Here is a 69,409-nt window from a genome sequence, read left to right on the forward strand (position 1 = left end):
GAACCAACGAAGAGTAAATCATCCAGTGTTGATGGGGGTTTGTGACACACCTTTTCTGACCAAATGACAGCGATTCAGCCAACATCTCCAGAGCCTCCAAGTCTTCCCAAGGCCTCTGCAATCCTCTGATTCTTCCATCGACCTCCTTGGGAATCTCTGTCCTGTTGTCTTCCTTGTCGCCTGCCTCTTCTGGAACCCTTCTGTGGCCTCCCCACCAGGGCCACCCTCACCGGGATTTCCCGTGACCCGTGGCTAGGTGCCTTCATCCTGTGCTTTGTGCAAGGCCTGTGTGCTCACTCTGGGTCACTTGGCATCTCCCCTTGCAGCGGGCTGCATCTTCTTGCGCTGAGTCTCCTCTGAGCAGTCTGTGAGGCCGGACTGTGCCCATGTCATGGGCACCGAAGCGTGAGTCTAGAAGGTCCAGATGACCCACTCCCAGTCCCAGCATGTAGAGAATGGGCCGAGGGTGGTTCCCAAGCAGAGGAGGACTTGGGCCCAGGGGGCCTGAGGGAGGGCATGGCATAGTGAGCCTGCAGAAGGAGAGCGAGCACCGTGGCGGCCTGGGTGCTCAGGCCTGCTGGGAGACCAGGTCCCACATGCACTGGCTCTGTCCCCAGGACTGGAGGCCATCAGGGTATCCACACTCCCAGGCTGCAGGCTGGCAGTGACTTGCAGGGGGGAGGCACCGCTGGTACAAGAGAGAGCCCTCCACAGGGAGGAGGGGGCAGGCGCTCCCCCAGCAGCTAGAGGAACTCAGGGTGTCCACACTCTCAGGCTGCAGGCTGGCAGTGACTTGCAGAAGGGAGGCACCGCTGGTGCAGGAGAGAACACTCCCCAGGGAGGAGGGGGCAGGTGCTCCCTCAGCAGCAGGTGCACTGGGGAGGGCTGAGGGGGCATCAGCAGACAGCAGTGGCTGCAGCTGGGGTCTCCATACAGGCCCCTGCCTCACACCCAGCACGAGATTGGATGGCCTTTGTCCCCGAAACACAAAGTCTGGCCCAAGACCCCTCCCTCAAGCCCCCACTCCCAATCCTTTGTACTCAGCTCAAGGGACAAGAAATGGCCAATAGTTTAGGTGGTGTTGGGTGCACAGGGACATTTGCTTTTCTGGCCCATGCTGTTAACACTGCTGGCATTTTAAAGATCTCAAGGCTTTGATTCAAAAACTGTAGGAAGATAGCTTTGTAGCTTTCTGGAAACTCTGTGCCTTGCAGCCCTCCCATCCCACCAGCTCTGCTCAGAATTCCTCCAGGCCACAGACCCACAGTCTTGGGTCCTCAGATGGCCCAGACGATGTGATCCAGGTGGGGCAGCAGGACACACTGTGGATTTCAGCAAACCCCCCCCCCATAAAGTGAGGGTACCACTGGGCGAGCTGTCTGAAAACAGCCAGGTCAGGGTTCCAGGAAGACACCAGAGGCACAGGAGGAACTGGGGAGCATCTGAACGTCAGGTGGGGACAGTCAGAGCTTCCAGGCCCTATTCCCTAACACTCCTCATCACTCAGCCTTTCTTCCAGTGAATCTGCTTGGTTTCTGTTTGCCCCAACTGTTACCCGTTGCCCTGGGCAGCAGAGACTCACATATGCCTTTAAATGTTTAGGACATTGAATGCCCTCCAGTAGCCACCTCACTACAGTTGGTGGTAAGCAAGAAGTCACCGAGGTCTCCAAGGGTCTGGACTTGGTGTTTCCCTCTTCTGAGATGGGGACACCTGTGGAAGGTGCAGGTGGCCGGCTGGTGGGGGTTGCAGGCACCTGACATGGACAGATGGGGTAGGTGAGGCCCAAGGCCCTGGGGGAGTGTGTCCGGCATCTGGACTGAACAGGTCTTCAAAGCTGCAGATTGGTTGGTATTATCTTCAGGCTGAGAAAGAAGATGAGGGGAGCAGAGGGGAGCAGAGGAGGCTTAGCTTAGACAGGAGAGGGCTGAGCCACTCCTTTGGGGGAAAAGTGGGTCAGGTCCAGGCTCATGGGGACAGACCTTAGGCCACTGTGTTACGTGAAATAAGCCAGTCCCTAAAGGACAGATACTGGAGGACCCCACTCGTGAGGGACGGAGAGCACTCCAATTCACAGAGGTGGAAGGAGCCGCTGGGTGCTGGGGCTGGGGAGGGGGAATGGGGGTTAGGGTCTCGTGGGCAGAGGTTCAGTTTGGGATGACAATGAAGTTGTGGCGATGGATGGAGGTGGCAGGTGCAGAGCAGTGAATGTACGTATTGCCACTGAATTGTACCCTGAAAAGTGCTTAACAGTATCAGTCGTATGTCCACTACACCACAATAGGAAAGTAGTGAGTCAGGAGGACGGGGCCATCGCGAGTCCCAGGAGGGCCCTGGAACAGGGACCCTGTATCTTGGTTCTCGCTCTCACGCTCTGCCCCTTGTTGGTGACCGAGCTCACAGTAGGCACTCAGTGAATGCTTGCTAACACATAGTGCAGAGAGAATCCACAAGTGCAAACCCTCCAGTGGGCACTGAGGGATCCCAACAGGACATGCATCCAGACAGAGCCAGTGCCCACATCTCAAACACCAGCACAGAAATAGCCATTTAAAACCAAGGCAGGAACCAGAAATAACCCAGAGGGCTCCATGCTCCTGGAGGCCGTGCTAGCGGTCACAGCCTCTGGTGGTCAGGGGACTGGGGGTCTGAGAGGTGGCTCGGCGCACCCCTGACCCTGAAGGCCCATGGCTGCCGCGAGGTGCAGGGACTGGGAGGAAGACCCAGCCAGGGCCCGTTCTGGCTCCAAGGCTGCTGCAGGGCCGCTCCCAGCCCACCAGGCGATGTCTGTTTAGAACCAGGGAGACAACCTTTTCCCTCAATTGTTCTTTTTAAAGATGGTTGCTTAGCATTGACACAGAAAAACATTCGACATAAAACTGGAGCCGTTCGCAGCTGCAAATGACCCAGAAATGATCGAAATGCACTGACCACAAAGAAAGGAACTTGTGCCCCAGGCAGGCCTCCTGTGCATGGGGGCAGCTAGGGGCCCTGGACATGCCCGAGCGGGCAGTGCTGGACTCCACAGTTGAGGGGACAGAAGAAGGAATCTGCTCTTATGGCTCCGCTTAGAGAGGCCACCCTGACAGAGACGGGGCGAGCCCCTCGTGTGTTCTGGATGTCCTGGTGATTCTTGGGGACTGCCCGAATCTCAGCATCTTCAGGACCGGGGTGGGGGGAGGACAGCCCAGCAGCCTCAGGTCCCACGTGGCCTCCGGGGCTTGGTGGGCTTGTGGTTCAGGTGGCTCTTGTCAGGCCACATGGCCTCCATCCCATTGGCCAGGTCGACCCCCATTGCCTGGTGACAGGCCAATGTCAGTCAGTGAACCTCCACCACTGACCCCCCCAAAAAGGCCCCCATATAGTAAAAGTTGCCCTGGTGCCTGGGGTTGTGGGCCTGGGACTGCGGCCGGCGCGCATAGCTGAAGTTCTCATTGGCCACCCAGTAGAAACTGGGGTACAAAGTGACAAAGGGGGGGACAGGATCTCCACACCCACATGACGCGGAACTTCATGTCCACATCCGCGCACACCAGGTCGTCCACCTCACAGAGGAAGTGCTGCTCACAGAAGCGGCTGATCATCGCCATGTGCTGCATGGACACATCCTGCCAGAGCGGGGCACCGCAGACCTCAAGGACCACCACCCTCTGGCCTTCCCAGAGGGGCATAGAGGCCCAGCAACTGGTGGTTGGTGAAGACGTACTAGGTGACGCTGTGTCCGCCATGAGGCACCGCGGACCTTGAGGAGCACCACCCACTGGCCCTCACGGAGGGGCACAAGAGTATGGCAGCTGGCTGATCGCTGAAGATGTACTAGGTGACGCTGTGTCCGCCATGAGGCACCGCGGACATTGAGGAGCACCACCCACCGGCCCTCATGGAGGGGCACAAGGGTACGGCAGCTGGCTGATCGCTGAAGATGTACTAGGTGACGCTGTGTCCGCCATGAGGCACCGCGGACATTGAGGAGCACCACCCACCGGCCCTCATGGAGGGGCACAAGGGTACGGCAGCTGGCTGATCGCTGAAGATGTACTAGGTGACGCTGTGTCCACCATGAGGACCACCGCCCTCCGGCCCTCACAGAGGGGCACAAGGCACAGCAGCCAGCTGGTCAGTGAAGACGTACTAGGTGACCCTGTGTCCACCATAAGGACCACCGCCCTCCGGCCCTCACAGAGGGGCACACAGGCACAGCAGCCAGCAGGTCAGTGAAGATGTACTAGGTGACGCTGTGTCCACCATAAGGACCACCGCCCTCCGGCCCTCACAGAGGGGCACACAGGCACAGCAGCCAGCTGGTCAGTGAAGACCTAGTAGGTGACCCTGTGTCCCACCATGAAGTGCTTCTTTGCCGTCTGCAGGACCAGCTCCAGGAAGACCACATAGCTACAGGGACAGGGTGAGAGGAGGGTCACTGCCAGAGGCTGGCAGCAGGACCCTGAAACTGAGGGCCATAGACCTGTGTACCTTCTTCAAGGGGTCAGGCCCTGGGCTGCTTTAAGCAACAGCCACTCTCCTGGCCTCTCCTGAGTGAGTCTGCCCATGGGGCCTCCCTACCTTCTGCTCCCAGAGATGGGGGCCGTCAGCACCCCATCTTACAAAGGGGTGCCTAAGGCTTAAGAGGTTGGAAGCCCATGCAGCCACACATGGACTCCAGCATGCTGGAGCCAGGAACACGCCCCCTGTGCTGAGCTCCCGGGCAAACCCCCAGGTCCTGTCCCCACCTGCCAGGAGCGGAGCACCTTGGGGCACAGCCCTTGTTTCTATGCCCTACAGTAGAACCAGCAGGGCCGGCCACCAGCCCCATTTTGTTTTGAGTGGGATGTCACCGGCCCCCACAGAGCTGTCTCCACCTCTGTAAGGTCCTCCCTTCAAGGCTACTGGGCATCCTGCTGACAAGGTCCTCAGTAAACCCCTGGTATTCCTAGGAGGGGTCACCCTCGAACTCCCCCAGGTCAGGAATCAGGTCCAGCCCATGGTCAGGGAAGGGGAAAGAGGACCTCTGGAAGAAGAAGGAGCTTGCTTAGGCCCCAGCCTTGAATCCAAGGGTGTAAGCTTCCAGGTCCAGGTCTACATCTCCCCAGACAAGAAGTTGGGAGTCTTGTCCAACCACCTCACATGACTGGTCCCCCTTTGAGGGGACTATCTGCTCCCCACCATAGGGACAGCAGCTCCCCCATCATCAAGCAAGTTTGGTGAGCCCTCTGAGACTGATTTTTTATGCAGACACTAAGGCTACGTCCTTACACCTGCCCCATCACGGGCAGGTTAGCAAATTGCTCACATCGGGAAGGCGGGCACTACATTTAAATAGCGGACAGGCACATTCAACCAGCAGACATGAGTCAGGTCATCAGGGGGCAATTCGGGGCCCAGCCAATGGGGAAACAAGCCAAACATGAAGCAGGGGGAGAGAAGAGTGCTCCTGGGAGAGGGCACAGTGAATGCAAAGTCTTGGACTCAGGCCTGAGGCACATGTGGGACAATCATACCCCTGGGTGGCCCACAGAGGGGCAGGCTGTGGTGGGAGGGGTGAGGCTGCAGAGGATGGGCAGGAGGGGAGCAGACCACAGAGAGGCCCAAATGTAATGTGTCGAAAAGATCACTCTGGTTACTGGAGGAGAATGGGCTCTGTGCAGAAGAGGACAGGGAGACCCCTAACCCTAACCCAACCATAACCCTAACAACCCGTAACACCAATCCTAACCACTAATACCAACCCCAATGAAATCATCACAAAATCAGCAAATACATCCCTACACCCGTCTTAAGATAGATGTAAGAAGCCTGATCAGAAAAATTGCAAAACCAAGAGCTCTTAAATATATTGTACATCATAAGTGTCTCTTCACAAACATCTCAAAGATTGTTCAATATACTGAAACCAAGCAATGTTATACTCCACAATAAATTTTTAAATAAAAACATGTGGTCATATTAATTGATGCAGAAAAGGTTCTAACCAAAATCCAAAGTCTGTTGCTGATATAAACACTCATGAAAACAGGAATAAGGGGTAATTTTTTTTTCAATAAATCTATAGCAAACACCATGCTCAAGTCTGAAGATTGACAGCTCTACTCCGAAATCAGGAACAAGGACAGGATGCTGGCTTTCACAGAAGGGTAGATACTGTGTGATTCCACCTGTATGAGGTATCTAGAGACAGAAAGTTGAACGTGGCTGCAGGGCTGAGAGGAAAGGGGAATGGGGAGTTAGTGTTTCATACATACAGTCTCCCTCAGGGAGAAAGAAAAAGTTCTAGAGAATGATGTACAACCATGTGAACTCACCTAAGGCCAGAGAACTGTGACCCTGAAATGTTTTAAGTGGTAAATGTTACTATGTTTAGTCACAGTGAAAAAATTAAGGACTGATGCATGTCACCACATGGACGGACACTGAAAACAGCCCAAGCAACATAAGCCTCCAGAAAGGCCACCCAGATTGGAGCCATCTGTGCTCCTTAAATCCATCAGGGTTGTGCAAATACGGGAAAGTCTCGGGAGCAGTTGCAGAAGAAGAAAACTGGATCCGAATGGAGCAGGACATTTCAGACAGCAGGGCAGGTGGCAACAGTTCAAGTGGACCTGTGGTCTGGATTATAATAGGGAAACTGCGATGATTTCCTCATTCAGGGCTATGTGGTGGTTCCGCAGGATGGTGTCCCTGTTCGGGGTAAAACGCACTGAAGTATCCCGTGTGAAGTGGCAAATGTGGTAAAGAAACGACAGCTGGGGAGTCCGAGTGTGGAGATAAAGCATATTTGTGCTGCTGTGACAGGTTCACTGCACCTTGAAATCACCGCAGAGTCAAGTACTCTTACAAACAACCAGGTCAGCACCAGGTCACAGGAGAAGAGACCACATCAAGCTTCCTGATGGAGGCCAAGTCCTCCCAGACCCGGTTCGCCCACTGCGGAGAGGCCACTCACCAGTGTAGGAAGCCACAGGTTAGCAAGAGACTCATGGGAGGATGACATCGGGGGCCCCTGTGTCTCGGGTGCAAGAGAAGCAGCGGGATCTGGAATTCGAATTTTCCACAACGCTCCACCAAAAACTGGTTAGAACTGTGAAAATGCGTGAAGGGAAGGCTCAGTCAAGTGGACTAGGGTCGCCAGAAGGGGCGCTGGGCGGGGAAGCCAACCGCTCAGTGTCAATTACACGAACAACTGTCAATTACAGACCCCACATTGAAGCTCCACAGCAGAGACTCATGAGTCACAGGCCCCAAAGGGGAAGACGCGGGTTTTACCTCCTCCAAGAAGTCACCACGCCTGCAGCACAGTGGGTGAGAACCTTCCATCACCCCGAACCTCGCTTTTCTCCAGAACAACCCACCGAACTTCCTCCTCCTCCTCCATGAAATGCTGAACAGGGAACAGCCCTGCTCTCGGACAGCCCTGTCCTCGGACACCCGTTAGACACCAACGACAGACGTCGAGTGAGATGGACAACCCCGCTCTCCGACACCCATGAGACACCAACAACAGACGTCGAGGGAGACGGTCAGCCCTGTCCTCGGACACCCGTGAGACACCGACGACAGACGTCGAGGGAGACGGACAGCCCTGTCCTCGGACACCCGTGAGACACCGACGACAGACGTCGAGGGAGACGGTCAGCCCTGTCCTCGGACACCTGTGAGACACCGATGACAGACGTCGAGGGAGACGGTCAGCGCTGTCCTCGGACACCCGTGAGACACCGACGACAGACGTTGAGGGAGACGGACAGCCCTGCTCTCGGACACCTGTGAGACACCGACGACAGACGTCGAGGGAGACGGTCAGCCCTGTCCTTGGACACCTGTGAGACACCGACGACAGACGTCGAGGGAGACGGTCAGCCCTGTCCTCAGACACCCGTGAGACACCGACGACAGACGTCAAGGGAGATGGACAGCCCTGCTCTCGGACACCCGTGAGACACCGATGACAGACGTCGAGGGAGACGGACAACCCTGTCTTCGGACACCCCTGAGACACCGACGACAGACGTCGAGGGAGACGGACAGCCCTGTCACGGACACCCGTGAGATACCGACGACAGACGTTGAAGGAGAAAGACAGCCCTGCCTTCCGACACCCGGGAGACACCGATGACAGAGGTCGAGGGAGGTGGACAGCCCTGTCCTCGGACACCCCAGAGACACCGACGACAGACGGACACCCGTGAGACACTGACGACAGACATGGAGGGAGACGGACAGCCTATCTTCGGACACCCCTGAGACACCGACGACAGACATGGAGGGAGACGGACAGCCTATCTTCGGACACCCATGAGACACCAACGACAGACGTCGAGGGAGATGGACAGCCCTGTCACGGACACCCCTGAGACACCGACGACAGACGTCGAGGGAGACGGTCAGCCCTGTCCTCGGACACCTGTGAGACACCGATGACAGACGTCGAGGGAGACGGTCAGCGCTGTCCTCGGACACCCGTGAGACACCGACGACAGACGTTGAGGGAGACGGACAGCCCTGCTCTCGGACACCTGTGAGACACCGACGACAGACGTCGAGGGAGACGGTCAGCCCTGTCCTTGGACACCTGTGAGACACCGACGACAGACGTCGAGGGAGACGGTCAGCCCTGTCCTCAGACACCCGTGAGACACCGACGACAGACGTCAAGGGAGATGGACAGCCCTGCTCTCGGACACCCGTGAGACACCGATGACAGACGTCGAGGGAGACGGACAACCCTGTCTTCGGACACCCCTGAGACACCGACGACAGACGTCGAGGGAGACGGACAGCCCTGTCACGGACACCCGTGAGATACCGACGACAGATGGACACCCCTGAGACACCGACGACAGACGTTGAAGGAGAAAGACAGCCCTGCCTTCCGACACCCGGGAGACACCGATGACGGACGTCGAGGGAGACGGACAGCCCTGCCCTCGGACACCCCTGAGACACCGACGACAGACGTCGAGGGAGACACACGGAGACCGGAAGACACTGCGCTCGGGAAGAACCGACGCCGTGAGAACACCTGCTCTCCCCACAGCCGTCTGTCTGCAGAGCGCGCGCCGTCGCTACCGAACCTCCAGACGCCGAACCGACAGCCCGGACCGGGTGTGGACGCGGGGAGGACCCTGCGGGGCCGAACAAGCACCGGGCGGGCGGCCGGAGGCTCCCTGACTGCAGACTGCCTGCGGAGCCCCCGGAACCGGATCCGTGTGCGCGTAAACACGGACCCGCGGACCAGCCCAGCGGATCCGAGCCCAGAGAGGGGAGACCCCACAGCCCCGCGCGCAGCCCCGCCAGCGACCCCACGGCACCGCACACAATCCACGGAAACCCCACCGTCTACACAGCGCGCCCTTCCTCCGCGGGGTCCTGTGAGCACGGAGCCCTCGGCAGCCCCGGCTCAGGCGGCTTCTCCTCACCTTCTCCTCCCGCGGCGGGTCCTGGGGAGACTCGGGTTCTGTGGGTGTGGACACCGCTCCATGTCCTCCACTGCGGGTCCTTTCGGTGTGGACGCGGAAACACGTCCTCCACTGCGGGTCCTGTCCGCGTGGACGCAGCCCCACGTCCTCCCGAAGTCTCCACAGCGGATCCTGAGGAGGCCAAGCTCCTGTCGGTGTGGACGCGCACCCACGTCCTCCACTGCGGGTCCTTTCGGTGTGGACGCGGAAATACGTCCTCCCGAAGTCTCCATAGCGGATCCTGAGGAGGCCGGGCTCCTGTCACTGTGGACACAGACCCACATCCTCCACAGCAGGTCGTGGGGAGGCCGGGCTCCTGACCGTGGGTGAGGCCCCACGTCCTCCCAGGGCCTGGGCGTCACCACAGAGGGTCCTGAGGACTTGGAACGCCCCTCAGCTCCTGGAAAGCGCATGCCCAGCGGGAGTCACGGAGCGGGACTCGGGCGCCCCCTGCGGGCGGTGGGGGCGGTGCAGGGTGGGGTGCGCTCAGTTCAGTGGAGGCACCTGTCCCTTCTGGAGTCCAGCTGAATCCATTATATTTTGAAAATTCAAACTGAAATGGAGTCCAATTACCCCTGACATCTCCAGAAATAGAAACAATTAATTAGAAACCATACAGAATTAAGTGAAATGCAGGCACAAGCATTACAACTTACACCAAAATTCATTCAACATTATAGATAAATTTAAAATGTAAAACTGTCAAAAAGAAAACATAAAAGAATATCTACATGACCTTGGGTTTGGTGATGAGTTTTAACACAACACCAAACGCCAACCCACAAAAGAAAAAAAAACTGATAACATGAACTTCCTAAAATTAGAACTTCTGCTCTGTGAAAGACCTTGCTCAGAAACTAAAAGACAAGCCACAAACTGGGAGAAAATATTTGCAAAATATATATCCGGTAAAAGATCTGTATTCAAAATATACAAAAAACTATCAGAACTGAACAGTAAGGAAACAAACATCCGAACTGATAATGGGTAAGGGTCTGAAAATGCCTGGACAAAGAAGATATGCAGACACAGAATAAGCATACAAAAATATGCTCAACGTCATCATTAGGAAAGAACAAGTGTAAACGACAGTGAGACAGCACTGCACACCTATTCCAAATGCTGAACTCCAGAAACAAGAATACCAACTGCTGGAAGGCGAGGAATGGCAGCAACTGTCCCTTCAGAAGACAGTTTGGCCATTTTCTCCAAACCTAAATAAGTCTCACATTAAGGTCCAACAATTGTACTTCTGGTATTTAGACCACTGCTGTGAAAAGCTATTTCCAAACAAAAACATGCAGTTATGCACAGCAGCTCTATTCATGGTGGTTACAAACTTAACGAATCCAGGATGTCCTTCCGGTAATGAATCCATAAGCAAACTGAGTGCATCCATGTGAAGGAAGCAGAATATGCCAGGCAAAATGTGCCTCTTTGGCACAAGGGTTATTTGGGTGGATTAATTTTAAGAAACAGCACACATGGGAGAATCTCTGACAACTGGGTAGAAGTTGCTGTTTGGTGAGTGAAAGGTACGCTGACAAAGGAAAGCTCCATTGGTAGGCCTGTCTCCCTCTGTATCAGGAACAGAATGACTAAATCTCAAGAAACTCTTACTGAAAGAAAAAGCACAGACTTAAATCTGTGTAACAACCATTCCCTCACTTACTGTGCTCACCTGATAACACCCCTTAACTGGCCTTCCCACCACCTACAATCTTTTGGTCTTTAGTTGAAGATGGCATTTAGAGTGAGGGCTGGGTCACTTCAAGGGGTTACTCCGTTTTCCTGGGTATCTCCCATGAATACAGGACATTTGAATGATATTAAACTTTGACTTGTTTTTCTCCTGTTAATCTATTCAGCAATAAAAATAAATGAACCATCACCCCCACACAATGACATGGATGAACTTTACACGTATTTTTCTAAGTCAAAGAATCCAGTCTGAAAAAGTTACACACTGAGTGACCCCATTTGTAGGAGATTCTGGAAAAGGCAAAACTAGAGGTGATAAAATGATCAAGGGGTGAATTCCATCATATTTTAATGATTTGTACCTGCCATTATTCATTTGTCAAAACCCAAACATTTTGGGGCACCTGGCTGGCGCAGTCGGTGGAGCATGCAACTATTGATCTTGGGGTTGTGAGTTCGAGCCCCATTTGGGTGTGGAGATTACTTAAAAATAAAATCTTTAAAAAACACAAACAAACATGTTTACATCCCCAAGAGTAAATCAAAAGCTACTGAAATAAAGTTACTTAGGATGTGGGAGTGTCGCAGGGTGGTGTAGGGACCAAGGGCAGGCTGCCCCAAATCTGCCACTTTGACATATATATTTTAAATAAAAGTTACTTAAGAGACAGCCTATGTAAGAGGGATGCTCAAACCCTCCTCTGTCCCCCGAAGCAGGAAATCTATCTGCACATGAAGATCTCCCTGTACCAGGAGATGAAAAGACTTCCTAATCACCAGAAATGGGAAGTTTAGAGCCCAGAAGCTGCATAAACAACCCTTGTTACTTTTGACTAACTTACTACCCCAGCCTGAATTCTGTTTAGAATTCCTTACTAATTGAAGCTCCCAAGGTTGTTTTCCTTCTTCTGTGAATTTCTCACAGATTTATTTTCTCTTTGTCCACAAAGTATAAAACCTGCCTGCCTTGGTCATTTAATCATGTGTATATGATTAAACTTTGTGGGTTTTTCCCTCCTGTTAATCTGTTTCATGTCAATGTATAATTCCCAATCCAACTGAAAGAACCTTGAAATGAGCAAAATTTCTTCTGCCCCTTCAGTGGGATACAGAAAATGACAAAGAATCTAACTGTACTGGAAATGTATGGAAAAAACACCCACTGCAGGTTGTATGGCAGAAGATGCTGACCTAAGTAAACTTTGGAAACAAGTGGAATCTGTAGACTAAAGGAAAAAGTTCTTTCCCATCAGGGTGGTAGCTAACAGATCTGAAAACTCCCCATCTGTAATCTGGAATGGCGCAGTGAATTAAATACATAGCAGGTGGTGAGAGCCAGTTTGTCACTGTTGGAGTAGAAAGTTACAGATCAGCCAAGGAAGAATATCACAATACAACCAGGTTGGAGACATCAGCATGAACTCATCTTCTGCTCAGTACGGATACAGACAGTACCACATGGACATCTTTAATTAGGTGTGTTTACATTGGTTGGAATACATGCATATATTGCCTTCCATTGTCTGCTGAGCACATTCAGTTCCCACAGGCAAGACTTTAATACCATTCTCTAATAAAAGGAGCCAGAGCTCTTCTAAGATATTGCTAATAGTAGGACTGAGACTGTAAATATAGGAGCCAGGATAATCTTGAAGTATCAGAAAGTAAAGAATTACCACAGAAAACCCCACAAAGATGGAATGATGTCCACAGAAAACAGGAGACAATGGAAAACACTGGTAAAAAATAAATGATTTGTTAAAAAGAAACCACAGGCCCCAAATGGAGTCACTTAACATTAAGAGACCCGGGTCAGCAAACGAGGTCTTACCGCCTAACCCAACTGCAGTTTCACACACCCCCACCTCCAAGTAAACTTTAACCAGTCAACCAGGAATATGTACTGAATGGCCCCTTCTGTTCCCCTTAGGAGGGCAACCCTGCCTTAAACAATGCATTGTTTGCTAACGATTTCCTTTTTTCAATTCCCTGTCTGCTTTTAAAAGCCTTTCCTTCCGTGCAGCTCACAGGAGGTCCTTTCTATTTGCTAGATGGGATGCTGCCCAATTCATGAATTGTTCAGTAAGGCAATGTGATCTTTTAAATTGCTCAGTTGTATTTTTTATTAACAGATTACACAGGTTTTTACAATTGGGGTTGAATAGACCTCTTCTAACAGAATTCCAAATAATAAATATAGACAGACCCTCAGCTACCCATCAAGGAGGTGCAGCTGACTCCCCTCTCCTAAAGTGTGTGGGCTCCGCACAGTGTCTTCCTACTCACGAGGACACACCATAGGCACCTGGGAAAGTAACTTCATGGTGGGGAAGCCCGACCAACACAGCCTCAGGTGACCAAGGTTAACACAGACAGTGACAAGTGTTCCTTGCTGTACAGTGATGACAGAGCACTTTACCTCTGTGATCCGCTTCCCTGAAAACCACAACCCCCGTCTAACCATGAGAAAAACAAGTAAATCCCAATGCAGGTCTATGTACAAAATGCCTGACCTGTCCTTCTCAACACCATCCAGGTCATCAAAACAAGACAAGTCACAGCCAAGCAGAGCCTAAAGAGACATGATGACCACATGTCACGGGGTGCCCTCACGGGATCCTGGAACCAGAAAAGGTAGAACAGAGGGAACCTGGATAAGTATGGACTTCAGTAAATAATAACGTATCAACATTTGTTCATTAATTGTGACAATTTATGACAAATTTAAAGGTTAAATAAGAGAAACCTCTTACATCAGACTGAAAACCTAGAGGAAATGGGTGATTTCCTAATAAAAATGCACATTAACAAAATAGACCCTAAATAGACCCTAAAATAAGGAAAAAACAAGCAGACCAATTAGCCATCCAGGGCCTCTTCTTCGTGCTGATTCTCGTGCTGAGGTGGATAGAGGGATGAGTGAAATAGATGAAGCGGATTAAGAGGACACTTTTCTTGATGACCACTGAGTAATATATAGAATTACTGAATCACTCTATTGTACACCTGAAACGAATGTAACACTGTATGTTAGCTCTACTAGAATTTAAATAAATTTTTTTAAAAATTTTTTCTTTCAGGAACCTCTTTGAAAAAGCTTTTCCTGTGCAATGTGCATAAGCCCTACTTGGGAGGATTCACTCTACAATAATTATTCACTCTATGCCTCGAATTCAGATTTCACTGAGTTCTTACTGTGGATCCCAGCCCACAGGAGCCATGGTCCTTTTCTGTCCAGGCTCAGCACCTATGCATTCAACATTGGAAGTAGAGACACATGTCACTTCACAGTCCAGGAAGCTATTATTGTTTCTGTTTTAGTGTGAGATAGTCACAGACTGTGGGACAGGTTTCAGAGCAGGTTTATTATGGATCCTGGATCTCTACTTCAATGGTCATTACCTGGATCCATTTGGCTAATAGGTTCCCTGTGGATGGTCTTGATTCCAAGCACATACATGGAAGATGCAAAGGTGGGTGGGCTTGGTGCGGGACAGGAAGAAGACCAATAACAGACGAGTGTACGACCCCTCCCCTGATCCAGGAACTGCTACGGGAGAGGGTACAGGAGGAAGAATCCATGTGAAACTCCAAGGTCACCAGGTGAACACAGGAGGCACAGGTCAAGGGATCTGGAGATGCAGGGCTTGGAGGCTGCTCTGAGCTACCTCTGGGAGGGAGGGAGGAAGTGAGGGAGGGAGGGAAGGAATGAGAAGGAGACACTGCCTGCCCCTGGCCCATTCCAGCTGCCCACCGCTCTGGCACACATCAGTCTACACAGCTGACACAGCCTATGCTCAGGGTTGACTGGCTCAGGTCCCTCAATCCTCAGTGGGACAGCTGGCCCCAGGGCTCAGAGACATGCTGAGGGAGATGAGAGGGAAAGCTGCCCCACCCAGATCATCCCCTCCTTGAGCAGACAGCCCTTCAGAACTGCTAAAAAAAAACCCACTAACAGGTTTGAAAGACATGCCATGGATGAACCAAGGCATAGAGATATGTAAAATAACATTCATTTTTAAGTTCAGAGCTGTCATCTCAGGAAGTGGGGAGAGCTTCCCTGAGGAAGACTGAGGGGAGGGCAGGCCATGCTGAAAAGGGAGACGTGGATCTCCTGATTGGGGACCTGCAGCCCCCTTCCAGGGCAGGGCATCGTCCTCACCTCATGGGGGATCCATGGAAGTGTTCCATCAGGGGACTGACAGGGCCAGAGGTGGGTCTCGAGAAGGCTACCCTGGCATCAGACTGCACAGGGCACCAGGGACGAGGGCCCGATGGAGGACGGACAATACCCCGGAGGCCATGGGGCAAGAGCAGAGGCACATGACCTTGAAGATAATGATGAAAAGCAGGAGGTGGCAGCATGGGAGCCGGCACGAAAGTGCCATGGGAGCAGTGCCCACAGCTACACTGACTGGGGGCCTTCTGTGCCAGGTGTGGCTGACTTCAGTACACTCCAGACCAGTCCTGACCACAACCTTAGGAAGTGCGCACCACCCCCGCCTTTCTCTCCCCTTGCAGCTGCTAGGAATCATGGTCACAGAGCCCGGTCAGTTTTCATGGAAACCAAGCAGTGGCTCCCCTGCACGCTGCCCCTCTGGTGGTGGTCCAGTGCGACCCTCGTGCCTGGCCAGAGACTGATGTCTACCTGTCCGCACAACTCAACAGACAGGAGGGTGTCGCTGAATTCCACAGCACCTGATGAGACAGATCCACAGAACCCAACACCCAGTGGGTCACTCGGGACCTCACCTAGGGTCATGAAGCTCACCATGCCCTATTCCTGTCACTTCCCACAGAAAGCCTGGTTCTGATCCCCCACAATACCATCCATCCTGGCTGCTGATGTGTGGTCATGCCACGAACCCACATGGCACCTTTCTTTTAGAGAAGGCTACCCCTGCACCTCGTAGAAAATATTTCTAATGAAGTAAAGTCCATCAGGACTACGGTGTGAACAGTGACACACAGTCTGCATGGTAGTAGTCAGTAATTCTAACAAGGGTTGACCCCCCCCCCATCTCACAAAACCTTCCTCTGTCCCCACGAAACTCATGGTCTGCCCTCAGAAAAACCCCCAGGAAACAAAGTTTAATCTGAATGCTCCCTTCACCTTCTGGTTCAAATCTTGTCCAACCACAATGATATGAAACAAGAAAACAGTCTCAAGAAAAAAATGGGACACGATGGGTAGTAAGGAGGGCACGTATTGCATGGTGCACTGGGTGTTATACGCAACTAATAAATCATCGAACTTTACATCAAAAACCAGGGATGTACTGTATGGTGACTAACATAATATAATAAAGAAACATTTAAAAAAAAGAAGAAGAAGAAAATGGGACAGTTGAAAGTATGTGGAGATTGGGGCACCTGGGTGGCTCAGTCATTAAGCATCTGCCTTCAGCTCAGGTCGTGATCCCAGGGTCCTGGGATCGAGCTCTGCATCAGGCTCCTTGCTCAGTGGGGACCCTGCTTCTCCCTCTCCCACCCCCCTGCTTGCGTTCCCTCTCTCGCTGTCTCACTCTCTGTCAAATAAATAAATAAAATCTTTAAAAAAATATGTGGACATTTAACAACATGCTACTGAACAACCAACAGTCAAAGAAGAAATCAAAAGAAATTTTAGAAGTACCTTGACACAAACGAAAAAGAGAAACTACAAAAACTTATGGGATGCAGCAAAAGTAGCTCTAAGGGGGACGTTCATAGAAATTCAGGTCTTCGTCAATCCATGAGAATGCTCTCCAATAAACAACCTGATTTTATGTAGTAAAGAAGTAGAAAAAAAACAACAACAAGCAAAGCCCCAAATTAGTAGAAATAAGGAAATAACAAAAAGGAATGCGTAAATAAATCCAATGGAGACTAAAAAGACAAAAAAATCAATGAAAATAAGAGCTGCCTTTTTTGGAAAGATAAACAAAACTGACAAACTTAGCTAGACTCACCAAGAAAGACAGAGGACTCGAATACAATCACGAAAGAAAGATAATGGATTCCTGTCTCACATCAAAATGAAAAGAACACAAGCAGCAAACTCTTCGACCTTGGACACAACAACTTCTTGCAAGACACGTCTCTAAAGGCAAAGGAAATAAAAGCAAAAATGAACTATGGGGACTTCATCAAGACGAAAATCTTCTCAACAGCAAAGCAAACAATCAACAAAACTAAAAGGCAACCTACAGAATCGCAGAAGATATTGGCAAATGATATCACAGATAAAGGGCTGGTATCCAAGATCTATACAGAACTTCTCAAACTCGACACCCAAGAAATGGGCAGAAGACACAAAGAGATACTTCACATGAAAAATTGCTCCACATCACTTGCCATCAGGGAAATACAAATCAAAATTACAATGAGATACCACCTTACACCACTTAGAATGGTTAAAATTAACAAGGCAGGAAATAAAAAATATTGGAGAGGATGTGGAGAAAGGGGAACCCTCTTACACTATTGGTGAGAATGCAAGTTGGTACAGCCACTTTTGAAAACAGTATGGAGTTTCCTCAAGACGTTAAACACAGAGCTATCCTACGACCCACCAATTGCACTACTGGGTATTTACCCCATAGACACAGAGTAATGAAAAGAAGGGGCACCTGTATCCCAATGTTCATAGCAGCAATGTTCACAATAGCCAAACTGTGGAAGGAGCCAAGATGTCCTTCAGCAGATGAATGGACAAAGAAGATGTGGTTCATCTATACAATGGAATATTACTTAGTCATCAGAAAGGATGAATACCCACCATTTGTACCAACATGGATGGACCAGGAGGGGATTATGCTAAGTGAAATTAAGTCAAGCAGAGAAAGATAATTATCATATGGTTTCACTCCTATGTGGAACAGAAGGAATAGCATGCAGGACATTAGGAGAAGGAAGGGGAAAGTGAAGGGGGGGAATGAGACGGGGAGATGAACCATGAGAGACTATTGATGCCGGGAAACAAACTGAAGGTTGCAGAAAGGGAGGGGGTGGGGGGACGGGTTATCCTGGTGATGGGTATTAAGGAGGGCACGTGTTGTAATGTGCACTAGGTGTTATATGCAAACAATGAAGCATGGAACACTACATCAAAAACTAATGAAGTACTGTAGGGTGACTAACATAATTTTTAAAAAAGAGAAAGATATGAAATCCATACAAGAAAACTATCACTATTTGCAAATGACATGAAATCCCCAAAGATTCCACAAAAAACTGTTAGAATAAACAAATTCAGTAAAGCTGCAGGATATAAAGTCAATATACAGAGACCTGTTGCATTTATTTTTTTCAGATTTTATTTATTTATTTGACAGGGAGAGAAAAAGCACGAGCAGGGGGAGTGTCAGACAGAGGGAGAAGCAAACCCTCGCTAAACGGGGAGCCCAACATGGGGATCAATCCCAGGACTCTGGGATCATGACCTGAGCTGAAGGCAGACGCTTCACCGATGGAGCCACCCAGATGACCCAACTTCTTGCATTTCTATATACTGATGACACACTTTCGCAAAGAGAAATTTAAAAAGCAATGCCATTTACAATTGCATCAAAAAAAATCGAGGAATAAAAGTAACCAAGAATGAGAAAGACATGGTATACTCAACACATGGCAGAAAAAAAAGAAAAAACATGTGGGGGGGAGGCAGAATGTATGGGTCAAAGATTTGGAAGGCGACACAAACAAATGGAAGCATACGCCATGCTCCTTAACTGGAAGAGTTAATTATGTGAACATGTCCATCATACCCAAAGCAATCAACAGATGTGATGAAATCCCTATCTGAATTCCAGTGGCATTATTCGAGGAAATAGAAGACAGTCCTAAAACTCGTATGGAATCACAAAAGACCCCAAATACCCAAAGCAACCTGGAGAAAGAAAGCTGCAGTCAACACACTCCTGGATTTCAAGCTAGATTACAAAGCTGTTGTCATCAAAACAGGATGGTACTGGCATAAACACAGACACCAGGTCAGTGGAACAGAACAGAAAGCTCAGAAACGAACCCACACGTAGATGGTCCTAACTTACGACACAGCAGCAGAAGATATGCCATGAGGGAAAGGACTGTCTCTTCGGTGAGCAGTAACAGGAAAACTGGGCACTAAATGCAGAAGAATGGAACTGGGTCAGTTTCTTACACTGCACACAAAATTTTTAATGGATGAATGATTTGAACATAAGACCTGAATCCATAAACCTCCAAGAAGACACAGGTACTGTTTCTCGACGTTGGTTTGGGCAAAGAGTCTTTAGATCGGACACCAAATGCAAAGGCAACAAAAGCAAAAATAAACAAGTGGAACAACATCAAACTGAAATCTTCCACACGGCAAAAGAAACCAGCAAAAACTTAAAAGGCCACTGACCCAATAAGAAAAAAATATCTGCGAATCATATGTGTGAGAAGAGGCTAATATCCAAAATACACACAACACTCATACAAATCAAAACAAAAAAAACTGTATAAAAAATGGGGTGAATATGTGAATAGATACTTTCCAAAGATGGCACACAGGTGCCAACAGACAGAAAAAGTTGTTCGACATCACTAATCATCGTCAGGGAGACATAAGTCAAAACCACAATCGGCTATCCCCTCACAACTGTTGCAACGGCAATCGTCCCAGAGGCAGACGACGGGACCCTGTGCACTGTTGGTGGGAATGGAAATGGGTGCAGCCACTGTGACAAACGGTATGGAGGTTCCTGAAAAAATAAATACAACTGCCACATGACCCAGTAATGGCTCTACTGAGTATTGATTTGGAGAACACAAAAACACTGCCTCAAAAAGACAGATGCACTCCCACGTTCACTGCAGCATTATTCACAATAACCAGACATGGAAACACAGACCTTGGGGGCCTTATGCCAAGTAACTCAGACACAGAAAGACCAATACCAGATGCTCTCATGTACATTCCACGTGGAATAAACAAATACTGAACGCATAGATACTGAGAGCAGATTGGCAGGTGCCAGATTCGGGGATGGGGTGGTAGAAACGGGTGAAGGTGGTCAAAGGCGCAATGTTTGAGTGATAAAATCCAACAGTCATGGAATGTTCTGTCCAGCATGGAGACTAAAACTAACCCCGCAGCATGGGGTGTAGGTTTCCCTGCTCTTGGAAAGTACAGTGTTCCTAGGAAACCTTCCACAGCAGAAATGGTGTAAAGAAGGAATGACCATTAATTTATACAGAAAACTTAAGAGAGCGTGCTCAGACTCCAAAATCCCTTCTCTTTGGCTTTTCTTAGGCCTCGGGACACAACTTCCTAACGGAGGCCCAGCATAAATGAAGATAAAGCACAGCAGAGGCTCACAGACACAATTCAAAGTGCTGGTGGCTGGATGCGGAGAGCGGTTCCCAGCGGAAGGAGCTGGTTGGGGTGCACGCCGCCTCTGTCGTGCTTCTCCCCAAAACAGATGCTGAACACGTTTCTCACTGTTCGACTTTTTTGATAAGAGGGAAATCCTCTTCAGGTCTCTTCCTCTTACTGAAGCCGGGTAATAACGTAGATCTCTCAAGAAAGTCAAGTGTCTTACTGTGAACGTTTAAAAAGTGGGGGATACTTGCACTGGAGCCTTGCTGAGGGAGGACATGTGAAAGGTTCTCCCGGACACAAACCTCAGCAGATCCACCGGGAAAGGCCCCTTCTTCAGCATGGGGAACACGGACTACCTCCTACCCCCAGAAACCTTCTCCTTCCCTTCGCTCAGGACAACGCATAACAGCTGGGAGTCACCCCAATTCCTCCTTTCTCCCGTTCCCAATATCTAACCCACTGGCAAATCCTGTGAGCTCCATCTTCAAAATGTACCCAGAATAGGTCTAACCACTCCATCCAAGGCCACCTGTCTGGTCCACACTGAAGCTCATCTCTTGGCTGAGTTCCTGGAAAAGCTTCATCATTCACCTGCCTTGCCATCCTCAACCCTCTGTCATCTGTTCTCAACACTGTAGCCAGGATGGCCCAGTGAAACAGGGTCTCATGGGGTTATAGCCCTGGAATGGCTTTCTGTCACCCTCTGTCACATCTCTGAGGTCATGTCCTAAGCTGTCTCCTGTGGCCACAGGGCCTTCTTGTTGCTCCTGGACATACCTGGAATTCTCCTGCCCCAGAGCCTTTGCACATGCTTTCCCTTCTGTTTAGAATGCTCTTGATGTGTTCTCACTCACCTTCTGAGAAGTCTGAATTGGAGTGACAGGGACAGAAGATGAGGCTGTGTGTGTTGGGTGAGGCTGGTGGCCCAGAAGAAGGTTCTCTGCCAGCTCTCCACCTGTGCCTCACTTGTCCTCAGCCAGGAACTTGCACACAGCCCTCACCTGTCACAGCTCTCACACAGGAGACCCACAGCCACCCCTGGAGCCCTGCCTGCCCACACTGTGCTGCAGAATGCATTCAGCTCTCCTCCGGGACCCCTGTCAGCTTTACCCAGACCTGGAACTCCCCCGTCTCCTGCAAAGCTCCAGGATTCCCCCTCTTCTTCCAAAATCACACTGGCTCAAGGCTTTCATGAGAAAGCTACAAAGCTAACTAATGAAAGGTTCACACCTACTTTCCCCTTCTGTTGCATTTCTTTCCACCTTCCTTCCTACCTGTGCAAACTGGTACATATCAGTGGAGCATGAACGTGCTCTGAGATCTGGATCTTTCATCGCAGCTTTCCGAGGACTCCTTCTGCGATAAGAAACGAGCGTATCCTACAACAGGGTGTTTTACAACTATCATCTGCAGAATAGTACAGCCCAAATCACTACATTTTTACCTCACTCTTCATGAAGCAGAACACTTTCTCCTTTCTTCTCTTACTTAAATTCCAGTTAGTTCACATGCCATGGAATATTCGCTTCAGGGGTAGGATTTAGTGATTCCTCACCTGCATACAATACCCGGTGCTCATCACAAGTGCCCTCCTTAATACCCCTCACCCATTTAACCCTTCCCCCCACGCCCCTGCCCTGCAGCAACCCTCGGTTTGTTCTCTAAGGTTGAGTCTGTTTCCTTGTTTGCCTCTCTCATCACCCCTCAACTCTGTTCATCTGTTTTCTTTCTGAAATTCCACAAGCGTGAGATCATAGGATATTTGTCTTTCCTCACTGATTTTGCTTAGCTCAATACACTCTAGATCCATGCACATCCTTGCAAATGGTAAGATTTCATTCTTTTTGAAGCTGGGGCATATTCCATTATATATATGTATCCCACATCTGCTTTATCCATTCATCAGTGCATGGACTTTGGGGTTCTCTCCATAGTTTGGCTACTGTGGACATTGCTGCTATAAACATCACGGTGCATGTACCCCCTTCAAATCTGCATTTTTGTATCCTTTGGGTAAATACCTAGGAGAGCAATTGCTGGATCATGTGGTTGTTCAATGTTTAACTTTTTGAGGAACCCCCACACTGTTTCCCAGACTGGCTGCACCACTTTGCATTCCCACCAACAGGATGGGAGGGTTCCCCTTTTAGCAGAACATTATCTGCCAGCAATTTCATAAGAGGAAACAAAAACTCTGTGAGATACACCCAGGGTCAGGCAAGCAGTTGCAGACTTCACCCCAAGGCTCCTGACGCCAAGCCCCTTGAAGCCACCAGCAGGCCTCTATCTAAAAGAATTCCCAGACTCTCCTTCTGACTCCACCACCAAAGAAACTACAGAGAAAACAGCTCCTCAAAATATCTAGATGATACGTTTAGTAAAACTAGAAAGTCAAGCTCAACTTTTAAACAGTAAAAGGCTGCCTTGAATAATTTAGAATTTTCCCTCGACCCTAATTGTAACTCTTTCGATGAAAAGACTAACCAATGATGAAACATCACCTTTGACAAATGACATCATCCAAGTCTGTATCTGATGACAAAAAGCCACCTAACTCTAGATGCTGGCCACACATCTATATCCTAGGCCCAAGTGAATAACACAGTTAGATGAAGGAACAAATTAGATGTTACAAACACAGAGTGAATCTCACCTCCCCTTTCAAATAAAAGAGGATTTCCTAGGAAACAGATGTTCAAAATACATTCATAAGCAATAAATGGACAGAGAAATTGTGATCCCTGCAAAGTTCTACCAGCAGGGAAACTAAGTAATTCTTGCACCAAACCCAGAATGCTGACAGCTACTTAAGTTTTACTTCGTGGCTCAGCTAGAGAAAAGAGAAAAGCCCAGGAGGTTTTGGGATAATGAGAGGTTTTACCTCCAATCCTGACATAGGACATTTCACCAAACGTACCTGTGCTTTCTCTGAACACTGGCGTCCTGTGACAAGCTGCCTCCCTGACTCAGATGCTGACGTTCAAAACCTCGGGTCTCGTGGAGCCAGAGCAGAGAAGTGCTGTCAGCTGGGGAGAAGAAGACACCTCTAACCTACAGCCTGTACACCTGCTTCGGTTTCTGGGCGAAGGGGCAACACATACTTGTTTTTTACTAGTAGTTATCTTCATTCTAAATAGACCAATGACCTTGCCTTTTCTGGAAAGCGGAATTACTCTTCCAAACCCTCAACTCATCTGTTCCAAATACAACCAGAGTGGGGTCTGCTTTACGCCCGCCTCCAGGCCCCCACCTGGAGGACCTTCCAGCATGATTCTAACAGCCAAATACCACCAACTCCGGGGCACGGGGGGGGGGGGGGCACGGGGTACAATGTTGAGGCTGAGGGATGGAGCTGGGGCTTGTTACCGCCACACCTGTGCCTGGGGCAGCAGGAACCTGGAGGACCCTCCTGCACAATCCTGACAGCTCATTACCACCAACCCCTGGGGACAATGCTGAAGCTGGGGGACGTTCTGGGGCTTATTATCACCACACCTGTGCCTGGGGCAGCAGGAACCTGGAGGACCCTCCTGCAGGATCCTGACACCCCATTAGCACCAACCCAGGGGACACGGGGCACAATGCTGAAGTTGGGGGACTGCTCTGGGACTTGTTACTACCACACCTGTGCCTGGGGGAACAGGGAACACCCTGCTGAACTCAGGGTACTGCTCAAGGTCCATCACCTGCACTGTGTCAGGGAACCAGGGGACACTCCACTGAAGATGGGGACTGTGTGCGGTCCTTACCTTCACTCTTCCTAGGGAACACGGGAAACCCTGAAATTCTGCAACCCATCCCACAAAAGCTCAGGTGAGCGGGCGCCCTGGAGTTCACGGGTCTGGGGAATACAGCCAGTTGACAGACATCGGGCAGAGGAGACTTTAAAGGGAAAAAGAAAACTCACCCGCGATGAACCCTCTCCACGCGCCCTTCCAGAACACCGCCTCCCACCCGGGGCTCACCCTCCCCCCGGACCCCCACCGCGGCACACATCCCGCACTCACCCAGCTGGGAACTCCGCAGGACAACTCTCTCCCAGCGTCCCTTCTTCTGCCCCAGGTCTGCAACCCGCTGCAACTCCGGGACCGCCCACAGAGACATAGGTCCACCCCCACGCAATGACTGGTTGGGGAAGATGGTGCCCTGAGCCCCTTGGATGCTGGGCAACCCGCCCTCCCGCCCCGCAACCCTGCGAGTGCAGGGAGTCCAGGAGGCGCCTCCCTGCCCCAACACCGGCATGGGTGGGGTCGTGGGCCGGGCCCCACACACACACCTGGCCCCTTCCGGGGAACCCTCTAGCTGGAGAAGACCCTCAGAGCCCTGCCCCTTCCCTTTCTGCACCAGCCCTCCCTGCTGGCGTGTGCCTGGTTCCAGGCAAGGTCAGCTGCTCAGACCCTCCAAGGCTTGGGCTTTAGGAAATGCAATGATTTCATGCATTTCCAAGGCAACTTTAAGACCTAAAAAGAAATGCTCTAACTGGGAAGAGCATCACCTTCTGGTCTCACCCATGGAGTGGACAGTGCTTCTCAGACCTTCAACGCATCCTTCTAGGATGAGCCCATTTGTGCTGGAATCTATATACACATGCTTGCTTCTGCAGGAAATTGTCCAGGATGGAGAACAGCTGCCCTTCTGTGCTGCTGGAGTTGTGAACCAGGAACATTTATTTTTCACTTAAAAAGAAAGCGTATTGTTATTGTCGACACTAAGTGAACTAAATAAACATTTTAGAGAGAAAGGAAGAGAGTTTTATTCAAACCCAAGTCAGGACAGCTGCCTGGGAGACACAATCTTCACCAAGAAGGGATTGCTCCGGGGAAGGAACATTTGGGGCAGGGTTACATATTTGTTCTGCTTTGTTTTACGTACAGAGTTACACACCATGATGAGGAAGAAGATTCCAGAAAGTGACAGACTTGTTCTTATGTTTTCAGAATGTGCAAGTCAGTATGACTTTAATCTTATGGGAGCCACAGAGGCTCTTTATTTTTTCTCATCTTTATGTTGGCATTTTTGGTTATTGTTTTCTTCTCGAAGCAGATGTACAACATGTGCTTGGGGCAGAAATAGGGCCCATGCTTTGAGGTTTTGCCCAGTCATTTTGAACTGGGTAAAATGTTAAAGGATAGCTACCCTGGGAGCCCAGGATCAGGGCCCACAGATGATATAAGATAAAAATTACTTTTATCATTATAATTACTCCTAAATGGAGGAATTTGAGACAAAAGCACCTTTCACAAGAGTACCAAGAAATCAAAATGATGCCTACAGAAGGCTACCTGCTCCATGGTCAGCACAGGTAACAGAAGTGTTCACAGTCTCTGGACTCCTGCCCTTCTCCTGCCCAAATCTCTGAAGCACACAGATCATTTAAAATCAGAATTGTAGAACTGCTAGACACCTTAGAGATGTCTGGCACCATTCCCTTGGACTACAGAGTAAAACAGAGTAGCTCATTGTCACAAACTAACTTAAACATGAAGTACCCCCTGGATGCACTAAGTTCTTTCTCTGCAAATGTTGACTAATGTAAGTCACAGTCAGACCATATAAACACTAGGATGGCTGGGAAGTCATCGTAGGTAAGGGAATATTTTAGCCATGTTTATAAGCATTGGCTCACTTTGTAGAAGAGGCTGAGCTGAGTGTTTTTAAAACTATTTCAGACCTGTTTTACAGCACCCTCTGAACATACCAGAGCCTGAATCAACTAAAAAAGATCGTTTCAGTAACTTTAATACCAGAAAAATATTACACTGTCTCTATTCCTAGGGGTCTCTATTCCTAGAGGTCCTCCACTGAGATAATTATCTTCATGATCATGATGGGCAGAGGTTAAAAGGCCCACTGAATTCATTCCAGTTGGCCACACGACGAGAAAATCCTGATACTTGATAGGTTTCCAGATCGAGAAGACCAGAGGGAAATAGTACCCTGTATGGAATAACAATGGATTTGGAGTCAATTTGGGGATCCCACTTAGGTTTCTGACACTAAAATCCTCTGTGACTCGTATTGTCTGAGTCCCTGTCTAACCATCTGAAAATGTGCCTCTAATATCTACATCCTAGTTGAGAAGAGGGAGAATGCTACAAAGAGCCAGTATGATGTCTCTCAAGAACAGGTGCTCAGGAAGCCATAATTGCTATTGGGTCTATTTCTTTTCCAGAAGAAAGAATACATGTTGAATCCATATTTCTAATAGATGACTCACAAGATGATTTTCAAACCTGAAGGAAGGTCAAAAAGTCGCTATTGTGTCATATTTCACTCAGAAATCATGTTGTTGGACTGGTGAGGACAATACAACAGCACCATCATCACTAAGAGTGGGGAGCTTCTAATTTCCATACGGACATGTTGACCCCTTAGCTCAGGGCCACCAGAAAGGGCAGCTGGGGAGGGGGCACCGTCATCACTAGGAGTGGGGAGCTTCCCATTTCCATATGGCCATGTTGACCCCCTTAGCTCAGGGCCATCAGAAAGGACAGCTGAGGGGGACCACAGGCCAAGGCTGCCAGGTGTGGCTGGGGCAGGCAGAACTCTGACTTAAAGCTCAACTCCTGTCTAGGTTATTATAATGCTCTTCACAAATAAAGTGCCATTGTCTGTGAGCCCTGATGTAGAAAAGGTTGACAATTTCCATTGAAATTCCCTCTCTGACCTTTAGGATATGTAGCAAAGTTACATTTAATTTTTAAACATGGAGGGACTTCCTGGTTTTCTTTTCATTATGACTGTGGCTCAATTCCCCTGTGCTCTAAGAATAGAATCTAGTTAATTTCAGTGTTTAAAATTTGTAGACTTGATTCGTGGCCCCACCTATCATCTATTTGGGTAAAGAGTCTATGACCACTTGAAAATAATGTATTCTGCACTTACTAGGTAATGTTCCATATAGGTCAATTAGGTCACATTTGTTACCAATGCTTTGTCTGCTTTTTCTATCAGATATTGAGAAAGGTATATTAAAATCTTCAAACAATGCTGCTCTATTCAACGTGGCATCGGAGAATCTACCAGTGTTAGAAGGCAAGAGAAACAGAAAGTATAAGAATTGAGGGGATGATTGTGACTATTCACAGATAATAGGATGGTGTACATAGAAAATCCAAAATAGTCTATAAATACCCTATTAGAATTAAAATGGAATTTAGAAATTTGAGATGGATTATAGCTTCACATTAGACAGTTTCTGGAAGAAAATGTAGACCATTTCAATCTTGGGGTAGGACACAGGGTGCACTGACCATGTAAAAGACTTCAGTGGGACTTCATAAAAATGTGACATTTTTCCTTATCTCATGACCATTAAGAAAATGAAAAGGTGAGCTGCAGACTGGGAAGTAAAGATTTGCAACACACACACTGACAAAGACTTGTCAATAAAGAATTCCTACTCATCAACCATAAAACGCACTCTATTTAAAAACGAATACTTCACAAAAGATTGACTGATGGCTGATAAGAACAGGAAAGGGTGCTCAACAGTATGATTTTTAGGAACATCCAGGCCTTTCCTAAAACAAAAACATAGGCATAAACCAGTATTCCCTAGATGGATGACATCCTTATTACTGAGGACAACTTGGAGAACAGACGAGCATCCAAGTCAAGTGATGGAACTCCTGACACTCAGAGGATGGACAATTGACCTAAGTTAGGGCTGAGGACCTCAAACTACAGTACAATTTCTAGGCATCATTCGGTCCTCTGAAGGCAGACATCAGACCACGTCATATGCCACATAGGTTGCTTACCAACCCCTACCATAAAAGAAGATCAGAAACAGATAGGACTGGTAAGAAATAGCAAAAACCACATGTGGGGATTATCCTGAAACACACTGATCACATAACTAGTGTAAGGAAGTGTAGGGAACTGACAAGGACAGAGACTCAAGAGGTACTTCTTTGGGAAACGCTGTCTGAAATCGTCACACGTTGGTACCTGCTAATGAGAGCTCTGAGCATATCCTAGGGTTTGCTCACAAGGGTCTGCAACACCATCGCTGAGGACTGAAACTCTTCAAGACCTCAAAGCTTGCCTGATTGACTATTGGACTAAGAGATTCCATGTTCTGAAAACAGATACCAACTCATTGAAAGGTTCACCTGGATTCTCTCGGAGGCCCTACAAGAAGCTGAACCATTCACTGAAAATAAATTACACACACACACACACACACACACACACACACACACAACCTGTCACTGTTCTAATTCACCAATTACTTAAACATTCAGGATTCTTCCTACTTTTTCTTTGTCAGATTGATATTTGTACTCACATGAAATGTCATCATTTCTAATTAACACTGATGTCAAAATAGAGATCCATCGACACAATATTCACAAAATGGAACTTCCCTGTTGTAATTTTCAATATAGCGTTTTTTAAAGTTCATACATATTTTAGGTTTTTGGTAACTCATACAGGAGAATATCAGCATTGAAAAACTCTAAATACTGACAATGAGTTTTAAGACTAGAGAACAAAAATTGTCAAATTTCATAGATAATAAGGAACCAAAGGGAAAGCATGGAAGCTGTAATCGAATAATTTTACACATATGCATCCTCTATTATTGTACTACTGAGGGGTGTGTTTTATTACCACTCTACATGCATCAATTGTCTTCCACGTGCACCTGCACAGGTGTAATGAATTACTACAGTAGAATGAAATGTCTGGGAACTATTTGGCGGCATCTATAATGAACAAATAAATTTCGTTCTATATTTGGTGAACTTCCACTGTCTGTCCCTTTAGACAATGGACCATAAACAGAAGGGGGAATGAACCACGAGAGACTATGGACTCTGGGAAACAAACTGGGGGTTCAGAGGGGGAGGGGTGTGGGGGATTGGGATAGGCTGGTGATGGGCATTAAGGAGGGCACATATTGCGTGGAGCCTTGGGTGTTATACGCAAATAATGAATCATGGAACACTACCTCGAAAACTAAGGATATACTGTATGGTGACTAACATAACATAATAAAAAACTATTATTAGAAAAAAATAAAAAATAAAGGTAAAAAAAAAACCAATACAGCTTTTCTGTTTCAAGAACAATCACAATTGAGAAGAAACTAACTTCCAATTCTTAAAGCAACACACAGACCAAGTTCCATTTCACTCCCCTTTATTCACATTCTCTGTGGGTTCTAAGCTATTTCCCTACCTCCTTTCCTGCTGAGCAGGGAGCCCGGGCTTGATCCCAGAACCCTGGGATCATGACCTCAGCCGAAGGCAGACGCTTACTGGCTGAGCCAACCAGGAGCCCCAGCCATGTTTTTCTTAAGCAAAAGGACACTTTCTCGGATGACTTCACATAACTTCACATGGTACCAAAGATCTGCACTTTGCCTCTAGGAGGTTGGAGATGAAGGCAATTGCAAACTCTCACAGTGGTTTCCCACAATGACCTGCCTGGTGACAGTGAGCCCCTTATGAGCCCACGAGAGGGTGCTGCGACACTCAGCTGTGGCTGGGCTGGCACAGAAAACCAAATCCATTTCCCTGGCGGACGTCTCTGGGGAACAGATGCCCCGCACTGTGAATGAGTCCCTGCCACTGAGCTGTCCAGAGATGGCCATCCTCAGGGAGGATGAGGATCAAGGACAATGCCAGAGGAGACCTCATCTGTCTCTTTTATCTTTTCATATTGTGGACAGTGGACAACTAGCTGCCTACAAGTCCCCAGCTACCTTAGTCTCTTCTGTGAACGACCCAGAGGTTTTACAGAACACTTAAGATTTTGTCCTCACAAGTGCCCAAATATTTACATATAGATAAGAGTGCAATCAGTTCCTTAATTTTAAATGTAAATATGTGAATAAATTCTTATTTCTAAAAAAGATTTATTTATTTTAGAGAGAAGAGAGAGAGCACAAGCAGGAGGGGCAGGAAGAGGGAGGGAGAGTCTCAAGCTGACTCTGCACTGAGCACCCGGACCTTAGCAGGGCTCGATCTCATGACACTGAGATCATGACCTGAGGTGAAACCAGGAGTGGGATACTTAACCAACTACACCACCCAGTTGACCTAATGAATTCTTCATTTAATTTCATCCATAACCAACTGCTATGGGATCACAGAGCTAATAATTAGGCACATTCTCATCTTTAGCATGAATATAGAGGAGGACGACCAAATTCTACCGAACTTCTAATGTGGTGACAAAAATCTCAAATCCTCTAAAACACTCCTCAGGTTATATCCATAGGTTTTAATGATATGCTCAAACAATTTCAAAAATTATCTCTTTTTAATAAAACATACATGATTTACTTAAAGTCAACTAGCCTTTGCATTTAAGCTCCAAATGGTTTTGTCCTTACCGGGATAGTTAAAATCATCACTACCGAAAAATGGAAGGAAGTTGTTGGGTGGTTGTAGCCATTTCTCATAGATCGGTAAGTTCCAGCTTCATTTATCATATTTAGCCTGAAGAGCTCACCTACTTCCTGCTACACACCTTCTTCCGTTTGGATTTTCTCAGTTATTCCCATACCAGTTAGATTCTATCCTGAGAGTTACAGGGAGAACTGGCAAAGACACTGGACTCTGGGTCTCCTGAAGAGGGAGGGAATGACTTGCTATTAACACTTTGCACCCCAGGCCACATGCCCTGCTGCCGCCTTACACTGAAACAATATTTCTCACACGGAAGTGCTGAGGAAATGATGCAAGTTACAAAGGACTAGATCTCCCTGTGTAAGTTCAAACACAAGTCAAACAAACAGTTGTTTATGAACCCACATATGGGTGGTAAGGCTAGAGTTAGTCAAAAATTATAGTCACAAGTAAAAATGATATCAAAACACAGATTATAACAAAGTCACCATCAAAGGGAAGATATGGAGTTGGATAGAGGCCATCTGAGGTTCTATCCAGGTTCCTTAACAAGGGTGTCAATACATTGACCCTTCACTTTTTTATTATTCTTTATTATTTTTTCTCAAGAAATACATTTATTTAGATTCTCTTGGTCGCACACAGATATGAATATGTCTAATGAATATCGTATTATACATCACATCACTGTCATTTATGTGTCTGCGCGTGGAAAAAACCCAGTACATTGGTTTTACATAGTCTTAGTAGACAGTCCAGCTCAGGTCCTCAGTGAAAGCTTGTTGAGTGAAATAACAGCACTGCCAAATGATTGTCTAGTCCATATTTAAACCTGCAATCTCTGATAAATCTACAGATCCCTTCATGATGTTGAATGTTCTCCATCGTGGTGTTACAGGATTTGTGTCCCCTCAGTGCCCGGGTTCTTGGTCATGCTGCTTCCAAGAATGAAGAGGTAGACCAGACAAAGGGTGGTGGGCATCAAAACAAAGTTTATTGAGCAAGAGTACAAAGCTCCCAGAGAGGGAGGGGACCCAAGTGGGTTGCACCCGGAGTTTCTACGTTTAGGGGTTTTTATAAGCTCTTTTTGTGGAACTTTCTTAAGCAGGGTGTGCTGAGTTGTGCCAATCAGGGCTTTGGTCACATATCTGTCTCCCTAGTAGGTTCATGTCCACTTGCTGATGGTCTTTTTTTTTCCCCTAACATCTGGGGGCTTAGATCTTAACTGCCCCTTGTCCATGATATTGACAAATGCTTTCGTGGTTAATTGTCTTATTTTAGGACGTTTTGCAGAAGTCATTCCTGCAAAGGCTGCAGAGCAGAATGTCCGTGTTGTCCTGTCTAAGCTGCAGAACAGGATGTCAGTGCTATTTTAACTGTCCTGACTCCATATTTTCTTGTTGGGGACCCTGACCCTGACTACCTAACTGTCCAACTAACTCCTAACTTTCCCCCCTCTGAGGAAGTGACCCTAACTGCCGGTAGGGAAGGGGGCAATGACTGGTCTAACTGCTTCCTGCTGGTCGGGGGCCTTGTTGAAGAATCGTAGTCAGGGTTTCATCCCCAGAGATCTGTCCAAAGGTCCTTGGTAGAAGACGGTAGGGGCTGTCTCCATTTGTGGCTGCACAGACAGGACCATCTGTAGCCTGATGGACTTTAAACGAGAAAAGACAAATCAGATAAGGGCATTTAGAATACAAGGTCTGGAAAGGAATAGAAGGGAGATGACTAATAGTGGGGCTCTTATACCAACAACACAGGTCAGGTGGTCTCTCGTTTGGATTCTCAGAACCTGGTAGCCCAAATAGATGACCTCTTCTCTTTCTGCATGTCTCTCAGGGCACAGCTGTGAGAGAAGGCATAAATAAATAAAATTAGACATGTGGAAGCAGAATAATGGTCTCCCAAAGTGTGCACATCCTAACACCCAAATTCAGTGACTGTGACCTCACATGGTAAAAGGGACTCTAAACATAACAGTAGAGAAGGAGGCAGGATGGCGGAAGAGTAGGGGACCTCATTTCATCTGGTCACTTGAATTTAGCTTGATATCTATCAAATCATTCTGAACACCCACAAAATCAGCCTGAGATCTAAGAATATATGTCTGGACCTCTACAAGCAGAAAAGCGACTGTTTTTTTGCAAGGTAGGATGTGCACAGGCATGAATCTGTGGGAGATACTGGAAGATAAACAGAAGCAGGAGGGAGGCTCCATAAGCTGGCTACCATTAAATGATATAACAACAGAGCACAAATCAGAACCCTTAGAAATCTTCTCTGGTGAGAAATATCCCTTTCTGAAAGGGGCTCAGGGGATGAAAAGGGCAGAATTCTACATGGGTCATTGTGGTCTCAGGATCCCAGGAGATACAGAAAGAACAGGGATGCCTGAACCAATACAGTGCCCAAGAAGTGGAGCAAAGAAACTGGTTGTGGTCAGTGAGCCCAGAAGGGACTCTCAGCTCTGGTCACCATAAACCAGGAGATGGGCTAGTATGGCAACCACTCTCTGCCTGACCACCCTGTAAAGGACTGGAACTTGTGGGCTGTTTACCGTCCTCTGGGAGGGGCAAAAAGGCTGTGGAGCTGGGTGCACACAAGAGCCCACAACCGCTCACAGTCCCAAAGACACAAAGTGCAGTGATGGTCTCTGGGACTCCCTCGGGATGTAGTGTCTTCTAACACAGAGACCAAAATTCAATCAGGAACAAGTGACTCACCCTGCTTTGTCCACCCAGTGAGATTATAGTCTCTCCTCCTCCACCTTTTTTTTATAGTTTTCTTTCACTTTGGCTGTTTGCTTTTCTGTGGTGGCTTCCAACCAATTCAGATTTTTTTCTAGGGTGCATTCTGCTTGGATTGTGGATGATATTTTGGACTCTGTTCATTCACTCACCCATCCTTCCCTGGGCAGAATGACAAAAAGGAAGAATTCACAACAAAGGAAAGAGCCAGAGGCAATGTTCTCTGCCACAGAGCTAATGGATATGGATATAAGATGTCAGAGAAAGCATTCAGGATAGCAATTATAAAGTTAATAGCTAAGCTTGAAAAGAGCATAAATGACAATACAGAATCTCTAAGGGTGGAAATGAGATCTAATCAGGCTGAACTTAAAAATGACAATACAGAATCTCTAAGCGTGGAAATGAGATCTAATCAGGCTGAACTTAAAAACACTACGAGCTAGTGTCAATGAGGCAAAAGAGAGAGTAAGTGATCTAGAGGACAGACTGATGGGAAGGAAGGAAGTTGAGGAAAAGAGAGAACGACAACTAATAGCCCATGAAGAAAGGCTACAAGAATTTAATGATCCCTTGAAACAAACCAACGTCAGAATTGCTGGGATCCCAGAGAGGGTGGAGAGAAAGAGAGCTAGAAGGTATATTTGAGCAAATCATAGCTGAGAATTTTTCTAATCTGGGGAAGGAAACAAGCATTCAAGTCAAAGAGCCACAGAGGACCCCTCCCAAAATCAATAACAATAGATCAACACCCCAACATATACTAGTGAACCTTGCAAATCTTACAGCCAAAGAAGCTGTCCTGAGAGCAGCTAGGGAGAGGAGGATCCTTATGTGTGGAGGGAGGAACATCAGAATAACATCAGACCTATCCACAGAAACCCGTCAGGCAAGAGAGGGCTGGCAAGGTATATTCAGGGTACTAAATGAGAAGAACATGCAGCCAAGAATAGTGTATCCAGCAAGGCTGTCATTCAGAATGGAAGGAGAGATAAAGAGCCTCCAGGACAAACAGAAACTGAAAGATTATGTGACCACCAAGCCAGACCTGCAAGGAATCTTAAAGGGGATTCTGTAAGTGAAGAGAGACCCCAAGAGTAATATAGACCAGAAAGTAACAGAGACAATCTACAGAAACAAGGACTTTACAGGCAATACAATGGCACTAAATTAATATCTTTTGATAGTTACTCTGAATGTAAATGGGCTAAATGCTTAAACCAAAAGACACAGGGTATCAGATTGGATAAAAAAGTAAGACCCATCCATATGCTGTCTACAACAGACTCATTTTAGACCTAAAGACACTTCTAGATTGAAAGTGAGGGGGTGAAGAACAATTTATCATGCTAATGGACCTCAAAAGAAAGCTGGAGTAATAATCCTCATATCAGACAAATTAGATTTTAAACCAAAGACTGTAGTAAGGAATGAAGATGGACACTATATCATACATAAAGGGTCTATCCAACAAGATGATCTAACAAAGCAGTAAATATCTATGCCCTGGACGTGGGAGCAGCCAATTATATAAACCAATTAATACCAAAGTAAAGAAACATATTGATAACCATACACGGGTAGTAGGAGACTTCAACACCCCTCTCACAGCTGAACAGATCATCTACACAGAAGATCAACAAAGAAACAAGAGCTTTGAATGACGCACTGGACCAGATGGACTTCACAGATATCTACAGAACATTCCATCCTAAATCAACAGAATGCTCATTCTTCTCGAATGCACATGGAACTTTCTCCAGAATAGATCAGTACTGGGTCACAAATCAGGTCTCAACCATCACCAAAAGATTGAGATTATTCTCTGCATACTTTCAGACCACAATGCTTTGAAACTGGAACTCAAACACAAGAAGAAATTTGGAAGAAACTCAAGCACTTGGAGGTTAAAGAGCATCCTGCTAAAAAATGAATGGGGCAACCAGGAAATTAAAGAAGAACTTAAACAATTCATGCAAACTAAAGAGGATGAAAACACATCAGTTCAAAACCTATGGGATACAGCAAAGGCGGTCCTAAGAGGGAAGTATATAGCAATACAAGCCTTTCTCAAAAAATTAGAAAAATCCCAAATACACAAGCTAACCATATACCTAAAGGACCTGGAGAAAGAACAGCAAATACAGCCTAAACCCAGCAGGAGAAGAGAAATAATAAAGATTAGAATAGAAATCAATGAAATATAAACCAGAAGAACAGTGGAACAGATCAATGAAACTAGAAGCTGGTTCTTTGAAAGAATTAATATGATCGATAAACCTCTGGCCTGACTTATCCAAAAGAAAGGGAAAGGACCCAAATTAATAAAATCATGAATGAAAGGGGAGCGATCACAAACAATACCAAGGAAATACAGACAATTGTTAGAATATATTATTAGCGGGGCGCCTGGGTGGCTCAGTCCTTCAGCGTCTGCCTTCGGTTCAGGGCGTGATCCCAGCGTTCTGGGATCGAGCCCCACATCGGGCTCCTCCACTGGAGCCTGCTTCTTCCTCTCCCACTCCCCCTGCTTGTGTTCCCTCTCTCGCTGGCTGTCTCTCTCTCTGCCAAATAAATAAAATCTTTAAAATATATATATATATATATATATATATATATATATATATATATATTATTAGCAACTATATGCCAACAAATTAGGCAATCTGGAAGAAACGGGTGCATTCCTGGAAACTTAAAAACTAACAAGACTGAAACAGGAAGAGATAGAAAATCTTAACAGACCAGGGGCGCCTGGGTGGCACAGCAGTTAAGCGTCTGCCTTCGGCTCAGGGCGTGATCCCGGCGTTATGGGATCAAGTCCCACATCAGGCTCCTCCACTATGAGCCTGCTTCTTCCTCTCCCACTCCCCCTGCTTGTGTTCCCTCTCTCGCTGGCTATCTCTATCTCTGTCGAATAAATAAACAAAATCTTTAAAAAAAAAAAAAAAGAAAGAAAGAAAATCTTAACAGACCAATAACCAGCAAGGAAATTTGAAGCAGTAACAAAAACCTCCCCCCGCCCCAAAAGGAGTCCAGGCACAGATAGCTTCCCATGGGAATTCTACCAAACATTTACAGAAGAATTAATACCTATTCTCCTGAAGCTGTTTCAAAAAATAGAAACAGAAGGAAAACTTCCAAACTTGGTCTATGAGGCAGCATTACCTTTATCCCAAAACCAGGCAAAGATCCCATCAAAAAGGAAAATTACAGACCAATATCCTTGATGAAATGGATGCCAAAATTCTCAACAAGATCCTAGCCAATAGGATCCAATAATACATTAAAAGAATTATTCACCACGACCAGGTGGGATTTATTCCTGGGATGCAAGGGTGATTCAAACATTCACAAATCAGTCAATGTGATAGAGCACATTAATAAAAGAAAAGAACCATATGATCCTCTCAATTAATGCAGAAAAGCATTTGACAAAATGCAGCATCCTTTCTTGATTAAAACTCTTCAAAGTATAGGGATAGAGAGAACACCCTCAACATGATAAAATCCATCTCTGAAAAGCCCAGCAAATGTCATTCTCAATGGGGAAAAACTGAGAGCTTTTCCCATAAGGTCAGGAACATGACAGGGGTGCCCACTCTCACGACTATTGTTCAACATCGTACTAAAAGTCCTAGCCTCAGCAATCAGACAACAAGAAGAAATAAAAGGCATTCGAATTGGCAAAGAAGAAGTCAAAGTCTCTCTCTTCACAGATGACATGATACTTTATGCAGAAAACCCAAAAGACTCCACCCCAAAATTGCTAGAACTCATACAGGAATTCAGTAATGTGGCGGGATACAAAATCAATGCACAGAAATCAGTTGCATTTCTATACACTAACAATGAGACTGAAGAAAGAGTAATTAGGGAATCAATTCTGTTTACAATAACAACAAAAATCATAAGATAACTAGGAATAAACCTAGCCAAAGAGGTAAAGGATCTGTACTCTAGAAACTACAGAACACTTATGAAAGAAGTTGAGGAAGACACAAAGAGATGGAAAAACATTCCACGCTCATAGATTGGAAGAATAAACATAGTTAAAATGTCTATGCTGCCCAGAGCAATCTACACATTCAATGCAATCCCTATCAAAATACCATCACCATTTTTCACAGAGCTGGAACAACCAATCCTAAGATTTGTATGGAATCAGAAAAGACCCTGAATCTACAGGGGAATGTTGAAAAAGAAAACCAAAGCTGGAGGCATCACAATGCCTGACTTCAAGCTACATTACAAAGCTGTGAGTATCAAGACAGTACGGTACTAGCACAAAAACAGACACATAGATCAATGGAACAGAATAGAGAAGCCAGAAATGGACCCTTAACTCTATGGTCAAACTAATCTTTGACAAAGCAGGAAAGAATATCCAAAGGAAGAAAGACAGTCTCTTCAATAAATGGTGCTGGGAAAATTGGGCAGCCACATGCAGAAGAATGAAACTGGACCATTCTCTTACACCGTACACAAAGATAAACTCAAAATGGATGAAAGATCTAAATGTGAGACAGGAATCCATCAAAATCCTAGAGAGCACAGGCAGTAACCTCTTCGACATCAGTTGCAGCAACTTCTTGCAACACACGTCTCTTAAGGCAAGGGATACAAAAGCAAAAATGAACTCTTGGGACTTCATCAAGACAAAAAGCTTCTGCTTGGTAAAGGAAACAGTCAACAAAACTAAGAGGCAACCCATGGAATGGGAGAAGATATTTGCAAATGACAAAACAGACAAAGGGCTAGTATCCAAGATCTATAAAGAACTTATCAAACTCAACACCCAAAGAACAATTAATCCAGTCAAGAAAGGGACAGAAGAAGGATACAAACCATGAGAGACTCTGGACTCTGGGAAACAAACTGAGGATTACAGAAGGGAGGGGATGGGGAGATGGGGTAACCGGGTGATGGGTATTAAGGAGGGCACATCTTGATATGAGCACTGGGTGTTATACGCAACTAATGAACCATTGAACACTACATCAAAAACAAATTAAATTAAATTAAATTAAATTACATTAAAAAGTGATCAACCAAAAGCCAACTTCTCTTTATTATCACTCAACCAGCAACTCTAAACATCAGTGATAAAATATTCCTTTCCAGAAAAAATATTTTGTTTGTTTAATTTCTAAATCTAAACAAATGCTATGGTTACCATTGGCTTTCAACATAGATATTAGCAAATTAGCATTTTTTATAACTTGTTTTTAAGAAACATCATATTCTACAGATAATTTCAGTTCTGGAAATTCCAGTAATACAGCAGGCCCGTCAACTCCTGTCTCAGCCAAGTGTGCCCCTTCCCAATTATAAGGCCCCTTCATGGGCAAACTACGTATCTCTGCATCGAAACAGGAGACAAAGGAAGCAATGACAGCACTGAGGATGTGAAGACAAGACGTAAATTGAGTTATTTTACCTCCGTCTACTTGGACTATTTATGTTTAAAATTTAAAACAGTGAAAAGGAGGGCAGATTCCAAGTGGTACTATTTTTGTTTAGTAAGAGTAGGCATGAAATGGAATCGTTTCATTTCACAATTACTGTGGGAAATAATTTTGTCTAAAAGAGGAGAAAGGTGTTAACAAATAATCCACGCCGTTGTCAAACAGGCCAGCCTCAGCCTCTCATCCCTCCTGACTTTTATTAAGACATAATGCTTAGAGTGGAACAGCTTGGTGGCCTCAAACAAAAAAGACACCAAAATAGGGGGTTTGGTGAATCCTCTTGTAATCAAATCAACACGAACCTATGATAGGTCTTCATGTCTTCTCTGTCGTGTATATATTTTTGTTACAGGCACACTACAAAATTAGAAGGAAGATACCATGGCCCATGTTGGGATGTTCTGGATTCAGTTATAGCATAGTGCAGGACAGCAGGATGGCAGTATTAATTTCCGCATGCCCCAAGTTGTCCCAGAATGCCTAAGTCCTGAGAGAGAAACCCTTGAGCACAAAGCAATAAAATACTAAAGGTGTCTTATATCATGCCAGTGACAAACTCATAGCAGAGCTCCATGCCCGATCTATCCCTCTTAATTCATGCTTCCTAAGAGCACTCAGCTGGCTCAGTCAGTAGAGCCTGCGACTCTCGATCTCTGGGTTGTGAGTTCCAGCCCCACACTGGGTGTAGAGATTACTTAAAAATCTATTCGTGGGGTGCCTGGGTGGCTCAGTCGGTTGGGTGCCCAACTCTTGATTTCCACTGAAGTCATTATCTCAGGGTCCTGGGATTGAGCCCCACCCTGCGACTGGCTCCACAGTCAAGTGAGGAATATGCTGGAGGATTCTCTCCCTTCCCTCTGCCCCTGCTGTCTCTCTCTCTCTCATAAACAAATCTGTAAAAAAAAAAAAAAAAAAGAAAGAAAGAAAGAAAGAGGCAGAAGTCATGAACAGACACTTCTCTAAAGAAGACGTACAAACGGCTAACAGACACATGAAACAATGCTCCACGTCATTTGCCATCAGGGAATACAAATCAAAACCACAATGAGATACCACCTCACACCAGTTAGAATGGCCAAAATTAACAAGACAGGAAAGAACAACTGTTGGAGAGGATGTGGAGAAAGGGGAAATTTTGTGCACCCCTGGTGTGGTTGTAAAATGGTGTACCACTATGGAGGACAGTATCGAAGCATCTCAAAAACTAAAAATGTGAGTACAGTAGGACCCAGCAATTCCACCTCTGGGTACATATTCAAAAGAATTAGAAAGCAAGTTCTGGAAGAGATATTTGCACACCCATGTCACAGCAGCACTCTTCACAATAGACAAACGGCCAAATGGTAGAAGGAACTCAAATGTCCACCAACGGATAAGTGGATAAACCAAATACGGTCTATCCATCAATGAAATATCATTGAGTCTTACCAAGGAAGGAAGTCCTGACACCTGCTACAACATGCATGAACCTTGAGGACACAATGCCCCATGAAATAAACCCTCACAAAAAGACAAATACTGTAGGAATCCACAGCTGGGAGCTCTCCAAAGTAGCCATATTTCCAGAAATAGAAACTAGACTGGCAGCAACCAGGAGATTCAGGGAAGGGGGAAAAGGGGGAAGCTGTGATTTAATGGGTGCAGACATTCAAAGGCCCGTCAGAGAAAGACAAATACCATATGATCTCACTCATATGTGGAATTTAAGGAAGAAAATAGATGAACATGTGGGAAGGAGGAAAAGAAAAAAAGCAGAGAAGGAAACAAACCATAAGAGAATCTTCATGATAGAGGACAAACTGAGGGTCCCTGGAGGGAGGAGGTGGGGGAGGGGCTAGTCGGTGATGGGGATTAAGGAGGGCACTTGCTGTGTAAGCACTGGGTGTTGTATTCAGTGATGAATCACAGAATTGCACCCCAGAAACCAATATTGCACTGTATGTTAACTAAACTTTAGAAAAATAAAGATGCTGATCTGATGAACACACAACTAATGAATCATTGAGCACTACCTCGGAAACTAATGATGCACTCTATGTTGGCTAATTGAATTTAAAAATACAAAATATAATAATGGCTACAGAATTTCAGACTTGCAAGATGAAATGTTTCACAGCAAGGTAATTATACTTAACACTACTGAACTTTATACTGAAAATGTTTAAAATGGCAAAATTAATGTCATGATTTTTTACAACAATTTTTTGAAAGTACATTCTGTATGATTCCATTTTTTAATAAATATTTTATTTTTTTATTTTAGAGAGAGAGAGTGCGTGGCATGGGAGTGAGGGGAGAGGCAGGAGGTGGAAGGAGAATCGTGAACCCACGCTGCACTGAACACAGACCCTATGTGGGGCTCGATCCCACAACCATGAGATCACATCCAGAGCCAAAATCAAGAGTCAGTGGCTTAACTGTCTGAGCCACCATCCATCTCCTTGGGCCTTAGTGTGGTTCCGTTCCCTGCTCTCTCCACCACCGCTGTGCTGAACACTCCTGAAAACAACTGAAACACTGGGCCAGAGTTCCCAGGGGTGAGTCCGAGGACATGCATGCTAGGTGATGGGTGCACCTGTGGCCTGGGATGGGTGCTGCCCACTGTTCTCCCAGACAGGGGTGCCCGACACCCTTCTCTCCAGGGGACCTGTGGGGACAGCCATGTCCTCAGGCACCTGAGGGCCACCCGGCCCAGGAATTCACCTTCTCCAGCAGAGGACAGATGGGGCGTCTTTCTCTGGCCAGGATTAGGAACCCTGATCCCGGGAAAGGAGAGCTCTTCTGGGACTCATCACCCAGCCAGGCAGCCGTGGGCACCGTGTATGTGACGAAGCCAGAGCGGCTGGACCTTGGAGGGAATGTGTGCCTTACACCAGGCGTGTGGGGGGCAGGCGGGAGCAGCAGCCCCTGCTTCTGGGGGAGCAGTGATGTGTGTGGAAGGAAGGAGGCCGGGGTGGAGCCTTCCCAGCCACACCACAGTCTCTCCCTTGGTCCTGAAACCAGCAGGAAGGGAGCTCCAAGGGTGGAGACGAGACTCCAGGAGGATTTCCATCCAGGGAAAGGAAGCCCGCAGCCCCTGGAGGGCACTGAAGCTGCCAGCCCCGCCGGCCCCCAGGCCATTTGCACAGGATCACCTCCGGCACTTCCGCAGCACGTTGTCCGTGTTTGTGTGTGCACACTGATTGGCCCACTCAGTGCTGGTGCATTTCCAGAGGCAGACTAGAAACCAGCCAGTGCCTGCTAGTGGGACAGAAGACCCCCACCCAGAGAAGCTGAGGATGTCCCTCTTCCTCCAGGGCTGGGGAAGGCAGCCACTGTCCCGGGGCAGGACCTGGTCCAGGTGTGTGTCCTATCTGAAGTCCCCGCGTTCAGTGGGCATTGTTGTGCCTGAGAAAGGCCCCCTCAGCCCTAGAGTCGGAAGCAGTGAGGGGCTGTCCCCAGCCCTGGCCCAGGATCACGACCTGAAACCATCCTGTCTTTGGGAGGACATGCCCCTCTCCCCTCCCCAGGTTGAGGATGCCCGGGACCCTGCAAGAGCTCTTCATTCGAGGCAGAGTCCTGGAGAGCATGTGTGTCTCGTCAGCCCAGCAAGTGAAAGAACCAACCCCACCCCCCACAATGCTCAGGTTCTAACCGAAGCAGAATTTCCATGTACTCTTCAAGTCCAGATTCACTGTGTGCAGCAAGGACACCTGCCCCTCCCCACTAGGTAAGTGGGTGCTGGGGAAGGGCTGTCTGGCCATGGGGACAGCCTCCTCCCCCCTTACGTGGCCTTGCGGGACCCCAGGGAAAGTCTTCCTTGCTCTCCTTCCCTCAGAGGGAGGAGCTGGCCTCGTGCTCCTGGGGTCCCCACTGAGTCCCCACTCCTGAGGAAGAGCCACCCATGGACCTCGTGTCAGGAGTGTGGTCTGCCACTGCTCCCAGCCAGGGTCCTGGGGGCTGCATGAAGAGCCTAGATTGCTTTTGGGGGGAGGGGTGCTCACTGGTGCCCCGCTCACCATCCCCCACAGTGGTCTGCAATCCAGGCCCTGTACCCAGCGTAAGTCAATCACCAGCACCCCACATGCTCCTGCCATGGGAGCGATCAGTCAGCATCAACCCATTGCACAGAGGAGGAGAGCGAGGCCCAGAGAGGGGAAGCAAATGGCTCCAGCCACAGGGCTGCTCAGCAGAGAAGCTGGAAGCCCAGCTCTCCCAAGCCCCCGCTAGCCCACCCAGAGACTCCCTGAGCCCAGAGTGAGCCCTCCTCTGCCTGCCCAGCCACTCACTGGTCCTTGAGTTTGATGACGGCTTGTTCTTCTTGGCTCTGAAGGTGTTGCTGGCCGACTAGGAGGGGGAGTCCAGCTGGCGAGACAGGCAGTAGCTACAGGACAGAGAGACACGTCTGAGCTAGCAGGAGCCACACTCTGGTCTCCCTCCCAGAGCCTACCCAGGAGCTGGAATCTGGGTGCCCTAGGGGCCAGCATGCAACAGGGTCTGTGCTGACCAGGGAGCCATGGCCCCCAGGGAGAGTCCACTCTGTCCTCTCCCCACTCATGCCCATCCTCACCTCTCCTCACTGTGGGGCTCCAGGGCCCAGAACCAGGCCCCACAGGGCTGCTCAGGCTCCAGCTTGTAATTATTTTGCAGCCCCCCGAGCAGCTGGATTTCCTGGGGCTGGAGGGAGGACTGGCTGCAGACAAGGATTGGGCTGGGGAGGATGCGGGGTCTCATGGGGGCCAGGATGGGGCAGGGGCTCAGTCCTGGGGCCCAGCTCATGTCTGAAAATGGCTGAAATCCCTGAATGCCCACGGGGTCCCTCATTACAGTAACAACACCCTCACACTCAGGCACCCTGGTGCTGGGCCCCTCCTCCCTGGCCTCCTTCCCGCCCCTCTGACTCTAGCCGGGGGCAGGCTGGAGCTCCGTCCCGGGTCCTGCCAGGAAGACCAGGCAGAATGAGGAGAGGAGAAGGGGAAGGGGCGGACCGATCTTTTCCCTGCCCCAAGTCGGCCTCCATTGCTGCCTCCAGGTCCCCTGGCCCAGCCATGCACTTAGCTGGACCCTGGGAGGGAGTCTGCATTCCAGGCCAGCTGAGGGGGGGGGGGTATTCAGTGACCTCTGTGTCCCTAGATGTCCAACCCACCTGGCCTTGCACCCTGAGGCTTGCTGGCCGGGGTGGGCGTGGTTCTGGGGCTCAGAGGACTTTGGGGCCACAGAGCACTTGGCGCTGGTGTGGGAATATCGGGGACCGGTCAGGTGCAGAGCCATGGGTCTCGTGTGTATCCGCCACAGGGCTGGGTCATGATACACGTGCTGTGTGCAGGTCCCCTGTGCACACCTGACCCTCTCAGTGGGGAGACCTGCGTGCCTGGTGCACCTGTCCTCCACCTACCCCGGAAGAGCGGCCACATTCAAGCATTTCCATGTCCAACCCTCAGGGACAGTTGGGAATCTGGGGTCAAGAGAGGCAGGGACTGGCCCAGGACAAATGAGGGGTGAAGAGTCCAAGGAGCAGGGCTGCTCTCCAGTCCTAGGCCAGCCCCAACCCTTCCATGAGGTTCGCTTTGGGGGTGAGAGCCCCTCAGATCCTCGGGGATAGCTCCCCACCCCGTCCCATGTGGGGACATGACCTTGGGCATCCCCAGGCAGGTAGAGGCATGTGCACCTGTGCACACACACACACACCCCACTCTGACTGCCCAGCTGGGGGTCAGAGGGGGAGGACACCCTGGGAGCGAGGTGGGTGACAAAAAGAAGAAAGAGGTCGGAGACAGCTAGGCCATGGGGCAGGGGCATCAGGACTCCTGGCAATACCCCAGATCCATAGCATGGGGAGGGGAGACATGCCAGGCTGATGGTCAGGGGGTCCCCAAGGGGCCCAGGGGGTTGCCAGGGCACTGGGAGAGGACAGGGTTTGGGGTCCGGTGTCCATCACCACCCTGGGTACCTGGAAGTAGGAACAGAAACCCCCCGCTAGTGTGGAGGGGGCTACAGCACAAAAGGCCTCAGCTTACTCTTCTATCAATTGGGCTGTAGAGATGGGTGTCCCCAGGATCCCATAGGTTTGTAGAAGAGCGTGCTGGCCTTGGATCTCCGTCCCTGACCCACTGTGCTCCCAGTCCTGGGAAAATGCTTTGTACTCCCTCGAGGTCCTTCTGAGCAGAGGGCAGCCTGGGGGCTTTGGGGGCTGAGGACCTGGGTATGCAGAATGTGGCAGAGCACTGGACCACTGGTCGGGGGACCAAGGTCAGGACCCTCCTAGGTGCAGCCTCAGGGTTCCCATTTGGAAGAGGTTCCAGAGTCAGTGCTGTGGGCATGGTGAGGAGGCCTTAGGAAGGAACTGAGCACCAGGACAGGAGAGGGAAACGGGGACACTTCTGAGGTTTCTCACATCGCCCCCCGAGCCCTCAGATCCTGCTCCTGTGAGACACACAGAGACAGAGACTGAACACAGGAGAGAGGGAACCAGGAGAAGTCACAGACTTTCCTCCATCAGCTTGGAAATGACATCCCATCCTTTTGCCCCGTTCTCTTCCTTAGAGCGCAGTCACACAGGCCATCCACCCTGGAGGGGAGGGGATTCCCCAGGGATGTGCGACCAGGATTCAGGAATGCCCGGGAACCACTGTGGAGACGCCCTGCACATGGGCACAGGCGAGGCCCGGGGACCTGAGCCTCAACCTAATGGGAGCCCTGGAAGTCTGTGTCGTGAGAGGACAAGGTAGGAATCAGTTCATTGCAACCTTCCCACGGGGCCTGGGACACAGGCAGGAGGGGGGTGGCTTTGCCTGGACCCCAGAGCAGACCCAGCCCCTCTGAGCTGTGTTCCATGCCCCACTCAGCCCCTGGCTCATCCTTGCATTGCCAAGTGCGTGCCCCAGCCTCCTGTGATAGCAGGTACAGAATGTATGTAGAGGTCCTACCCCTGATGGCGTCCCTAGAAGTAGAAGCCAGAACACCCCACTGTGCAGATGGGGAGCCTGGGGAGTCCCTGAGAGGCACAGGGTCTGTCCAGGGTCACAGCCCTGGGCACGAGCAGGGGCCTGGTCTGAACCCAGATCTGTGTCCTCACAGCGGGGACACCAGCTGCACCCAGGCCTCCTGGGGGCTGTGGATGGACTGTGTGGGTGTCACTGTATGGATGGGCCATGGGGTGGAGGGTGAGCATAGAGCAGCTGGGGGAGGGGGGCCCTCGGGGGGCTCTTGTGTCAGGAGGAAGTCAGGCAAGGGGACCCCAGGCGGTGGTGACCTCACGTCTCTGACAACAGAGCCCAACAGAGTTTAGAACCCGGGTAACCAGGCACCCACATTCCAGAGCCAGCCCCCTGCCCAGCTCATTTCGTTGGAGATCCTCGAACGAAGAACATGTTTGCGTGTTGCATCCCCAAGTCCGGAGGCTGCAGGCTGAGGAAAGCACGCCCTGCAAACACTTCCCCTCGCTGGGGATGTCGTGTCAGGGCTCCCCGACGCCTCTGGCCATTTGGCAGGAAGGACCGAAAGGTGACACCATGAGGCCCAGAGCCAACCAGCCCAGCCCCACACACTCTGATCTGACTGTGCAGCCCCAGGTCCCCTCCGTGTGTGTGTGCGTGTGTGTGTGTGTGTCTGCGTGTGTGTGTCTGCGTGTGTGTGTGTGTATAAGAGGGGTCATGTAGGGTGGGGCGACCCCGAGCAGGAGCAGGCTGATGAGGAGTCAATGTCCAGTGGGCAGGTCATGTTCACACCCCAGGTCAAGCCTGGCTGGGTGGGACGGGGTGTGTGGGGGCTGCACCCTTCTGCCCAAGGTTTGTCCCAAGCCCTGCATGGGTGGGTCACTGCATCCCAGGTGCAGGGCTGTGCACACACAGGTCTGTGTCTGATCTGGGAGCAGCAGGGGGACTGGGCAGGAGGACAATGAGGACGGCCGGGCAGGGCTGTGATGCCTCTGGGCCGGCTACCGGTCCCTGTCTTTGCGAAGGCCACGGATGAGACTGGGAAGAGGCTGGCAGACACCCGCCCCATATCCCTGGCAGAGGGAGTCCCCTCACAGTGGTCTCCAGAAGCAGGGACTGGGGACTGCCCGGGACGGCCTTTAACACCACCCAGGCCACTGTCCCTGGTGGTCCCTCATCTCACTGCGGTCCAGGAGCCAGAGCCCACGGAGGCCGAGCCCGAGGGTGAGAAGTCTGGGGCTGGGTGTGTGTGGTGTGTGGGGATGGGTCAGTGCTGGCCCCACAGGGAGGAGCCCCCAGAGGCTGGTGTGGGGCCAGGAGCAAGGACTGGGCTCAGAGCACCCAGTGGGTGGACTGCAGTCGGGGACACGTCCCGGGGAGGATTCCTTCCTGGCTGCGGCTTCTCAGGGGACCCCTGGGCTGTGCTCTGTCTCTGCAAAGGCACAGGGAGAGGCAGGCAGGAGGGTGAGCTTTTCTCCTCTCACAGCTACTCCACCATCTGAGGAACTAGAGCCAGCTCCAAGTTCATGGGCAGGGGTGGTGCCAGCCAGCGACCTGGCACCTGCCCATGGAGAGCCTGCCCCCGCCACCGCCACTGCTCCTGCCCCTTCCCCTGCCTGTGCTCCTGTTCTTGCCCCTGACCCAGCTCCTGCCCTGGGTCCTGCACCTGCCACTGTTGCTGACCCTGTCCCTCCCCTTGCTCCTGCGCCTGTCCCTGCTCTTGCACCTGTCCCTGCCCCTATCCCCAGCCCTGCCCCTACTCCTGCTCTTGCAGGGCTCCCAGAGCCACATCCAGAGCCCACAGCCCTGCGGGCACAGCTCCTTGTACAATTACATTTAGTCGTATCACCCGAACCCGAAGTCCCGCCAGGGTGTTTCATCCCCTCCCCCTATGTTCTTACTCTCTGGTGTATTTTAACTCTTATATTAGCTTTCCAAGCTCTGTATGCTGTTTATTATTTGTTTTAAATAAAGTTACTTGTTTTCAGTTGAACACGTCATGAGCATGGAGTGCATCCCCGACGCTGTGCCACCGTGGCACAGAACACGGCAGCAGAACATTCCTTCCCCAAAGGAGACCCCGAACCAGGGGCCCGCCCTGCCCCTTTCTCCCCCAGCCCAGACCCTTAGAACCCCTAAGCTGTTTTCTCTCTCTGTTCCTTTACCTGTTCCGGATGTTTCTGTAAGTGGAATCACACAACAGGTGCCTCCGTGTCTGCCCACCTATTTTCAAAGGGGACTCGTTTCTTTCTGTGTTTATTTGACAGAAAATTTCCCTTATTCGATATGAAGTCCCCAATGGATTACAGATCAGACATAATCACAGAGACCGCTTTAGGAATTATGGGCACAATCTCAGGGCCGAGACCCCTGTTCCTGCTGTGACACCACGGCCTGACCTCAGACAGGAAACAGCTGGCTCTTCCTGTGACCCACACAGAAACCAGGGAAATGCAGAAAGCTAGTAGACACAACCGCAAAGGGCAAAAGCATTGCTCACGACCCAAGGCCAGAGAAAGGTTTCCCCTGCCTCTGGTCCAAACCGTGCTCCAAGTCACTGGGTTCCCCAGGGACAGAGACCAAACACATGCAAGTCCAAGGGGAAGGATAGGCACATGGGGAGTATGTGTCAGAGATGCGGGAGCTTCTGGGGAAGAACTCCAGCAAAGGAAACCCTATGGAGGCAGTGCTGGTCACCCCCAGACCAGCAAGTGTCTGGTCTGGGGACCAGCAGCCCTGGGGAGAATGTGAGGATGTGGAGGTCCCCCACAGGTCCCCTGGAGAGAAGGGTGACGGGCACCCCTGTCTGGGAGAACAGTGAGCGGCACCCACCCCAGGCCGCAGGTGCACCCATCACCTAACATGCACGTCCTCGGACTCACCCCTGGAAACTCTGGCTCAGTTTTTCACAGATGTATTTTCAGGAGAGTTCAGCACAGTAACAGTGGAGAGAGCAGAGAACGGAACAACGCTAATGCCCAAGGAGATGGATGGGATCCTCGGTCCCAATCCTCATGATAGAATGCCCTGTAGCTACTGTCACATTGTCACCTGGGGCACAGGAATCAGGAAGCCCCCTCCTGAGACCCCCCCCCTCCTGCCACCCTGTTCCTGGGAACATTCAGAATTGTTTGAGGAGGAGCTAGAAAGGATCCAGGATGACAACAGGTCTGAGGAGAAGGATGGTCAGCACTGGGAGGACAGTTGGACGTACCCTGAGCCACCATCCAGGGCCTGGGCTGTGATGCCCTCAGATCTGACCCCCAATAGTGGCTCCTGATGTAGGGACCCTACTTCCGTGGTTTCATTCCCTCCCTCCCTACGTCATTTATTCACTCTGCCATTCATTCCCCCGCCTCTTTCCTTCCCCTCCACCCCTTCCATTCTCCCTCCCTCCCTCCCTCTTTCCCTCACTTCCATCCTCCCTCAGGCCCTCCCTCATTCAGCAGAGGATCTGGGGTCCCTGCTGTGTACTGAGCACTGGGGCTTCATCAGTGAGCACCCCGCCAACCCATGCGGTCACGTCCACTGTGGGTGGTGACAGGGGCCAGTCCTCAGGGTGAGCAGGGGTGATGAGCACCAGAAATCTGCTCCTGAAAACAGACGCCAGTTGCACAAAGAAAAGAATGGAGAGACCCACTCTCAGTATTTCCTCTAGAAAAATCTAGTCCTGAAAAATGATGAAAGTAAGTATATCCTAGACTTAACGCAATGTGAGTTCTCATGGCAGGTACGCACTGATTCCTAGAACCAACGAAGAGTAAATCATCCAGTGTTGATGGGGGTTTGTGACACACCTTTTCTGACCAAATGACAGCATTTCAGCCAATATCGCCAGGGCCTCCGAGTCTTCCCAAGGGTCTCTGCAGTCCCCTGACTCTTCCAGGGCCGCCCTCGCCAGGACTCCCTGTGTCCCGTGGCCAGGCGCCTGCATCCGGCACTGGGCCCTGCGAGCCCTGTGCTTTGTGCAAGGCCTGTGTGCTACCCCTGGGGTCACTTGGCATCTCCCTTGCAGCGGCCTGCATCTTCCTGCGCTTCCTGTCCTTCCTCAGACAAGTCTGTGAGGCTGGCCTGTGCCCATGTCACAGGCATAGAAGCATGAGTCCAGAGGGTCCAGACGACCTTCTCCCAGTCCCAGCATGTAGAGCCCGGGCCAAGAGTGGTCCCTGAGCAGAGGAGGACCCGGGCCCAGGGAGCCTGAGGGAGGACGTGGCACAGTGAGCCTGCAGAAGGAGAGCGAGCACCAAGGAGCTCAGGCCTGCTGCGAGACCACGTCCCACCCACACCGGCTCTGACTCTAGGACTGGAGGAACTCGGGGGATACCCTCCCGGGCTGCAGGCTGGCAGCAGCTGGCGGGGGAGGCACCGCTGGTACAGGAGAGAGCCCTCCGCAGGGAGGAGGGGCAGGCGCTCCCCCAGCAGCAGGTGCACTGGGGCAGGCTGAGGGGGCATCAGCGGACATCAGTGCCTCCAGCTGGGGTCTCCACACAGGCCCCCTCCTCAGGCCCAGCACGAGATGGTCTGGATGGCCTTTGTCCCCCAAAGACAAAGTCTGACCCAGGATCCCTCCCTCAAGCCCCCACTCCCCATATATACTCAGTTCAAGTGACAAGAAATGGCCAATAGTTTAGGTGGTGTGGGGTGCACAGGGACATTTGTTTTTGTGGCCCATGCTGTGACACTGCTGGCATTTTAAAGATCTCAGGGCTTCTATTCAAAAACTGTAGGAAGATAGCTTTGTAGCTTTCTGGAAACCTGTCTCTGTGCCTTGCAGCCCTCCCAACCCACCAGCTCTGCTCAGAATCCCTCCAGGCCACACACCCACAGTCTTGAGTCCTCAGATGGCCCAGATAATGTGCCTTCAAAAAGTGATCCAGGGGGGCACCTGGGTGGCTCAGTCGGTTAAGCGGCCAACTCTTGGTTTAGGCTCAGGTCATGATCTCAGGGTCCTGGGATCGAGCCCTGTGTTGGGTTCCACACTCAACAGGGAGTCTGCCTGTGGATTCGCTCTCTCCCTCCCCTTCTGTCCCTCCCACTGCTTGCTCTCTCTCTCTCAAATAAATAAATCTTTAAAAAGATAAAAAAGCGATCCAGGTGGGGCAGCAGGACACACCGAGGATTCCAGAAACCCCCCCTCCCAGCAAGTGAGGGTACCACGGACGAGCTGTCTGAAAACAGCCAGGTCAGGGTTCCAGGAAGACACCAGAGGCACAGGAGGAACTGGGGAGCATCTGAAGGTCAGGTGGGGACAGTCAGAGCTTCCAGGCCCTATTCCCTAACACTCCTCATCACTCAGCCTTTCTTCCAGTGAGCCTGCTTGGTTTCTGTTTGCCCCAACTGTTACCCATTACCCCAGGGCAGCAGAGACTCACAAATGCCTTTAAATGTTTAGGACATCGAATGCCCTCCAGTAGCCACCTCACTATTGGGAGAGCTGGTGGTAAGCAAGAAGTCACTGAGGCCTCCAAGGGTCTGGACTTGGTGTTTCCCTCTTCTGAGATGGGGACACCTGTGGGAGGAGCAGGTGGCCGGCTGGTGGGGGTTGCAGGCACCTGACGTTGACAGATGGGGTAGGTGAGGCCCGAGGCCCCGGGGGGGTGTGTCCAGCATCCGGACTGAACAGGTCTTCAAAGCGCAGATTGGCTGGGATCATCTTCAGGCTGAGAAGGAAGGTGAGGGGAGCAGAGGGGAGCAGAGGAGGCTCAACTTAGACAGGAGAGGGCCGAGCCACTCCTTTGGGGGAAAAGTGGGTCAGGTCCAGGCTCATGGGGACAGACCTTGAGGTCACTGTGCCACATGAAATAAGCCAGTCCCTGAAGGACCGATACTGGAGGACCCCACTCGTGAGGGACGGAGAGCACTCCAATTCACAGAGGTGGAAGGAGCTGCTGGGTGCCGGGGCTGGGGAGGGGGAATGGGGGTCAGGGTCTCGTGGGTAGAGGTTCAGTCTGGGATGACAACGAAGTTGTGGCTATGGATGGAGGTGGCGGGTGCAGAGCAGTAAATGTATGTATTGCCACTGAATTGTACCCTGAAACGTGCTTAACGGTATTAGTCGTATGTCCGTTACACCACAATAGGAAGGTAGTGAGTCAGGAGGACGGGGCCATCGCGAGTCTCAGGAGGGCCCTGGAGCAGGGACCCTGTATCCTGGTTCTCGCTCTCACGCTCTGCCCCTTGTTGGTGACCAAGCTCACAGTAGGCACTCAGTGAACGCTTGCTAACACATAGTGCAGAGAGAGTCCACAAGTGCAAACCCTCCAGTGGGCACTGAGGGATCCCAACAGGACGCGCATCCAGATGGAGCCAGTGCCCACATCTCACAAACACCAGCACAGAAATAGCCATTTAAAACCAAGGCAGGAACCAGAAATAACCCAGAGGGCTCCATGCTCCTGGAGGCCGTGCTAGCGGTCACAGCCTCTGGCGGTCAGGGGACTGGGGGTCAGAGAGATGGCTCGGCGCACCCCTGACCCTGAAGGCCCATGGCTGCCGCGAGGTGCAGGGACTGGGAGGAAGGCTCAGCCAGGGCCCGTTCTGGCTCCAAGGCTGCTGCAGGGCCGCTCCCAGCCCACCAGGCGATGTCTGTTTAGAACCAGGGAGAAAACCTTTTCCCTCAATTGTTCTTTTTAAAGATGGTTGCTCAGCATTGACACAGAAAAACATTCGACGTAAAACTGGAGCTGATCACAGCTGCACATGACCCAGAAGTTATGAAAATGCACTGACCACGAAGAGAGGAACTTGTGCCCCCAGGCAGGCCTCCTATGCACAGGGGTGGCTGGGGGCCCTGGACATGCCCGTGTGGGCAGTGCTGGACTCCACAGTCGAGGGGACAGAAGAAGGAAACTGCTCTGACGGTTCCACTCAGGGCAGCACCCCCTGACGGAGATGGGGCAAGCCCCTCATGCGTTCTGGAAGTCCTGCTGATTCTTGGGCCTGGCCCGAATCTCAGCTTCTTCATGACGGCGGGGGGCGGGTGGGCAGGCAGCCCAGAAGCCGCATGTCCCACATGCCCTCTGGGCCAGCCCAACAGCCGCAGGTCCCACAGGTCCCCGGGGACAGCCCAGCAGCCGAGGAACCCACATGGCCTCTGGGGACAGCCCAGCAGCTGCGGGTCCCACAGGTCCTCTGGGGCAGCACCTTAATGGGCTTGTGGTCCAGCAGGTATCCGTTCAGGTGGCTCTCGTCAGGCCACATGGCCTCCATCCCGTTGGCAGGTCCACCCCCATTGCCTGGTGACAGGCCAAGGTCAATCAGTGAAGCTTTGCCACCAACCCCCCCAAAAAAGGCCCCCATGTAGTAAAAAATCACCCTGGTCCCTGGGGATGTGGGCCTGGGACTGCGGCCTGCACTCATAGCTGAACTCCTTGTGGGCCACCGGTAGAAACGGGGTACAGGGTGCCAAAGAGGGCAACAGGATCTCCACGCCCACGTGGTCACGGAACGTCATGTCCTCATCCACGCACACTGGGTCATCCACCTCATGGAGGAAGCACTGCTCGCAGAAGCAGCTGGTCATTGCCGTGTGCTGCATGGACACATCCTGCCAGCACGAGGCCCTGGGGATCTCAGGACCACCACCCTCCAGCCTTCCCCGAGGGCCACACAAGGCATGTGAGCCGGCTGGTCAGTGAAGACGTACTAGGTGACCCTGTGTCCACCATGAAGTGCTTCCTGTCATCTGCAGGAACAGCTCCAGGAAGACCACGTATCCACAGGGACAGGGGACAGGGTGAGAGGAGGGTCACAGCCAGAGGCTGGCGGCAGGACCCCAAAACTAGGGGCTGTGGACGTGTTCACCTTCTTCGAGGGGGCAGGCCCTGGGCTGCTTTAAGCAACAGCCACTCACCTGTCCTGTCCTGAGTGAGTCTGCCCATGGGGCCTCCCTACCTTCTGCTCCCAGAGACGGGGGCCACCAGCACCCCATCTTACAGAGGGCAGCCTGAAGCTTAGCAGGCTGGAAACCTCCCCCACAGTCAGCATGCTTGAGCCAGGAACACGCCCCCTGTGCTGAGCTTCTGGGCAAACCCTGCAGGTGCCCTCCCCTGGCCAACCCCCTGCAGGTCCCGTCCCCACCTGCCAGGAGTGAAGCACTTTTGGTCACAGCCCTCATTTCTATGCCCTACAGACTGGGTAGAACCAGCAGGGCCGGCCACCTGCCCCACTTTGTTCTGAGTGGTCGCCACCCTGTAGGGTCCTCCTTGAAGGCTACTGGGCATTCTGCTGACAAGGTCCTCATTAACCACTGGTATTCCTAGGAGGGGTCACCCTCAAACTCCCCCAGATCAGGAATCAGGTCCAGGCCATGGTCAGGGAAGGGGAAAGAGGACCTCTGAAAGAAGAAGGAGCTTGCTTAGGCCCCAGCCTTGAATCCAAGGGTGTAAGCTTCCAGGTCCAGGTCTACATCTCCCCAGACAAGAAGCTGGGAGTATTGTCCAACCGCCTCACATGGCTGGTCCCCCTTTGAGGGGACTACCTTCTCCCCACCATGGGGAGAGCAGCTCCCCCATCGTCAGGCAAGTGTGGTGAGCCCCTCTGGGGCTGAATTTTGTGCAGACACTAAGGCTACTTCCTTACACCTGCCCCATCTCGGGCAGGTTAGCAAATTGCTCACATCAGAAAGGTGGGCACTACATTTAAATAGGGGACAAGCACACACACACACAGCAGGCACGAGTCAGGTCATCAGGGGGCAATTCGGGGCCCAGCCAACGGGGAAACAAGCCAGACATGAAGCAGGGGGAGAGAAGAGTGCCCCTGGCAGAGGGCACAGTGAATGCAAAGGCTTGGACTCAGGCCAGAGGCACATGTGGGACAACCACACCCCTGGGTGGCCCACAGAGGGGCAGGCCGAGGTGAGGCTGGAGAGGATGGGCAGGAGGGGAGCAGACCACAGAGAGGCCCAAAGGTTATGTTCCAAAAAGATCACTCTGGTTACTGGAGGAGAATGGGCTCTGTGCAGAAGAGGACAGGGAGACCCCTAACCCTAACCCTAACCCAACCATAACCCTAGCAACCCCTAACACCAATGCTAACCAGTAATACCAACCCCAATGAAATCATCACAAAATCAGCAAATACTTTCCTACACCTGTCTTAAAATAGATGTAAGAAGCCTGATCAGAAAAATTGCAAAACCAAGAGCTCTTAAATATATTGTGCATCGTAAGTGTCTCTTCACAAACATCTCAAAGGTTGTTCAATATACTGAAAACAAGCAATGTTATACTCCGCAATAAATTTTTAAATAAAAGCATGTGGTCCTATTAATTGATGCAGAAAAGGTTCTAACCCAAAATCCAATGTCTGTCACTGATATAAACACTCCTGAAAGCAGGAATAAGGGGTAATTTTTTCAATGACTCTATAGCGAACAGCACGCTCAAGTCTGAAGAGTGACAGCTCTACTCTGAAATCAGCAACAAGGACAGGATGCCGGCTTTCACAGAAGGACAGACACTGTGTGATTCCACCTGTATGACGTGTCCAGAGACACAGGGTTGAACGTGGCAGCAGGGCCGAGGGGAAAGGGGAGTGCCGAGTCGGTGTTGCAGGCGCACGGTCTCCCTGGGGAGAAGGAGACAGCTGGGGACAATGACGTACAACCGTGGGAACTCGGCTAAGGCCAGAGAGTTGTGAACCTGAAGTGTCTGAAGTGGTAAATGCTACTACGTTTAGTCACAGTGAAGAAGTGAAGGACTGACGCATGTCACCACGTGGATGGACTCGGACAGCAGCCCCAGTGACAGGCCACCCGGATTGGAGCCCTGTGCGCTCCTTCAACCCACGGGGGTTGTGCGAGTACCGGAAGTCCCGGGAGCGGTTCCGGAAGGAGAAAACCGGATCCGAAGGGTCAGCACACTTCCGACAGCGGGGCAGGCGGCGACGCTGACGCGGGCGCGGTCTGGGTTGTTGCGCGGACACCGCGCTGATTGCCCCGTTCGGGGCTGTGCGGGGTCCGCGGGGCGCGTCCCTGTTCGCGGTCAAACGCGCTGAAGCGTCCGCGTGGGAGAGAAACGGCAGCCGGGGAGTCTGCGTGTGGAGACCGCGTGTGGGGGTTCACGGCCCTGACGTCGCCGCAGAGTCACCAACCAGGTCAGCACCAGGTCAGCACCAGGTCACCCGGGCGGGCACCAAGCTTCGTGATGGAGGCGCAGCCCTGCCCAGATCCGGACCCGGTGTGGACGCGGGAGGACCGTGCGGGGCCGAGGCCGGAACCGGATCCGTGTGCGCGTAGACACGGACCCGCGGACCACGCAGCGGATCCGAGCCCAGAGAGGGGAGACCCCACCGCCCGCGCACAAACCACGGAAACCCCACCGTCTACACAGCGCGCCCTGCCTCGCGGGGTCCTGTGAGCATGGACCCCTCGGCAGTCCCCGCTCAGACGGCTTCTCCTCACCTTCTCCCGCGGCGGGTCCTGAGGAGATACGGGTCCTGTCGGTGTGGACGCGGACCCACGTCCTCCGCTGCGGGTCCTGAGGAGGCCGGGCTCCTGTCGGTGTAGACACCGCCCACGTCCTCCCGAAGCCTTCACAGCGGGTCCTGAGGAGACCAGGGTCCTGCCGGTGTGGATGGGCAGCCACGTCCTCCACAGCGGATCCTGTCGGTGTGGACCCGGACCCACGTCCTCCCCGAACTCAGACACGGGTCGGGGGGAGCGAAGCTCGAGTCAGTCACGGACGCCGGCTGAACGCGCGTGCGCGCGGCGTCGGGCAGCTGGGCTCGGGCGCCCCCTGCAGGCGGCGGAGGCAGTGCAGGACAGGCTGGGCGCACAGGTCAGTGGAGACAGCGCCCCCTCCCGGGGGCCAGAGGAATTCATTACATTTTGGAAGGTGAAAGGGAAGTGGAGCCCGATATCCCCCAACTCTCCAAAAATAGTTAAGGAACAATCAATTGGAAACCATATGAAATGAAATGTAGACACAAACTTTACGACCTACACCAAAATTCACTCGAAAATGTGGATAAAATTAAAATGCAAACACAAAACCAATCCACAAAAGAGAAAAATTGGTCACATGGACTTCATAAAATTAAAACTTCTACTCTGTGAAAAACCTTGTTCAAAGAATCAAAAGACAAGCCACAAACTGGGAGGACATATTTGCAAACCATGTATCTGATAAAGGATTTGTATTCAGAATGAACCCTGATCCTAAACCCGAGTTCCCTCAAGGTCCTCTTGACCCCTAGGCTGGAAGCCACAAGCTCCAGTTACTCAGCCTAGTGCTCTCCCTCTGGACAACCGGATTCTGCTGGGATCTTCCACCACCCCAGCCTGAACACATACCATACCTATCCCATTAACCATTATGTCCAATGCCTCAGGGCTCACCTTCACTCCTTATGTCCTCGTCTCCTAAACCCTCATTCCCTAGACCATCACCACCTGATCCCTCTAATCTCTCAACTAGTAAACAATCATCCCCCAAAGCCTCTAAACACACACCCAATACCATCACCCCCTCACCACCTAAACAATCACCCTCTCAAACCCTCACCCACTCACCCTTAAACCATCACCCTCCAAGTTCTGAACCCACTAGCTCCCCACACACCACCCACTGAACTTCCTAAACCCTCCCCTACACACACCAGCTCACCCCCTCATCCACTGACCCCCCAAAGACTTTTCCCCTCAGACCCAGTAACACCCATTCCCTCTTCTTCCCATCTCCTCACGCTAAAGCACCCAAATCATAAGGGTGTGAAACCAAAAAGCCATATGCCATAACCCTAAAACCATATACCATTAAACAATAGTCATAAAGCCATAATCTATAAACCATACACCATGAACTCTAAGTCATAGGCATAAACCATAACCATGATCCACACATCATGAACCAGAACCAGAACCATATTCATAACCAAAACCAACCTAAATATCCATGACAACACTGTTCACGATTGGAAAATGGTATAAAACGTGCAAACATGCCACAGGGTAAATGAATATACAACGTGGCGTAGATCCACAAACTGAAATGTTCTTCCACCGTATCAAGGAATGAAGTAAAACTGTGCAGCTGCTGTGGCAAACTGAACAGGGGTTCCTCAAAATCTTAGAACTGGGATTAATTACCTCAGGGCATTCACCCAAAATATTTGAGAGCAGGGAATCTCTGTATTTATTCCTCCAAATTCGTAGCACCACTATGCACAATAGCCAAAAGGCTGAACTGGCCAAAGTGTCCACTGAAGGGTGGGTGAGTAATATATACACAATGGAATATTATTCAGCCATGCAAAGACCTAAAGTACAGATTCACATCACAGTATGGATGAACCTTGAATTCACTATGACAAGGGCAACAGACCAACCACAGAAAGAATATAAGATTCTACTTGTCTGAGGTATCCAAAATAATCAAATTCACCTACAAGATCTAAGATATGGTTGCCAGGCAGAAGGGACAGGGGAGTGGGGAGTTAATGTTTAATATACACAGACTTTCACTAGGTCAAAATTTAAACATTCTTGAGGTGGAAGATAGTGATTTTTGCATAAAAATGGGAAGATACTTAGTGGCCTACAACTGTAGACATAAAATCTTTTAAATGGTCACTTTATAAAGTGAATCACAAAGTCATGACTGAAATACTAAAACATGTTATAACACGAATGAAGATTGAGAGCCGTACAGAAAAGTCTGCCCAGATTGGAGCACTTCGTGTTCTTTAAGTCAATCATGGTTGTGAAGCGAGTGGAAGTCTCGGGAACAGTAAAGAGGGTTTATAACAGGAGAAGTCATTGTCACACAGTTCGGGCAGGTGGTGACAGTTTACGTGGTCTCTGGATTGGACCCTAATGAGGAAACCATTATGATTTCCCCATTTGCGAGCTCTGTGGTAGTTCCTGGGGAAGGTGTCCCTGTTTTGAGCAAAAAACACACAAGTATGTCGTATGAAGTGGCAGCTATGTGAAACCACAGCTGGTGAATCTGAGAGCAGAAACAGTATTTCTACTGCTATGGCAGATTTTCTTTACATCGGAAATTCATGGAAACTAAATTACTTCTCAAAATGACCATATCAATAACACACCAGAAAAGCATAAAACACATCAGACTTCATGTGGAGGCCAAACCCTCCCAGGACGCAGTTCACAAGTTGCAATGTGTTAGCAGGGGCACTGCGGTACAATTATATTAGTGGCCACTATGCTGTGGGTGTTGTGGATGACCTAGGATATGGTAGAAACATGACATTTTGGATTCCCAATCTTCCACATCACTCCACCAAAAAAAAAAAAAAGTTAAATAAATTCAGTGAAATTGCAGGACACAGAATACAGAATCAAGATACAAAAATGATTAGATTGGACAAACTCGTAATAAACCATCACAAGGAGAAATTAAGAAAACAGGAAAATCTTTACTACAGGCCTGAAAAACCTGTACCCTGAAAACTATAGGACATTGATAAAGAAATTGAAAAAGGGGCGCCTGGGTGGCTCAGTCAGCTAAGCAGCTGACTCTTGATTTCGGCTCATGATCATGATCTCAAGGTTGTGAGATTGAGCCTCGTGTCGGGCTCCACGCTGGGTGTGGAGCCTGCTGCAGATTCTCTCTCTTCCTCTGCCTCCTCCCACTCCTTCTCAAAAAAGAAATTCAAAAAGACACAAATAAATGGAAAGATACTACGTGCTCAAGGATTATAAAAATGAATATTATAAAACTGTCCATTTCACCCAAAGAGATGTACAGATTCAGTGCAATCCAGATCAATGTTCCAGTGCCACTTTGCACAGAACTAGAACAATCTTAAAACACAGAGGACCCCACATGTACAAAGAAGAACAAATCGGGAGGCATCGCATTCCCTGATCTCAAACTACATCAAAGCTGTAGTAACCACAACAGTATGTGATGGGTTAGGACACAGAGAGACTGATGGAGCAGAATGCAGAGTCCAGAAACAAGACCGTACATATGTGGTCAGTTAAGTTATAACAAAGGGGCCAAGAACACGCAATGGCGAAAGGACAGTCTCTTCAGCAAGTGGTGCTGGGAAACCTGGGCAACCCAGAGCAGAACACCACCAGACCCCTACCTTACACCACACACAAAAACTGACTTAAAACCCCACAGCAGCCGAGAGGCAGGAGGAACACCAGCTGTGAGTGCAGGGCTGCCCTGAAGCCAGTGAGGCCCAGTGCCCTGATGGGATCCATTCTCAGGAGGGACACTGGTGGGGCCTGCAGTAGTTCTGATTCCCCCCACACACACCAAGCCCCTCTGATTAAGTAGCAGCAAAGACAATGTTGGGCTCAGGTGTCTCCTGGTGATGTTTCCAACTCTGAAACAACGGCTTTACAAGGGAATGAAAATGTCCTTCAGAACCTTCCTCAAGAGGGAAGTTAAGGAGGAAATGGAAAGGCTTAAACCCCAAGGAGCTTTTCCTGCAAGGGTCCCTGTGGGGAGAGGCAAGGACATGACAGCAGAGAGGTGATGGACATCAGCCCAGCAAGTACCTCCCTAGAACACGGGAAAGGCTCTGCTCTGAGAGCACCACATCAGGGGGCTCCTGCCCTCGGTCCAAACTAAGGGTGCTGTCTTGCAGAGGGGTGTTCCCAAGTACTCACGTGCATCTCAATGCTTTAGGGTCAGAATCCTGATGGGGAGTGTCTGCAGGTGACACTGGGCTCATCAGACACCTCAGAGTTACCTACAAAGGGACCCTTCCAGGAAGACTTCTGCGGGGCGGGTCAGAGAAGGATCAAATGGCCTGGAAGGGAAGGTGCACACCTTACCCAAGAATACCGCCTCGAGGCCCCTCCCAGGGTCAGAGTCTTAGGGAGGTTCCAGCCGCTGAAGCCAATCCCTTCCCCTGCTCACCCTGACCCCCTACCCCAGCAACTGTCTCCTCAGCCTTCACACTGACACCAAGACGAGTTCCTTAACACATCAAGCATCAAGGAATTCTCACTGACCACTGGTGGGCCTCCAGGCGCACGGTGCCCAGCAGGCATCGAGGGGGACATCACAGCAGCAGGGGGCGGGGTCGTACTGGGCTGGACTAGTTCTAATATTTGATTTGTAACATCTCCTGAGTTAAAAATGGCACAGGCCCCAGCCAGTTACTGGGGTTAGAGAGACCAAACAAAGAAACAGACACACCTCTGTGCAGGAGGGGCACTGGGGTCACCGACCCTAGGCCCACCACTGACCATAGAGCCCTGAGCACTGACACTGACTTCTGAACACACTTCCAGCCAGCCCAGCCCCCAGAACACCCAGGCCTGGGGTCCTTAACCATGGGGAACATCTTCCCTCAAAAACACAGGCTGGGAGTGCCCCCACCACCTGCTGCAGCCCTAAGGTGCCCAGAGAGCCCACATATTCTGTTGGATATCTGCAGGCTAGAGGGGAATAAACCAAAACAGGGACACACCTCTGGAGAGAATGCTGAGACTGTCTTCCCCAAGCCCCTGAGTCCTTCCCTCTGGACCCTGGACCCCAGGGCTGGTGAGCAGGGCTGGGCTGAGAGGCTCTTTTTGCCTTGTTGATCTTTCCTTTCTCAGATGTGACTTGAACTTTGGAAATAAGTGCGGACTTTGTGAGATCGGCCTTTTCAAGTGTTTTCCTGAAACAAGTGGTTGAAGCTAGATGTCTTCACGCTGCCATGGATGGATCCACAGTGGGGAGCAGCCAGAACTAGGGGCAACTTTGCTGCCTTCCACCTCCCTGGGCTAACACCCCTCACTCACCTGGTACTGGAATTTCTCAGCATCTGTTAGTGGTGGCAGGGGGAGCAGGGGGCCGGTGGTCATCTCAGCACCGTGGACATCTCTCTACGTCGGAGCCATACACCTAGGGGCTCTGCGCTTCATCCTGGATCCCCTTAGAAATTCCATCTGGGACCAGACGCTGTTGGTTCCCTGGTCCAGCCTCCATGCCAGTGGCCATCTGCTCGTGCTGAGGCCATGTACAGAGTCACGGACAGGAGGCCAGCCCTGGGGCTGACCCCACTTGGCAGCAGCAGGACACAGAACATTCGCCACGGGAGGGGACTTTACAGGAGGGTCTCAGCTACAAGCCGAATATTCGAGTTGTGGCTCCATGACTCAGGGCTCATTTTCTAGAAAACTTCCTCGTACAGGCAGGCTTCTCTGTCAACTCAGATTTTCAGAAATGTCTAATTGGATTTTATGTGAGCTAACGTAATATGAAAGGACCTTATTTGATCTTATTAACTCCAATGCGGCTGAATTAGCCAACATGGGCCCTATTTACCAAGTGCACCAGGTTGCCAATGAGGAGACAGCCTGGGTCCCCCAGAGTCATGCCTTTGCAAACCGCAAAGATCTGGGATGTAGTTTGCAGGGACCACCGATACCCCTGCTCCTTGGAAAGTGGAAAGGACTCAAGCTTGAGTTATGACAGACAAGCACGTGGTATGGAGACCTGGGCAAACCCAGGTCCCACTGGGGTCTTGGCACATGTCTGCAAGACCAAGCTATGGCCCATTGAACAAGAAAGCAGTAAGTTCCCAAGGAAGCATCCCTGACACCACCCGCCCCAGGTCCAAGAAACCTGCTGCTCACAGTTTCCCCATCTCTTGCTCATGTCACCAGTGCCAGCATTGCCTCTCCTGTAAGAGCAGCCACGTCCTGCCTTCCACGTTCTATGCTCCAGCCGTCCTGTGGCTTAACTCTGTCGCACAGAGCGCAGCCATGAGCCAGCGCCTGAGGGGGGCCCTGCCTGCAGAGCCATGTCATCACCATGACAGTCCGGACGTGCTGTGGCTCCTGGATGTCTGTGCTACCCACACACACGTCACATGTTCACATGCACACAGGTAAGCCCCTGGCCGTGCCTAACCCTCGTTAGCCAAAACGTTTGCTCTGACAGAGGCTATAGCCCGATACATCAGGTGATGTTCAATCCCCTGACGTTGATGCCCGTGAGAAATGGCTGTGATCTGGGCTGACCTGGAGAGGGAGAAGGAGGCAGGGTCTGTTTGCTGGGGCCCGTCACCTCCATATTTGCCTGCTCCCAGAAGGGAGGGCTGGAGGTCTCCCTCCACCTCTGGAATATTAAGTGTGCTTCCTGAAGGACAGCAGTCCACAAAGCCGACCCTTTATTCAGAAAAAGAGTATGAGTTCAGGTGAAGCAACTGGATATCCACAAAGATGGTATCGTCATTCCAAATATCACTCAGGTTTTTTTTTTTAAGGAATGTTGACATTATTGTGAAGAGCTTAAAAGAAGGGATAATCCAGCAGCATGGCACCGATTAAATCAACCACAAAATAACGCGGGAACTTTGCAAACTAATTATTTCTATAAGAACGTGCTTCTGTCGTGGTCCTTACTGAAGTGAGTCTAAATACACCCACAGAAAACACGTGACGCTTGTGGAGCGAGTCCAGGCTGGCCCCGGGCTCTGAGGACAGGTGGCAATGACGTCAAAGGCCAGGTGTCCATGGGTCAGGCCCACCTCGCCAAACCTACACGTGTTTCTCGAGAGCAGGCGAACACAGGAAAACTCTGTAAGAAGCAGAAGAGCTCACGTGTGGGCTTTAAGTCCACTAGACCTTTGTCCTCTGGCAACAGATCGAAGCCTCCTAAGAAGAGCTCACCGGGGCCAGGGTCCAACCCAGACCCGCCTCCCAGGAGGTGAGGCTGAATGAGTACACCTACTCCCATGTGATGGCCACGTGGGGGCTCGGACACATCTCACCGCACTCCCCGGACGGCGCCATTCCTTTAACGAGGTATACGGTGATTCATTAGGGAATTTCACAAATCCGTCCTCAAAGGCAGCACGGAAGAGCACCTATATAAAGAACACACAGAACCTGTCACATCCGTCATCGTACAGACCAACTTGTGGGCAATGCAGCCATTTAATTAACTTCATGAGCATTCCCTCGACGTCAAGAATTAGCAGATGACAACGGGAAAGGAATATTGTCCCAGACACGGTGTTCATTTATGTGCCCAACCGGGGGTATAACCGTCTCTCTAAATGCTGTGAAACATAGAAAACTTGAGCTTCCAGTTCATTTCTAGACATTAAAAAACAGGTAGTGATGACAGAGAAGACAAATGACATCAAACTATCGTCCTCTATACACAAGGGACATGCTCGGCTGACAGAATGGCACGTAGTGGGTGAAAGAGAGAGTGATTTCTACGGACGGACTCAGAAATACCTGATTCAGGTGTTTCCCACTTGAAAAGCATGTGGCGCAGGGCCCGTGAGCAGCTGGGGACAGAGCAGGCATCAGCTAGCATGGAGGGAGCAGGCCCGGCCAGGGGGGAATGGGAGCTGCTCTCTGGAGCTCTGCAGGGGGCACCGGTAGCCCTGAGATGTCACTGAGGTCCCAGCCTCCTGCATGGGATTAACCCCTCACGGCAGACTCATTGGACGCAGCTCTCGAGACAGAGGCAGGTTGTGTCTGTGTCCTCCGGAGCCCTCGCAGGGGCTGCAGCTGAAGGAGGAGAAGACACAGCTTCGTCTCCTCCAGGAGCGTGGCCCTCCATGGCCGGACAAGCTATCCCGGAGGTCATGGACCACAAAGGTTCATCAGCCCGATCAGTATGATGGAATCACAGGGCTCTTCAAGTTTAAACGGCACAGAGACAGGCAGATGGGATGAGAGGGAGGGAACACATCACCCGATCCCAGCGGTGCAAACGTTCATGGGTCGCGTCTCTCTCGGCCACATTAGCCTTTCCTGCCTGTGGGGCCAGAGCTCAAGCCGGAGCAGGAGTTCCACAGCCGAGAGGGCCCAGGGCCGATGGCACACACGGCCTCCACCAGCCAGGCAAAGGGACAAGGGAGCCGGGTCAGAGCGTGCCTGCACAGGCCCGCGTGCTCAGTGCCCCGCTAAAGGAGAACCCCGAAGCCCCCTCACCCCTCCAGCCCGTGAGGACATGCAAGGAGGCACTATCTGTGGACCAGGAAACGTGCTCTCACCAGACACCTGCTCCGTGGGCATCTCGGTCTTGGACTCACTACTCACCGAGGGCAGACAGGGTACACAAGCAGCTCCTTCCTGTCCCCATGGCGAGAAGATGGAGAGCTCATGCCGACCCCGGCTCAATTCGTGAGCAGCCCCTTGGGCAGGGTCTGCATTGCCTGGACTCACAGTCAGGCCCAGCCCAAGCCAGACCCCGCTCTCTACTGTCCTGGGGTGTGTCACCCTGAGCAGGGTGCCCCTAGGCCAACATCCCACAGAACACGCAGAAGATGAGGCGGGGGTCTCCACGGCCCAGGACAAACGGCATGGTGGCACTGCTGCCCTCCCCAACCTGTCTTGGCAAAACTCTCCAGCATCCTGGATGTGTGCAGCATGCAGGCCCGAGGGTCAGCGCCAGCGTGGCACACATGGAAGAGCAGGCGGGACGTCGGAGCGCACGGAGCGCAGCAAGGTGACCCCACAAGGCGGTCCTGAGAGTCTCCAAGGGCCAGGACACCCTTGAGAAGCAGAGAGAAACAGGAGCCCGGGTCTGCCCTGTGCAGAAGTGGGAGGGGCTCTCCTGGAGATGCGTTCCCACCTCTCTCAGCTTGCACGCCTTGGCCCCATGCCCCGCAAGGGCACTGCCCAGAGAGCTTGTGAGCTCCGCCCCCTGCACCACAGCAAGGAACCCCAGGAGGGTTCTCTGGTCAGAGCCTGACCGGCCCCTTCCAGACGCTGTACCACCCTGCCCTGCCTCAGGTCCTGCGTGTCCGCCAGCGGCTCCTGGCAGAATCCTCTGGGGGCCTCCAGCTTCACTGTGCACACGGTCTTCAGCACAGGCACAGCTGGACAGGCGCGCGCGAGAGAGCCTTCTGCCCCAGGGAGGACAGACACTTACCTGATGCTGGTAGAAGAGTTTCTGGGTCTGAGGTTTACAAACAAAATCGCTCTCTCTGTGAAGGAGGGTTAACGACAAGAGCCCTTCTGTGCAGCTGTCTGTGTAAATGATTCGTCCTGCAGTCAGCCTACTCTTCCCAACAGGATGAGGGCGTTTGCATCACTGTTTCTGGGCTCCAGGCTGTGCCAACAATAGGGAGGCACCACGAAGGAACATTCTCAGAGACCAAACTGACAGGTGGTGATATTCTTGGGGGTGACGGCAATCAGTCAGAGGAACAGCTTTCATGGGGCTCCCAGGTCACTGCCTGCTGGTGGGGAAGGGGAAGACCCTGCCCCTGAAATCACCTGGCCTCTCGCTTAGGAGCCCTGGATTTCCCACCACTCATAAGTTCATGAAATGAACCAAAGGTGTTAAAACTGGACAACAAGCTGGCCCACAGCAGCTAATCCAGGAAAGGGAAACTAATGGGCTCAACTTCAGGGACAAGCAGTCCTGCAAAGAACGGAGGTTTCGGTGAGACCCGGGGCAGCTTGGCTCCTAGCTCCTGCCTGGCCTCCTACACACGCATGAACCAAGAGGGCATTCTCAGCTCTTACTTCCTTTGTGAAGGATGAGTTTGGGAGAAACCAGGCCAGGAGAGCTTCTCATCTGGGGTGGGTGAGGCCCCACGGGCTGCCCTGGATGGCAAAGCCACCTGCCCCAGCCCCGTCTGGGGATGGGCTACGCCCTGCAGCTCAGGGTCCGGGCAGAGCCCAGGGGTAAGCCTAGGATGATAGGGGGAGAACCTCACAGAACGGCAGCGATGCCTTATTTCAGTATTGTGGAAAACTGGGCTATTTACTCATTTTTCTCTCTTCTACGTTCTCATTTGAATTCTTCATAATTTGTTTTCTTGAAAGAAAGAAAGAAAGAAAGAAAGAAAGAAAGAAAGAAAGGCAAGAAAAAGGAGTCCTCACAGGAAGGAAGGGAGGGGAGGAGAGAGAAGAGGGGGGCTGTGCACGGCTCCGCATGGACGCACATCTCAGTGGATGTCAGGCTGCTGGACACAGCGGAGGGAGCTTTGCTGCCGACAACAGAGACCTAACACTGTTTTTCTCCGTCGCCTTGATGATGAACTCATGGTAAGTACCCAGCCACAGAACTTAGATTACACAGTTTACAAAATGATTTCCAGAGCTTCCCCCAGTCGAATCAATTTTCTTACAGTAGCCAAATATTTCAAAGCTGGGGAGCGAGGGGCTATGTGTTTAAAAGCCCCTGCACTCCCCCATACACCGTCCCCAGTAGAATTTGCTGTCTTGGGCCTGGAGCCCCTCGGCCACCCCCAGCGTCCCCTTGGACCCAGGGCCACTTCTGGGAGAAGGGCAGACTCACAGCCCCTGGGGCACCAGGGAACTGCGGCCAGGCTCAGCCACCTGGCCACTTAGAAGAACTGGCCTCACCTGGAGCCATATGCCTGGGTCCGCAGAGAGCGGTCCGCCTTGGATGGAAGACATGCTCGGGGTCTGCCCAGGCCCACACATGCCCCGCTCTCAGGCTATCAGCACAGCCACATGTTCAGGCTGAGACGCAGAGACAGCGACCCCGACCACATCCTCCCCAAAGCAGAGCTCCGAGATCGGCCCAAGGAGGAATCCCAGAGCCCACTGCAGGCCAGAGAGCCCGTCTCTGGTCCCACCTCACCACTTATTTTACAGGTCTTGACCTGCCCTTCCCCTCTCAGGCCTCAGTGTCTCCATCTGTACAACAAGAACCAAGACTCTCCCCTCTCTGACACTCGGTGGACAAGAGAAGGGCCCAGTGGGCTGTGGTGACCCACCGTGTCTGGCCCAACATGTCCTTGTATAGCCCAGGACATCACTTGGAGAGCAGCTCCAGAACCGAGCAGAATAGCTAGTGGTGGACGTTCCAGGGGGACAGGGATGGTCGGTCCCCCTTGGCTGCTGGGACCCCAACAGTTCTACCAAGGCAGTCGGTCAGCCACTCAGGACAAAAGTCACCCTCAAACAGAAGCCAGCCCTTTTCCTTGACCCTCCCCTCACGCTGATGTGGGACGAGGTCTGCACAACAGAACCTGTGGACAGGCGGACACTGCATCAAAACTAATGAGGTGGTGTGCGGTGACCTGCACAACATACTTACACACACAACTTCACTTCTCACTCACAGACAAAAGAGTAAGTCTCCACCCCAGAAACACTAGAGGTCGCTTCCTTCAAAACTCACGGCCACTTTAAAAAGAGAGGAAGGAAGGAAGGAAGGAAGGAAGGAAGGAAGGAAGGAAGGAAGGAAGGAAGGAAGGAGGAGGAAGGAGGAAGGGAGGAAGGAAGAAGAAGGGAGGGAGGGAGGGAGGAGGAAGGGAGGGAGGGAGGGAGGGAGGGAGGAAGGAAGGAAGGAAGGAAGGAAGTAGGTAGGTAGGTAGAAGGGAGGGAGGAAGGAAGGAGGGAGGGAGGGAGGGAGGGAGGGAGGGAGGAGGAAGGGAGGGAGGGAGGGAGGAAGGAGGGAGGGAGGGAGGGAGAGAGGGAGGGAGGGAGGGAGGTAGGAAGGAGGGAGGGAGGGAGGGAGGAGGAAGGGAGGGAGGGAGGGAGGGAGGAAGGAAGGAGGGAGAGAGGAGGAAGAGAGGGAGGGAGGGAGGGAGGGAGGGAGGAGGGAGGGAGGGAGGGAGGGAGGGAGGGAGGGAGGGAGGGAGGGAGGTAGAAGGGAGGGAGGAAGGAAGGAGGGAGGGAGGGAGGAGGAAGGGAGTGAGGGAGGGAGGAAGGAAGGAAGGAAGGAAGGAAGGAAGGAAGGAAGGAAGGAAGGAAGGTGGGAGGGAGGGAGGGAGGTAGAAGGGAGGGAGGAAGGAAGGAAGGAAGGAGGGAGGTAGAAGGGAGGGAGGAAGGAAGGAGGGAGGGAGGGAGAGAGTGAGGGAGGGAGGGAGGAAGGAAGGAGGGAGGGAGGGAGGGAGGGAGGGAGGGAGGGAGGGAGGGAGGAAGGAAGGAGGGAGGGAGGGAGGGAGGGAGGGAGGAGGAAGGAGGGAGGTAGAAGGGAGGGAGGAAGGAAGGAGGGAGAGAGAGAGGAGGAAGGGAGGGAGGGAGAGAGGGAGGGAGGGAGGTAGAAGGGAGGGAGGGAGGAAGGAAGGAGGGAGGGAGGGAGGGAGGAGGAAGGAAGGAGGGAGGGAGGGAGGGAGGAGGAAGGGAGGGAGGGAGGGAGGGAGGGAGGAAGGAAGGAAGGAGGGAGGGAGGGAGGGAGGGAGGGAGGGAGGGAGGGAGGTAGAAGGGAGGGAGGAAGGAAGGAAGAAGGGAGGTAGAAGGGAGGGAGGAAGGAAGGAGGGAGGGAGGGAGGAAGGGAGGGAGGGAGGGAGGGAGAGAGGGAGGGAGGGAGGAAGGAAGGAAGGAGGGAGGGAGGGAGGTAGAAGGGAGGAAGGAAGGAAGGAGGGAGGGAGGGAGGAAGGAAGGAAGGAGGGAGGGAGGGAGGGAGGGAGGGAGGAAGGAAGGAAGGAGGGAGGGAGGGAGGAAGGAAGGAGGGAGGGAGGGAGGTAGAAGGGAGGGAGGGAGGGAGGAAGGAGGGAGGGAGGGAGGGAGGGAGGGAGGGAGGGAGGGAGGGAGGAAGGAGGGAGGGAGGGAGGGAGGAAGG

General features: G+C 50.8%; 1 long non-coding RNA gene and 2 pseudogenes across 1 annotated transcript; all 3 read right to left on the reverse strand.

Moving 5' to 3' along the window:
* Window positions 1-2,536: 2,536 nt before the first annotated feature.
* LOC123793158 (histo-blood group ABO system transferase 2 pseudogene) lies at window positions 2,537-9,685 on the reverse strand (annotated as a pseudogene).
* A 22,142-nt stretch (window positions 9,686-31,827) lies between these two features.
* LOC123802563 (uncharacterized) lies at window positions 31,828-57,485 on the reverse strand. Its single transcript, XR_015726546.1, has 5 exons — window positions 56,383-57,485; window positions 43,332-43,426; window positions 33,572-33,757; window positions 32,598-32,694; window positions 31,828-32,502 (listed from the first exon to the last, which is right to left on the reverse strand). It is a non-coding gene; the product is annotated as an uncharacterized LOC123802563 (long non-coding RNA).
* Window positions 51,030-53,963, reverse strand: LOC148110448 (histo-blood group ABO system transferase 2 pseudogene; annotated as a pseudogene).
* Window positions 57,486-69,409: the final 11,924 nt, after the last annotated feature.

Source organism: Ursus americanus, chromosome 2 (genome assembly GCF_024610735.1).
Source record: "Ursus americanus isolate L20-20 chromosome 2, mUrsAme1.1.p, whole genome shotgun sequence".
NCBI classification, from domain to species: Eukaryota; Metazoa; Chordata; class Mammalia; order Carnivora; family Ursidae; genus Ursus; species Ursus americanus.